The sequence below is a fragment of the Coregonus clupeaformis genome, unplaced genomic scaffold (genome assembly GCF_020615455.1).
Source record: "Coregonus clupeaformis isolate EN_2021a unplaced genomic scaffold, ASM2061545v1 scaf0764, whole genome shotgun sequence".
Lineage (NCBI taxonomy): Eukaryota > Metazoa > Chordata > Actinopteri > Salmoniformes > Salmonidae > Coregonus > Coregonus clupeaformis.
In genome coordinates this window covers 124218-196306 of record NW_025534219.1, presented here as the reverse complement: position 1 = coordinate 196306, position 72089 = coordinate 124218, and the positions used below count along the sequence as shown (strand labels likewise).

The 72089-nt window shown below is 43.0% G+C and overlaps 1 pseudogene; it reads right to left on the bottom strand.

Moving 5' to 3' along the window:
• Positions 1 to 33665: 33665 nt before the first annotated feature.
• Positions 33666 to 49662, bottom strand: LOC121583536 (annotated as a pseudogene).
• Positions 49663 to 72089: the final 22427 nt, after the last annotated feature.

The window sequence follows — 72089 nt, the reverse complement described above, 5'->3', positions numbered from 1 at the left end:
GTTTTATTAAACAGCAATGTAAAAAAAAAAATCTCCATAGCACCAGCCCTCAAGTCATCTCCACCTCCTCCAAAACTTCTGCAGCTTCCTCCAGAAGTATTGATGTAAAAAAGTTGAAAAGGGTTTTCATGAAACATGCTCTGTCTAACACTACTTTGTCTCAAATTGCAGCACAGAAAAGGAAGAGAAAAGCTCCACCGGACACCTCTGTCACGCCACCCATGGCACCACTCTCAGGTACTTCATAATCTGTTTTTCTCTCTCTCAGTTGTATCAATTACTATTGTTGTTGAAGAACTTCTACATTTTGCAAAACCATATTAATCAATTTGATTATTATTTTATTTTTTATAAAAGAAGACACCACCTCGCTGCGGGGAGCATGATCTGCCTGCAAGCTCCCCTCAGGAGTGTAGATCCAAGGTGCCATGGGTGTGCTGTGACTTCTGCCAGCACTGGTTCCACTGGGATCCAGAGGTAGCGGTGGAGCTGGATTTTTATTGTGACTTTTGTGACAATATATTGATGGAAGTCGAGATTTAATTATTTGTTTTGTTTGTGTTCATATGAAATTATTTATTTGTACAAAAAAAGTAATTTCTAAAATATAATATATATATTTATTCAACCCATCTTGTGTATTTCTTCCTTTACTTTTCAAGTGCATCTCTGCAACACAAACTCCAACAGTGTTTTCATTGTTTATGTCAATGCACATTACTGAAATGAAAGTTTTATTTGATGTAAATTATTCATACTCATTTATATTTTAGTATTCAACTGTTATCTACTTTCTCAAAACATAAGATTAGTCTGTAAAACAAATTATGAGACATTATTTGGTTACGACACTGAATATGTTGGTGAAGAACCATTTTTTAAGAGTCCACAGGAGGGCGCACCGGGCTGCGCAATGAAAAGTTGACATGTAAGTCATAATTTTTTACCAGAAGGCAAGCCAACTAGTCAACTATCTAGTAAACACTTCGGATATGAGGTTGGTGTCTCTTTTTTCAACAAAATTAAACGGATATATCTTGTAATTGATCAAAATAGTAAGGTGGCCAATAACTGGGGACCGTATGCCGATAATAGGGACGTATTTTTTGCTAAACTGCTTATCAAAAAGCTGATAATAGTAGTATTTCCACTGAAATGTCAAACATGCTAATTGCTAACCCGGTAGCTAACATTTTTATGACACCAATAATCACAAAATATTGATGGCTTGATCACAAGATAACACTGTTGAAGGTAATATATATTTATTAAACGCTGTTGAATATGCCGATAATACAGGGTTCCAAGTAAACAGGGACACTGAAATTAGTATGGTTTGTTATATTTGGTATGGTTACATAATACAGATGGTTACTTAAGGCAACAACGAAAGTAGTCTTACAACCCAAAGGTTGCGATTTCGAATTTCATCACGGTCAACTTTAGCATTTTAGCTAATTAGAAGCTTTTCAACTAGCCTCCTTACTACTTTTCAACTACTTAGTACAGTGGGGAGAACAAGTATTTGATACACTGCCGATTTTGCAGGTTTTCCTACTTACAAAGCATGTAGAGGTCTGTAATTTTTATCATAGGTACACTTCAACTGTGAGAGACGGAATCTAAAACAAAAATCCAGAAAATCACATTGTATGATTTGTAAGTAATTAATTTGCATTTTATTGCATGACATAAGTATTTGATACATCAGAAAAGCAGAACTTAATATTTGGTACAGAAACCTTTGTTTGCAATTACAGAGATCATACATTTCCTGTAGGTCTTAACCAGGTTTGCACACACTGCAGCAGGGATTTTGGCCCATTCCTCCATACAGACCTTCTCCAGATCCTTCAGGTTTCGGGGCTGTCGCTGGGCAATACGGACTTTCAGCTCCCTCCAAAGATTTTCTATTGGGTTCAGGTCTGGAGACTGGCTAGGCCACTCCAGGACCTTGAGATGCTTCTTACGGAGCCACTCCTTAGTTGCCCTGGCTGTGTGTTTCGGGACGTTGTCATACTGGAAGACCCAGCCACGACCCATCTTCAATGCTCTTACTGAGGAAAGGAGGTTGTTGGCCAAGATCTCGCGATACATGGCCCCATCCATCCTCCCCTCAATACGGTGCAGTCGTCCTGTCCCCTTTTCAGAAAAGCATCCCCAAAGAATGATGTTTCCACATCAATGCTTCACGGTTGGGATGGTGTTCTTGGGGTTGTACTCATACTTCTTCTTCCTCCAAACACGGTGAGTGGAGTTTAGACCAAAAAGCTATATTTTTGTCTCATCAGACCACATGACCTTCTCCCATTCCTCCTCTGGATCATCCAGATGGTCATTGGCAAACTTCAGATGGGCCTGGACATGCGCTGGCTTGAGCAGGGGGACCTTGCATGCGGTGCAGGATTTTAATCCATGACGGCGTAGTGTGTTACTAATGGTTTTCTTTGAGACTGTGGTCCCAGCTCTCGTCAGGTCATTGCTCAGGTCCTGCTGTGTAGTTCTGGGGTGATCCCTCACCTTCATATGATCATTGATGCCCCACGAGGTGAGATCTTGCATGGAGCCCCAGACCGAGGGTGATTGACCGTCATCTTGAACTTCTTCCATTTTCTAATAATTGCGCCAACAGTTGTTGCCTTCTCACCAAGCTGCTTGCCTATTGTCCTGTAGCCCATCCCAGCCTTGTGCAGGTCTACAATTTTATCCCTGATGTACTTACACAGCTCTCTGGTCTTGGCCATTGTGGAGAGGTTGGAGTGTGTTTTATTGAGAGTGGACAGGTGTCTTTTATACAGGTAAAGAGTTCAAACAGGTGCAGTTAATACAGGTAATGGGTGGAGAACAGGAGGGCTTCTTAAAGAAAAACTAACAGGTCTGTGAGAGCCGGAATTCTTACTGGTTGGTAGGTGATCAAATAGTTATGTCATGCAATACAAAGCAAATTAATTACGTAAAAATCATACAATGTGATTTTCTGGATTTTTGTTTTAGATTCCGTCTCTCACAGTTAAAGTGTACCCATGACAAAAATGACAGACTTCTACATGCTTTGTAAGTAGGAAAACCTGCAAAATCGGCAGTGTATCAAATACTTGTTCTCCCCACTGTATGTTAGCTAGCCCTAACCCTTTTAGCTAACCTTTCCCCTAACCCTAACCCTTCAACCTAACTCCTAAACTTAACCCTAAGCTCTAGCCGAGCTAATGTTAGCCAGCAAGCTAATGTTAGCCACCTAGCCACCTAGCTAGAATTCATAACATACGATACATTTGAGCAAATTCGTAACGTATTGTACATAATTCAATTTCGTAACATATACTATGAATTGTAATTCGTAACATATATGAAATGGGTGATGGACATTCACAAATTAATACATACTAAATGGAGAGTCTCGGATTTACATACAGAAGAATATGAAATGCTCTGAGACCAGGTTGACAGGCGGTATCTAACTGCATTCCCATTCTCCCAAGATGCTGAAATAAAGAAATCATATTTCTCCACTCCTGTTCCCATTTATTTTGGTGTATAATTTTACTGCAAGAAATGCTAAATTCTGCAACTCATATTAAGGCTATGTGAGAGGTTATAGACCTACAGTCAGTGTCCAGATTTCAGTTTCCATTTAACCCATCTGAACAGTAGGCTACAGTTCCCTTGACATGCCATAGGCCTACCTGAAGTCCCTTTCTTGTGACTTTCGATTTGTATAGCGCCTCACAATAATTACACATAACATCATCCTCTTTTACCACTTTCCCAAACATTACTTGTTTGGGGGCCCTGCCTTCTCTCTTTATTTTCAACTCTCCATTTCGCAGCTTTTCTCTTATTGAAATGAACTCCGTCATTGTTGTTTTTGCCTTGGTGGATACTTTTTCTGCCCGTTCCCAAAAGTATTTGGCGATTGGGTTGTAGGCTACTTGGCGTGCGTAGTTAGACCTTAAAGTTTAGGCTTAAACACTAATGCCAGAGAGACAAAAATAATTAATAAGAAAAACCTAAATGCAGCCTATAGATAGCCTAGATATGAATTGCACAAAAATTATACATTTATGGATTTTTAAGCTAGCCTATTGTTTTGTCTTTATTCAACCCGCCCGCCCTTCAACCACACAATATTTAAGTAACCTAAACCCAACCACGGGTTATGAGTCAACCCGCGCATCACTAGTTTACATGTCCTAATAATTCGAAAGAAATTACTCAGAAAACCAGGTGTTTTATGCTTACTTGATTTTGACCTTTACACTGATTAAGATAAACAGAGTAAGGTGTTTAGGCCTACATGACTATTGCATAATCTGCCTACTGCCATAATCAGTTTAGCCTAATATCGAATTATTAAAATGAATGTCAATTTTTTAAATTGTCCTTCCTTTCTTTCCTTCGCTCCCCTTGTTAATTCCCTTTGATTCCTTCCACTGTCATCCTATGCGGTTTATGTGCAGTAATATGGGACAGTAATATAAATCTAATTTTCATAAAATATATAAGCTGTTTACATGAATGGTTATTATATTTCAAAACACTATCAATAACTATTCATTTTAACACCAAAAGCTAGATTGTTAAATTATAATTGACAGAATGGCTGCCTTATCATTCTAGCGCAAGGTATCATAGTATGGCTTTTTAAAAAATTATTTTCAACGGGTCTCCCGATCTAAGAAACCTGACCACAGACACTAAAGTGATGTCACACTAACCAAAACAATTTTTTCATGCACAGAACACATGCAGCAACAACCTAATAACATTTGTTGTGATTGGTTCGCAAAATAACCATAGCACCCTCAAACACAAATGTCCCACTACACATGATGTCCCACTAATGCTGACTTCACCGCAAGTTATCAGGTAGGCCTATACATACACATACATGTCATGTTTGTTAAAATGCTAACATTTATTAACAATATTAAATGTCATGCTATTAGATATACTGTATATCAATATTATACATCATACTTCTCTAAAAACAGAATTTACAAGAAAACATTTATTGCTACTTTATGCTTGACCTGCATGTTTATGCCCCAGAAATTATGCTTCTGGAGACTGCGGTGAGCTACACAACTTTAGATAGTTCATGTTTCCTATAAGATAATTGTTGTACTTTGCAAGTTCAAAATTATCCCATCGATAAACACTGTAAATTAAGAACTTTAATAAATACACTTTTATTAATAAGAAATTAAGAATGAATAAACAATTAATAAGTAGGAATAGTAATACGTTTACAGAATATGTACATATTTGTAAGGATGACATATTATAAGCATTTAGTGTATTTTAAAGTGTAGTTTAAAGTGTTACCTCATATTCTACGCTAGTATGATAACTTGAGAAAAGGTCCAGTAGATAAATTAACACATTACATTTAAAATTATACGGTGTAAGACTGGTGTAAGGCTGTTTTTTTCCCAACAGATTTTGAATAATGGGGGCCTCGGTGTCTGTACGGAACCAAACGCCTTACACTTGGCACTACGAACTTGTCGGCGACGTAAGTATCTTAGTCAATGTAAAATCATGATAGTTATAAACGTAGTGTAATGTTGTGACACTTCTGCTGCTAACAGGGACACTTACAGAGAACAAAATCAACAGAATTTAAATATGCCAAGGTAATTGATAATGGTAATAATGTAATTTTGCTGAGTGTAAGATGCTCTGTGAAATACCTGATCATGATATTTATAAACCTAGATTATTGGCTCTTCCCAATGCTGGCATGCCACTAAGGAAGGCAAACATTATGAAGAGCTGAACTAATAATGGCAGTGTTGATAGAGTTGAATTCTGTTGATGTTGGTAAATGAATAAAGTCGGCCCATTGTGTAAGATAATTACATTTTACTGAGTGTAGCCTACCTTTAAGTACTGTGGACTACCTGAAAGGGGCTGTTGGTAGTAAAAGTGCTTAACGATATTGTCCCTGTGACAAAATTAAAACAAGTGTAATATCAGACCTGGAACATTTATTTTGAGATCAATCTCGAAATATAATGAGCAATAAATTGGATCGCTGAAGATTAATCTTAACACATTTCGAGATTGAAAATTAGATCTGGTATTACTTTTCTGTTTTCCAGGGAGGTGGCAGTGGCACGTTGCATGGCTGGGGTAGTGTAACAAAAAACCTCAACTCTAGGTGGATCCATTGCTACCTAAAGTTAAGATATGACAATCACAGTTATAACTCCTTCTCATATGAATTCAACAGTCACAAGCAGGACGGGAGTCAAACATTCACTATTATAGAAACCAGTGGCCGTTCACTTATTCAACTACTGTGTGATGCAGAGTCTAATAGTCCAACATGTCCAAACTATGGTAAGTCCATCAAATTCATACAAATCTGCTGAGCTACATTATCTTGTTCAAAATGTTCAGTTTGGAAATAAACCATATATCCTCAATACATCATTTATCAGCAACTAGTATTTGCAACTGAGCCAATTAATGTAAAGGTTATTCCTTACAGTATATAAATAATATAGTATTGGTTCATATGTTCATGAAATAGCAGTATTGGCTCAGGGCTGCTATTTTTCTTATTGATTAGTATTTTGTTGGAACAACATTGGCTGTTGGCTACTACGTCTCAAATGGCACCTTATTTGTAAACATGGGCTCTGGCCAAAAGTTGTGCACTACATAGGGAATATTGTGTCATTTGTATTCATCCATCAGGGAAGCAAGAGGAAGACCGTATCCGTCAGCAGCAGGAGGAGATGGAGCGGCGAAGACAGGAGGAGCAACGAAGACAACAGCAGGAGGAGAGGAGGCGCCAGGAGCAACTGGAGAGGGAGAGGAGAATCCAGCAAGAAATCGAAAGGGAGTGCGAGCTTTCGGGTAAGAAGATGTCAAAGGGACGAGAACAGCTGAGACAGAAGCTGAGTCTTAAAGGACAACAGCGCCATCACCAGCGTACACAAGTACTACACCAGATGATAGAAGATGATGCTGCAGCAATCGAAAGGGATGAGGTATGAGATATTTCAAAGGGTTGTGTTTAGCATTAATGTTGCATTAACTTAATGATAAACATATTATTATACACTGCTCAAAAAAATTAAGGGAACACTTAAACAACACAATGTAACTCCAAGTCAATCACACTTCTGTGAAATCAAACTGTCCACTTAGGAAGCAACACTGATTCACAATAAATTTCACATGCTGTTGTGCAAATGGAATAGACAACAGGTGGAAATTATAGGTAATTAGCAAGACACCCCCAATAAAGGACTGGTTTTGCAGGTGGTGACCACAGACCACTTCTCAGTTCCTATGCTTCCTGGCTGATGTTTTGGTCACTTTTGAATGCTGGCGTTGCATGAGACAGAGTCTACAACCCACACAAGTGGCTCAGGTAGTGCAGCTCATCCAGGATGGCACATCAATGCGAGCTGTGGCAAGAAGGTTTGCTGTGTCTGTCAGTGTAGTGTCCAGAGCATGGAGGCGCTACCAGGAGACAGGCCAGTACATCAGGAGACGTGGAGGAGGCCGTAGGAGGGCAACAACCCAGCAGCAGGACTGCTACCTCCGCCTTTGTGCAAGGAGGAGCACTGCCAGAGCCCTGCAAAATGACCTCCAGCAGGCCACAAATGTGCATGTGTCTGCTCAAACAGTCAGAAACAGACTCCATGAGGGTGGTATGAGGGCCCGACGTCCACAGGTGGGGGTTGTGCTTACAGCCCAACACCGTGCAGGACGTTTGGCATTTGCCAGAGAACACCAAGATTGGCAATTTCGCCACTGGCGCCCTGTACTCTTCACAGATGAAAGCAGGTTCACACTGAGCACATGTGACAGACGTGACAGAGTCTGGAGACGCCGTGGAGAACGTTCTGCTGCCTGCAACATCCTCCAGCATGACCGGTTTGGCGGTGGGTCAGTCATGGTGTGGGGTGGCATTTCTTTGGGGGCCGCACAGCCCTCCATGTGCTCGCCAGAGGTAGCCTGACTGCCATTAGGTACCGAGATGAGATCCTCAGACCCCTTGTGAGACCATATGCTGGTGCGGTTGGCCCTGGGTTCCTCCTAATGCAAGACAATGCTAGACCTCATGTGGCTGGAGTGTGTCAGCAGTTCCTGCAAGAGGAAGGCATTGATGCTATGGACTGGCCCACCCGTTCCCCAGACCTGAATCCAATTGAGCACATCTGGGACATCATGTCTCGCTCCATCCACCAACGCCACGTTGCACCACAGACTGTCCAGGAGTTGGCGGATGCTTTAGTCCAGGTCTGGGAGGAGACCCCTCAGGAGACCATCCGCAACCTCATCAGGAGCATGCCCAGGCGTTGTAGGGAGGTCATACAGGCACGTGGAGGCCACACACACAAAGTTGGATCAGCCTGTAGTGTGGTTTTCCACTTTATTTTTGAGGGTGACTCCAAATCCAGACCTCCATGGGTTGATAAATTTGATTTCCATTGATAATTTTTGTGTGATTTTGTTGTCAGCACATTCAACTATGTAAAGAAAAAAGTATTTAATAAGATTATTTCATTCATTCAGATCTAGGATGTGTTATTTTAGTGTTCCCTTAATTTTTTTGAGCAGTGTATTTTTCAGAAAATACAGTTTCTTCATATTTACATACAGTTGCCAATTTACATGGCACCACCACTAATAGAAAACGTGTTTCTAGTATGACACACACATTTTTTATTGCATCTGTACTAAAACATTCCTTTTCTTTACACTTTTTTTGTGTTGGAACCATTTTATTCTAGCCAGGGGCCTTGAAAAATAAGTTTGAAGAGCTTCTGAAGAAATACAAGATCACTGAAGACAAAAGCATGCAAGAGGACAAACTTGAAAACCGAATGAAAAATCTTCAGAATGAGCTAAGCCTTCAATACTTTGGAGAGCCTCAACTGTCCATCTGGTGTCAGTTGACCATAGATCGTGCTATCAGCCAAGGAGAGCAATCACTCACCGAGAGGTTTAGCATCCTCACGGCTGTGGCAGAGCTAACGTTGACCAACGACTGGACACAGACAGTAGAGAGGTCCAACTACCTGACTGGGACCAGAAGTATGACTTTCTCATCCGTCTTCTTGAACAGCTGTACAGCACCAATCCCACAGTGGTTCAGCAACTTGTTCTGAGCATTCTTGACATGTTCACAGAGGTGTCAGAGAAAAACAAGGGGCTCCTTAGTCAAATTCTCTTCAACATGATCTGGACACCTTCAGAAATTCTGCTCTTTTTGCGAGGTGTTTCAGGCATAAACCAAGAGTTAGCAACCTCGATCCTTCATACAGTGCGGACGAACAAGCTGGATCTTCTCTCTACTTTCTCTGCCCTGAAAGAAAAAGAGCCTGTCAACTCTCTACAATGGTATGCTGAGGCAGAAGGGGACAAGGATGCCAACACCATTGTGAATGAAATGCGAAATGAAAAGTACCCAGAGAAAATACTGTCCATAATGGAGGAAATTCTAGGATATATGACAGAGGAGCTTCCAAAACATGCAAAGGAGGACTTGGATCAGGTAAAGATAGAGGAAGCAAAGCAGATGATCAAGTCTCTGGATTTTACTAACCCTGACCTTGCTGTTCTCAAGGAGGTCCTAATAAGGATGTCTATTGCTGTGCAAGACTGCTCAACCATTTACACTCAAAACGGTAAGAACATAGAAGGCTACTTTCCTCGCATCACTCCGCTGGCGTCACTGCTCACTGCTGAGAAAATAGAAGGCTACTTTCCCCGACTTACTCAGTTGGCATCACTGCTCATGCTCCTTCTACCAAAGTTAACAGGGAAAAAAGGTATCCTTCTGGAAATCGGCACAGGTGAAGGAAAATCTTGCATCTTGGCTATGTTTGCCACCATCCAGGCCATCCGCGACACTAAGGTTGACATTGTGACCAGTTCTCCAGTCCTTGCTCGCCGAGACCAAGAGGAGTGGAAGAAACTGTATGACATGTTTGGTGTCACATCCTCTGTTGTGCCACCACCACAGATACAGGGAAGCTCCCCTGAAAGCAGGGATAGTAGGCTACAGGATGCTTACAGGAAACAATTAGTTTACGGAACCGTTGGCAGCTTTGCAGCAGACGCATTGAGGCAGGAATTCGAGAAGGACACCACACGTGGGGAGAGGAGGTTCGACATGGTGATTGTGGATGAAGTGGACTACATGACTTTGGACAATGGAGTTCAGGTGACGTTTCTATCCCACGAGGCAAGTGGCCTGAGGCACCTCAACCAAGTCCTTGCTAGCATATGGGCCATGGTATCTATGTGTCAGCCAATTGAGATGGAAGATACTGGAGAGATTGAGTGGGCAACTGGAATACAACATTTTCACAAGGCTGCAAAGTTAGCTGTTATCGGTCCAGCGACATCTCAAGAATTCTCTGAATTTCACATTTTGGAAGCCGGAGTGGAGTTGGGTATCTATTCAGATGAAGATTTTGACATGTTCATGCAAGCTCTAGAGAACGCAGAGAAACACGATACAACTGAGAACAGGAAAACTGTTGATACATTCATGGCCAAAGTTGGAATTACTCAACAGTGTGATCTGCTCACCATCATGGAGAAAGCACTGGAGAATGATGTGGCCATTGACTGTTACTCTGTGACAAACAATAAAGCTGTGCTGGTTGAGGAGAAAAAGTTGCACAACAACCCTGATATCCTGGAAATCAAAATGCTTCTCCTCGAGAATGGACGAGCCAGTGAGATCATACCAGAAGACAAACTCATTAAGGCAACTGTCTCTGAGCTGAAGTCTAAAATCAAATATTCTGGCAACTCTCAGTCAAACTCAGAGTTTCTTGTGATCCCCTCTTTCCTTGAGAAATACCTTGAGAATCGGTTACCAGTCTTTGTGGAAAACGCCCTGAAAGCCATCATGATGACACAAGGCAGAGAGTACATGATTGATCAGACATTGGAAGCTGTCGGAGACGAGCATCTCTACCATGCCATCATCCCAGTGGACTTCCAGGCCAGTGGAGTGTTGGAGAAGAACAAACGCTGGGGACGGCCTGCAGCAGTTTCTGGAGATGAAACACCAGCTGGCAACCACTCCTTTGTCCAATGTGACAAATTACCTGTCAAACTTCCATTACTTTCAAAAGTACCTCAAAGGGAATGGGATATTTGGTGTGTCTGGGACATTAGGGGGCGATGCCGACAAAGATTTCCTTGCAAGGCATTACGAAACAGACAGCTACACAATACCAGCTCACCGCCATAAGAAGGTTGTTGAGCTTCCAGCAATTCAGGTCAGTGGGCAAGCTCAGTGGATGGAGATCCTCTGTAAGACAGCAATGAGAGTGGCAGACAGTGGTCAGGTTGTGTTGGTCGTATGTGAGGATGTCAAGACCGCAAACAAGCTTCAGAAGAAAATAGGGGGCGAGAATCCACATCCCCCCATCACATTATACACAATCAGTGAGAAACACAACATTGAGAGTACCAAATTCAGAGGGGGACATATAATCATAGCCACAAATCTAGGAGGTCGTGGAACAGATATCAAGGTTGATCAGGATGTCAACCTATGTGGTGGCCTCTTCGTCCTCCTGACACATTACCCTGGCAGTCGCAGAGTGGAGAAACAGGTGTTCGGAAGAACTGGTCGGAAGGGGAAACCCGGGCGTGGTCCAGATGATCCTCCGTGGGGATAACCTTGCCCCAGCATACCAGGGCCAGCCTGTGGAGATCATGAGACAACTGAGAGAGGAGTACGAAGTCCAACGCATCAAAGATATGGAGACAGATGAGCTTCTCGAAAATAAAAATAAAAGAGGACCTGTTTGTACGTTTTGCGAATTTCTTGACAAGTTTGACGGCAACTTCACAAAACAGGAGAGAGATGACCTGTCGGGAATGGGGCCGAAAGATGTCCCTGAGTGTTTTTAAAGATAAAGGCCCTAAGTTTGATTACCAGCCGGCACTCAATGCTTTGAAAGAAACATGGGCATTGTGGCTTACCCTTCACGAGGAGCACATCCGTCGGCACGAAGATATAAGTGTTCTTAAAGCAGACCTTCTTGAGCATATCACAAATAGGGGCAACATGCTGCTGAATGGAAAAAGTCAAAACTTCTATGACCACATAAAGCAGGCTACCGGCAGAACTGACTTGCACCTCCGCAACAAAAGTAAGTGTGACTATGAAGCAAAGTCCTACTGGAAAGATGTTGAAGAGTGTGACCCTTTTTACAGTGCCGTGGCACTGTACAACCAAGCCTTCATCACCATCAACATGGGCAAAGATGGCTACAAAACAGAGGCAAGGGAATTACTGGAAAGGGCAAAGACATCTGTGGATGTTTACTTGTCAGAAACAACAAATACCATGGTTTCTTTTCAGATTGCCACAAGAGGCAACTTTGAACCACATCATGAAGGAGAACGCAACTTTCTAAAGCAAATAGATTCCAGGATGAGCATTCACAAAGCTTGGATACTTAACATTGACCTTGTGATAAATAAACTTAAAGAGCTTGAGGGTGAAGGCACGGCCATAACAGAGGTATCCTCAGTGTACAGCCTCTCAGAAAATCAAGACTACATCACAGCAAATGAACTCACGGCCTTGTATGACAATGGCCTGTGCATTGTGTTTGAGGTGAAAAAGAAGCCAGAGTTCAGCTTTGACGCTTTGATTTGTTTCTTCATCGGTATGTGTCAGGTCATCCTTGGAGTTCTGGTTTGTGCCCTGTCGTTTGGCGCTGGAACCCAGATTGGCTTCAGTCTCATCTCTGAAGGAGTCTCCGACATGATTAAGGGATAACTGGCATGATATCGGGCACGTTCAATTGGGTGCAATGGGCCATCTCCAAAAGCATCAGCATTGGGATGTCATTGCTCTCCGCAGGGTTCAGCGCCATTAAAAAAGTTGCCATCACAGCATATAAAGTCCTCAATGGTACTAAGAAACTCTCATCTGTCGCAAAGGATATCATTGGCACAGGAAAATATGTTTTCAAGTCCGCACAGGGAGCAGCAAAATCTATCTCCAAAGAAACAATTAAGACTGCAACAAAGAAACTGGCATCCCCTACAAACATGAAGGTGGCTCTAAAACACGCAACCAAGTATGCATTTCAGGAGGTAGGGAAGCAGAGTGTAATCGCAGGAATTAACTACGGCATTGATGCTGGAATTGGGGCCATCTTTAAAATGATTTTAGAAAAAGCTTTCAAAGACATGGTCACTTCAACAGTCAAACAGAATGCCGAACTAGGTCTTAGTCTCACTAAGTACATTGGCTCTGCAGTACCTAAAGGAGCTTTGCAGAACCGCAGCAATTATAAAATTGACTCAAAGCTTGAACAACAAATGAAAGATTTAGTTCAAGTTATGACAAAAGATCTTATTCCTGGCCTCATGACTGATGCCACCACATCCCAAGTCAGTGATGTTATCAGCAGACTCTCTGAGGTGTGCAATAATGCAACTGACCTTGTGGAAAAAAAGTGGGACACATTTCATTGCAAAAGGAGTCAAAATAAGTGTAGAAATAGCTAAACACACCACAACCTTGGTCCAAATGATTCAATCCATTCCTACAGAACATGTTATCAATGACATATTTGTCCTCAAATTAAAAAAAGAAATTGAAGAGCAGCAAAGAAATCTGGAGCAGTATGACCAAGATGGCAGACATGACTTACCAGATGTGATTCGCCTGAAGGATGAGTTCCTAAGCTCCATTTCGGAAAGTGTCTCCCAAGCATTCATAGATGCTTGTGCTGGTCATATGTCCGACTTTGTGACGCGACTATTCAAGAAGAAGGTCAATGCAGTCACTGGAAAAGTTGTTGACAATGTACTTGGCAGACACAAAACTGAGGGCTTTTTCCAGGACCGGCAGCATAAACATGATATGAAGTCAGCCAGTCAGAAGACTGGGAAAGATCTGTCAGAGACTGAAACAAAAGAACTCCTGGATTATGCAGAGAAGATTGGTGATGTTAATAGACCAGCCTCGGCCCTGGACATTTATGTCCTCACAAACAGTGACCTGCTCCATGGTAAAGGCATCCAGTTCAAAGTGGTGGATCAACATGGGAAAACACTCTCAGAGGAGTCCTACCCGGGAACGAACAGCTCAGCCGGCCAAATCACTCTACGGCTGACCAAAGAGCCTGAGGAAACACACAGGTATTTGTCCTAAACTGTTTGGTAGACCTTCATCAACAATACTGCAAATCTCCCCAAATTAGGATCTCTCCAATTAGAACTACATTAATGAGAACCAATGGTGCTCTTTATTTCTGCTCTTTCAGTGAGAAAGGAATCCTCTCTAAAGCAAAAAGACAGAATCCAAGGAGTGGAAAATCCATACAGTGGTCACTTCGACATCATCCAAGATGGCAAAGTAATCCCTGTGCGCTCAGAGAACCAGAACTGCCTGTACCATGCCCTAGCACAGGCAATATCTAACAGGTCAGAGGATGAGATCAAGAGTCAAGCTGTGAATCTACGAAACAACGTTAAAGACCAGGTACTGTAGGCCTACGCATGTCTACGTATAGTTTAAATAATTCTTAAACTAAGTAACTTCCTGAAATATGTAATTTTAATCAAATCCAACGAAGGAACTCTAGGAAATTAAGATGATTGGTAGATACCAACTGTCCCTAAATAAAATTAATGAATATAACAGATTGCACCTTTAACCTTTGTTGTGGAGTAATTGGAGTTATTGATACCTGTTATGTCTTCCCACAGATTAAAGGGAACCTTCATGCTCATAGTGAAATGGTTAAAACCCAGAAGGCCTATGATGCACTCAAGAAAAATCATGGAAAATATGCTATAGTTGGAGGTGTTGAGCCGACAGCACAGAGGAGTGATGATGGGGAATATGAACATGATATCAGTCCCATGAAGTATATTCCTTATAGTTCCTCAGGGGTAAATGAGGAGGACATAGCCTATGTGTACCAACTTGGATTAGTTGGTCCTTACAAAAGGTAATTTAGCATTATATTTGTTTTATTTGTATATGGGCATTGTTCAAATCTACCAATGTAATTATAATGACCCTGCATTGTTTCTACACTTGAATACATTATTAAGACCAGAAATGTATATAATAATTAATAAAGCATTGACATACAAATTGTATAAATAGATGTGTTTACTTGAATTGTACTTTCATAGTACAACCTTTTCTCTTCTATCCCCTCATCAGAGTCAAAACACCAGACTTATCTCTGAAAACATGGAGGAAAGTGGCGTTGTGGAGGCAGACCATATCCCACCAAAGAGTTCCCCTGAAGCAGGCCAGAGACCAACAATCTCAGATGAAAGATCTTCAACAGAAGAATCCAAAGCTTTATGAAATGATAAACAGCATTGGATCAGATTCAAATGGAGAGAACCTGCCCACAATGCGGGTTCTCAAACAGCATCACAGGAATGCTCTAACCACTGGAGCCAGTAAGGCATCTGTCATCTGCAGGTGAATTATCTATTATTATACAGTGCATTCGGAAAGTAGTCAGACCCCTTGACTTTTTCCACATTTTGTTACGTTACAGCCTTGTTGTAAAATTGATTAAATAATTGTTTTCCCTCATCAATCTACACACAATACCCCATAACGACAAAGTGAAAACAGGTTTTTAGAAATATTTGCAAATGTATTACAAATAAAAAACGGAAATACCCTATTTACATAAGTATTCAGAGCCTTTGCTATGAGACTCGAAATTGAGCTCAGGTGCATCCTGTTTCCATTGATCATCCTTGAGATGTTTCTACAACTTGATTGGAGTCCACCTGTGGTAAATTCAATTGATTGGACATGATTTGGAAAGGCACACACCTGTCTATATAAGGTCCCACAGTTGACAGTGCATGTCAGAGCAAAAACCAAGTCATGAGGTCGAAGGAATTGTCTTTAGAGCTCCGAGACAGGATTGTGTCGAGGCACAGATCTGGGGAAGGGTACCAAAAAATGTCTGCAGCATTGAAGGTCCCCCAGAACACAATGGCCTCCATCATTCTTAAATGGAAGACGTTTGGAAACACCAAGACTCTTCCTAGAGCTGGCCGCCCGGCCAAACTGAGCAATCGGGTAGGCCTTGGTCAGGGAGGTGACCAATAATAATATGCCATTTAGCAGACGCTTTCATCCAAAGCGACTTACAGTCATGTGCGCATACATTTTTACGTATGGGTGGTCCCGGGGGATCGAACCCACTACCCTGGCGTTACATGCGCCATGCTGTACCAATTGAGCTACAGAGGAGCACCAAGAACCCGATGGTCACTCTGACAGAGCTCCCGAGTTCCTCTGTGGAGAAGGGAGAAACTTCCAGAAGGACAACCATCTCTGCAGCACTCCGCCAATTAGGCCTTTATGGTAGAGTGGCCAGACGGAAGCCACTCCCCAGTAAAAGGCACATGACAGCCCACTTGGAGTTTGCCAAAAGAAACCTAAAGGACTCTCAGACCATGAGAAACAAGATTCTCTGGTCTGATGAAACCAAGATTGAACTCTTTGGCCTGAATGTCAAGCGTCACGTTTGGAGGAAACCTGGCACCATCCCTACGGTGAAGCATGGTGGTGGCAGCATCATGCTCTGGGGATGTTTTTCGGGGGCTGGGACTGGGAGACTAGTCAGGATCGAGGGAAAGATGAACGGAGCAATGTACAGACAGATCCTTGATGAAAACCTGCTCCAGAGCGCTCAGGACCTCAGACTGGGGCGAAGGTTCACCTTCCAACAGGACAACAGCCCTAAGCACACAGCCAAGACAATGCAGGAGTGGCTTCGGGACAAGTCTCTGAATGTCTGGCCGACTTGATCCCGATCTAACATCTCTGGAGAGACCTGAAAATAGCTGTGCAGCGACGCTCCCATCCAACCTGACAGAGCTTGAGAGGATCTGCAGAGAAGAATGGGAGAAACTCACCAAATACAGGTGTGCCAAGCTTATAGTGTCATACCCAAGAAGACTTGAGGCTGTAATCATTGCCAAAGGTGCTTCAACAAAGTACTGTGTAAAGGGTCTGAATACTTATGTAAATGTGATATTTCCGTTTTTTATTTATAATAAATTTGCTACAATTTCTAAAAACCTGTTTTTGCTTTGTCATCATGGGGTATTGTGTGTAGATTGATGGGAAAAAAAGATTTAATCCATTTTTAGAATGTAACGTAACAAAATGTGGAAAAAGTCAAGGTGTCTGAATACTTTCCAAATGCACTGTAGGTGTAATCCATCCCTACCCTTCCGTCTGTGATACACAACCGAGGCTGAAATAAAAACACAGAAACAAACCTACTTTGATTTAATTCAAGCAGGGTTCCTGCCTGGTCCTCTTCTTAGATACCTTTAATTTTGCTACAATGTGAAAAGTTCCATTCTTGTGGTGTATTAGGAATTGAATACTTACTATCTATGCTGCTTCCCTATTCGGAATGTTCTCAATCTCTTAACAACACTGTACATGCCCTTCCAACTCATAGGAAGCTGCTGGCAGATACACTTGCAAGCGGAGATGTGGAGAAATCACTGAAGTTCTCTTTCATCATGGCTCATCCGATTGCTTCTGACCAGCTCAGAGACAAAGCAGGTGATTTATTGTCCTGTCTGTCCTTCTTATATAGGAAATTCTTGACTAGATTTTTCTCATTTCAGTTTGAATATTAACCCCTTAATTTGTTTATGTTTTTATTCTAGGAAACCCCAATCGACTTACCCCGGGCCCCACTGTTATTCCTCCTGAAGGAACAGTGTTATACTACAAAGCTGGCTTCAATCAGATGCTGAATTACTACATTAAAGAGGAGATCATCAACCAGTATCAGCTGAAGAGTCTGAAGTCCTGGGTGGCCAACAAAAAATACCTGGACCAGAACACCCCAGAGTATAAAGACATCTGTACAGCCATCCAAGAACAAAACCTCCCCTGAGGAAATGTTGGTAAAGGGCTAAAATCATACTTTTATATTCAGCATATGAATATCATGAATTCAGTATAATCATTCTGTTAATCATTTATTGTTGAACCTTAGGTGAGTGACAATTCAACATTTCTACTGCTTCAAAATTATTTTACTTTGTTATTTTTGCTTACAATTGATTATTCATAAGGTAGCCTATGGCTTTTCAAAATAGATACAGTAACTTATGTGCAAGTCGCATGAGATATAAGCTTGCTAAAAGAACAGTACAGTGGGGAAAAAAAGTATGTAGTCAGCCACCACTGTGCAAGTTCTCCCACTTAAAAAGATGAGAGAGGCCTGTAATTTTCATCATAGGTACACGTCAACTATGACAGACAAATTGAGAAATTTCTTTCCAGAAAATCACATTGTAGGATTTTTAATGAATTTATTTGCAAATTATGGTGGAAAATAAGTATTTGGTCACCTTCAAACAAGCAAGACTTCTGGCTCTCACAGACCTGTAACTTCTTCTTTAAGAGACTCATCTGTCCTCCACTCGTTACCTGTATTAATGGCACCTGTTTGAACTTGTTATCAGTATAAAAGACACCTGTCCACAACCTCAAACAGTCACACTCCAAACTCCACTATGGCCAAGACCAAAGAGCTGTCAAAGGACACCAGAAACAAAATTGTAGACCTGCACCAGGCTGGGAAGACTGAATCTGCAATAGGTAAGCAGCTTGGTTTGAAGAAATCAACTGTGGGAGCAATTATTAGGAAATGGAAGACCACTGATAATCTCCCTCAATCTGGGGCTCCACGCAAGATCTCACCCCGTGGGGTCAAAATGATCACAAGAACGGTGAGCAAAAATCCCAGAACCACACGGGGGGACCTAGTGAATGACCTGCAGAGAGCTGGGACCAAAGTAACAAAGCCTACCATCAGTAACACACTCGCCGCCAGGGACTCAAATCCTGCAGTGCCAGACGTGTCCCCCTGCTTAAGCCAGTACATGTCCAGGCCCATCTGAAGTTTGCTAGAGTGCATTTGGATGATCCAGAAGAGGATTGGGAGAATGTCATATGGTCAGATGAAACCAAAATAGAACTTTTTGGTAAAAACTCAACTCGTCGTGTTTGGAGGACAAAGAATGCTGAGTTGCATCCAAAGAACACCATACCTACTGTGAAGCATGGGGGTGGAAACATCATGCTTTGGGGGTCCAGGACGACTGATCCGTGTAAAGGAAAGAATGAATGGGGCCATGTATCGTGAGATTTTGAGTGAAAACCTCCTTCCATCAGCAAGGGCATTGAAGATGAAACGTGGCTGGGTCTTTCAGCATGACAATGATCCCAAACACACCGCCCGGGCAACGAAGGAGTGGCTTCGTAAGAAGCATTTCAAGGTCCTGGAGTGGCCTAGCCAGTCTCCAGATCTCAACCCCATAGAAAATCTTTGGAGGGGAGTTGAAAGTCCGTGTTGCCCAGCGACAGCCCCAAAACATCACTGCTCTAGAGGAGATCTGCATGGAGGAATGGGCCGAAATACCAGCAACAGTGTGTGAAAACCTTGTGAAGACTTACAGAAAACGTTTGACCTGTGTCATTGCCAACAAAGGGTATATAACAAAGTATTGAGAAACTTTTGTTATTAACCAAATACTTATTTTCCACCATAATTTGCAAATAAATTCATTAAAAATCCTACAATGAGATTTTCTTGATTTTTTTTCCTCATTTTGTCTGTCATAGTTGACGTGTACCTATGATGAAAATTACAGGCCTCTCTCATCTTTTTAAGTGGGAGAACTTGCACAATTGGTGGCTGACTAAATACTTTTTTCCCCCACTGTAGGTTCTTTACAGTAAGCGATAAATTGACTTTTCATTTTGTTTCATTCAGTACTGTATACTATACTGGGTGTCAAATTTCATTTCTCAATGTCATAATATTTACTGATGTCATAATATGTTTTTATTGTCTTAGTATTGAATTATATAACCTACTCTCAATTTTTGTGTAATGATCATGGTAACCTTTTATTCTTGTCATCAGTGCTTTCACAATCAAATCATGGTCTCATTGGCAGTGTTTATCATGTTCTTGATTTCTTTACTATTGGATTATGGATGATTTTATATTTACTCAATCCAAGATGGTGTTTTAATAAATGTTAATACATTTGTGCATTCTCCAAAATATTATCTGTATTTGAAACTATTGACAATAAAGTGATTTAATTTGCAAGACTATTAGCAATGGGCTCGTTCGAGCGGATACATTTTGTCTTTCAAAGTATGTTGCATTATGGGGATAAAAATTGTCCGACTTGCGCCTACATATCGATTGCAAGAACTTTACAAAAACCATGTGATCAAAGGTCATGCAATTTTTGATGAAGTCGCCTTCAAGTTGCTATAGCTGCTTCTCACCAACTGCATCATGCAGCCATCGCCTGGCTAGTGGGAGGCACTAGTTGTCAACCAATCATTAGGGTGATTTTGCTTGACCCACTCGAACGTAACCAAAGATGTGACTGAAACAGGAACCAACTTTACCACGATTCTAAAGCTACAGGGGATATGAAAGTGATATGAGACCTCTCTCTAACCAATTAATTGTGCACACGTTATGTTTTCACTTTGTGTGTGTGTGTCACGGGTGTCAGTGAGATGCGGTTGAAGGAGTCAGGCGCAGGACACAGAACTCTCGGAAAACGTACTTTAATCCGACACTGAAATAAATACAGAATAACTCCACACAGGGAGGAACTAACCCACTCACTAGCGACATTCGTGAAGGGAAACAATCACACACAAAATACCCAATGAGAGACAGGGGTAATATAATGACAACAATCAAACATAATGACAAACAGGTGTACACAATCAGACCAAACTAGACAGACACCGAAAACGTCGATCGGCAGCAGCTAGTACTCCGGGGACGACGAACGCCGAAGCCTGCCCGAGCAAGGAGGAGGAGCAGCCTCGGCAGAATCCGTGACAATGTGTGATATGGGGGTGTAGAAGTTTATTTATACATTATAAAAGACAAAATTTTATAAACAATAGCTGCTATGTTGACACTGCCATGTTGATCTGAGCCTTGCTGTTAGAAAACCACTACTGTGTCCGACTTTAGTCTGTCACAGATGCACTACTACTTTAGTCTACAGTCAGCTTCGTTAGACTAAAGGCGTCCACATGCTTCCCAGACTAAACAGTTCGGAAGAGTTTGTGCATATATTATGATTACATTTTGTGATGTTTTTGTTCGTTTTGGACTGGTAAGGTTAATTTCGGCTGTTCAAGGAACACAACATATTTTCTTGAGGCAAGCTGAAGTCGATAGCCAAAGTCTACGCCCCTTCTTCGGTGATTGGTCAACAGTAGGGATTCTTCAGAAAAGTATTTGTCATTTCTATGAGAAATACTGCACCAAACGTCTTAGTTAGATGTAAAATTGAAATCTCCTTGGCAAAAACATAAAAATTAATGACAGATTATCTTAGATTAATTTTGACTATATTGAGGAAGTGTAATGTGGCTACAGCGTATCAAAATGGACAAACAGTACTATTGCCGTACTATTGACGTTTTTTTCTTGTTTTTCAAGCGAAGGTCTTTTAAGGGAGGTTCGCATAGGCGCAACCGAGTTCAGCTAGGCGCCAGCCGAACTGAAGCATGCTGATGCCTTTACTGCTCGAACACACCCAATTGAACACACCCAATTGATGAATCCCATTTGTGAATCCCAAACCAGCCCCCCGCCCCTACCAACCTGCTCGGAGGGCCCTCTTGTCACGTGTTACTGATGAAACTCGAGTGTAATGTCAAGAGTGGTGAGGGGATCAAATAAACCCATCAACTTCAGGACACACTCGTGACTTGAATGATACAGTTCATGTCCTAGTTCCACATTTAAATGATAAAACGAGCATAAAATTCAAATGAGAAAATTGCCCCTGTCATTCTACAAGATATAAACCTCAGTAACAGTTAAACATTTCATTTGGGAGGTATTAAAAATGTTACATGTGTCAAGGCTCAAAATCAGACACAAACAAATACAGGTGGCTCATAATTAGCATGCCTGTGAAATTTCTTAAACTCAAAACTAACTACCAATATTCTCTGAAGCCGGCAGCGTTGCGGACTCAGTCGAAGTGGCTATCGGAGGCTCAAATTAGCCCCTACACCCTCCATCGTTTTCACTCCCTCAGCTACCGGACACTTGTGCATATGGCAGAGGCGAACATGAATGTGCAAATGGAGGGCAGAGGGGAAGGGGGTGATTTGGGATTGAACCCAAGACTGTTTACTTGGCCTGACACGTTATGTGATTGTTGGAAATATGGAGGATACCCTAAAGTAATACAAAACGTGACGTGATGGATGAAAATAACAGGCTATTGCTGTTCGGATGTTTTGTGTCACCATGTTTATATAGTTGTTTAATTATGTGTAGGCTATATACTTGCAATCAGCATCCAGGACCGGCATTATGGGCGGGCCTTAGGGGGCCTGGCCCGCCCTACCGTACCTCCTGGCCCCTCCAAATAAAATACATGGTTGAAGGAAACTGTATGATATTTAGGCAATGTGAAGGAACATTTTATGTTTGTGCTTTTCTAATTACCAATTCGACTGAAGTGACTGATTCATCGTGCCTGGGAGGAATCCTCACTATCAATATAAGCAATTTGGCAGTACGCCTAGGACATTGCTTTGAGGACCGAAAGGGGTATCTCAGTTTCAAGGTCTCAGCTTGGAGAGAAGATGCCTCGTGAGGTATTGGTCGGTCACATGCATGAACCAAACGTTAATGATGAATTAATGATGAATAATGAAAAATATAACTTGTCTGTGTAAGCAGTATATAAGAGAACTAACAGGACTGCCCCAGTAGAGCTCCTGACCGACATGTACTATGGTGCATTAAGTTTGTTGGAACCTCTCCAGCTTGCTGATAATAAAAAATGATTCATTTAATATTTACTTCAGGTGTCCCTAGTGGTAATTTCCACGACAGATGTTTAAAGTTTAAATTACGTAAAAAAATTATTGTATTGTTAAATTAAATAAGGCTCAAGTAATTATGACTGACACAGTTTTAGACCTATCACATGCATCATGATGTCACGTCTCTTTTTACCACCATTTCGAATTAGTAGTGGGTGGAGCGTTTGTTAAACACAACAGTGTGCCTCAGTGATCAGTAGGCCTGGCTACCTTCAAAATTGATATTAGAAATTGGTTTTAAAATAATGCATCATCTGCTGCAACAAGTGCTGCTGAAACTCTACTCGTTGAAACCACTGCTACAGTTGCTGGCGATCATTGCAATGTGGCTAGCCCACAGAGTTCGACTCGCCTAGTCTCTGTCAACGGTGAAGATAGCAGAGTCCCCCTCCCAGTCACACCACCAGCCTCCTTGCCGCCACCCAGCTCAGCAGCAGCTTCTAGCCATGCTAAAGCACACGGGCCAGAACCACCCACATCCAGAGGAGCAGCCTCAGATGACGTTGGGGTTGAGATGCCCAATCAGGTGACATTAGATTAGTTTCCAGTAAGATTGTATTCAGGGAAGAAGCTGCCTTTTGCTAATACATGGTAGCATAATGGAGATTGGCAAGAGTATTCAGTACAAGGTGACATTGTATTTTGTTTCCCCTGCTGAAAATTCCAGTCCAGCACGTATGCGTCATTAGATTCAACCTTTATCATTAAAGGGTTCTGTGATTGGAAGCATGCATTAAAAGACAGATAAAGGACTGAACACTTAACATGTGAGGCTATGTGGAGGTAGAGAGAAATGCCTAATGCAGAAAATATCCACACTGGTTAACATGTATCAGCTTGTTTGTCATCGATATTACCTGGGCTCTTTTGTTGACATGATTACATTTTTTTCTGTTAATCAACTCCCTCTAAAAGGAGATCATGATGCATTCAAAAGCATGACAGAGAAACGCAGTGGGCTGTTCTAAAGCATGAAAGCATGAAAGACAATAGCAATTTGAATTCCAACCGCACACGTTGTATAAATTGTATTTTTACACATCAATAATAAAGGCTGTTGGCACCTCCCTGAAAAAATTGAAATCAAATGCCATCCAACTGATTCGTTCTGGCACCAGGTCTGTCAGCATCTAACTCTACCTTGCCCACTGCCCAGGTGGTCCCTTGGGACGTCCATACCACATTGAAGTTGAAATTTAAAATAGGTAAGGTTACGTAAGGGTTATGGTTAAGGTCAGGGGAGAATGACTGCCCCCTCACATTGATGATTTTAAGTTGAAGGTCGACCGCACAACTTACACAATCATGGTACCAACTTCTATTTCACCAGATGTATGTCCTTGAACCGATTACTTTAAAATCAAATGCAGACGAAGTTAAAAGGATAATTTAGGTGCTAATGGCAGCCTGCAGTACCTCATCGGCCTTCAACTTGAGATAGGCCTACTCAATGAAAGGAGGCAGCACTGAGCTAGCCTGCAACCTCACATCCTAGAAAAGCTCAAACTGCACATACAATGTTTCCAAAAGCTCCATGTAGCAAGATGGTGACATGCGGAAATGACACTTCCTGATCTTCAAATGCGCCACTGAGCATTCTCATAGGAAACAATGGGGTGACGTCATCAATGGCTTCATCCATATTTTTTTGACAGTCTATGATTAAGGTAAGAGTAGGGGTTAAGGTTAAGGTTAAGGGTAGGGACGTCCCAAGGAATCCCGGATAGCATTAACACTGCCCAGGCTGACCCCCCCTTCAAAGAAAGTGCCTTCAGAAAGTATTAATATCCCTTTACTTTTTCCGCATTTTGTTGTGTTACAGCCTGCATTTAAAATGGATTAAATTGAGGATGGATCAACACCATTGTTGTTACTCCACAATACTAACCTAATTGACAGAATGAAAAGAAGAAAGCCTGTACAGAATAAAAATATTATAAAACATGCATCCTGTTTGCAATAAGGTACTAAAGTAAATCTACAAAAAAAATGTGGCAAAGAAATGAACTTTATGTCCTGAATACAAAGCATTGTTTGGGGCAAATATTGTACAATCCAGGAGTGCAAAGCTCTTCGAGATTTACCCAGAAAGATGTACAGCTGCAATCGCTGCCAATTGTGATTCCAACATGTATTGACTTAGGGGTGTGAATACTTATGTAAATTAGATATTTATGCATTTAATTTCCAATACATTTGCAAACACTGTCATTATGGGATTCTATTTCGCTTTAGGGATTATGCTAGTCACTCAATGGGATATCCTTTCGCCTGGCGGTAGGATGAGTCGAGATATTAATATCAGAGGAATTCCGTTCCACCGGTGTGATGCGCGTGCTCCCACCCCCTATAAATACCTGGGTGCGGAGCATCACTTCCTCTTTTCTTCTGTCACCTACGCAGGTGAGTGATAAGTGGAAGAAGACTCCATAGGTGAGTTTTTCGTTGAGTGTGTAGAGTATACTCCATTCTGGGCGAAGCTTGCTCCTCCCAGGAGTGCGCTGCAGTTTTGAGGGAGCGTACAATTGGCATGCTGACTGCAGGAATGTCCACCAGCGCTGTTGCCAGATAATAGATTGTTAATTTCTCTACCATAAACTGCATCCAACGTCGTTTTAGAGAATTTGGCAGTACGTCCAACGCCTCAACTGCAGACCTCGTGTATGGGGTCGTGTGGGCGAGGGGTTTGCTGATGTCAACGTTGTGAATATAGTGCCCCATGGTGGGGTTATGGTATGGGCAGGCATAAGCTACAGACAACGAACACAATTGCATTTTATTGATGGCAATGTGTTGAGTACAATGTACAATGCATTCGGAAAGTATTCAGACCCTTTTACTTTTTACACATTGTTACTTTACAGCCTAATTTTAAAATGGATTTTTTTATATTTTTAATCCCCTCATCAATCTACACACCATACCCCATAATGTCAAAGCAAAAATAGGTTTTTAGACATTTTTGCAAAAAAATAAAAAATGAAATCACATTTACATAGGTATTCATACCCTTTACTCAGTACTTTGTTGAAGCACCTTTGGCAGCGATTACAGCCTCAAGTCTTCTTGGGTATGACGTTACAAACTTGGCACACGTGTTTGGGGAGTTTCTCACATTCTTCTCTGCAGATGGGGAGCGTCGTTGCACAGCTTTTTTCAGGTCTCCCCAGAGATGTTCGATCGGGTTCAAGTCCAGGCTCTGGCTGGGCCACTCATGGACATTCAGAGAGTTGTCCCGAAGCAACTCCTGCGTTGTCTTGGCTGTGTGCTTAGGGTCGTTGTCCTGTTGAAAGGTGAACCGTCACCCCCAGTCTGAGGTCTGGAGCAGGTTTTCATCAAGGATCACTCTGTATTTTGCTCTGTTCTTTCCCTTGATCCTAACTAGTCTCCCAGTTCCTGCCGCTGAAAAACATCCACACCGTATGGTGCTGCCACCACCATGCTTCACCGTAGGGATGGTGCCAGGTTTCCTCCAGACGTGACGCTTGGCATTCAGGCTAAAGAGTTCAATCGTGGTGCATCAGACCAGCGAATCTTGTTTCTCATGGTCAGAGTCCTTTAGGTGCCATTTGGAGTGGCTTCCATCTGGCCACTCTACCATAAAGTGCTGCAGAGATGGTTGTCCTTCTGGAAGGTTCTCCCATCTCCACAGAGGAACTCTGGAGCTCTGCCAGAGTGACCATCGGGTTCTTGGTCACCTCCCTGACCAAGGCCCTTCTCCCCCGATTGCTCAGTTTGGCAGGCGGCCAGCTCTAGAAAGTCTTGGTTGTGCCAAACTTGTTCCATTTAAGAATGATTGAGGCCACTGTGTTCTTGGGGACCTTCAATGCTGCAGAAATGTTTTGGTACCCTTCCCCAGATCTGTGCCACGTCACAATCCTGTCTCGGAGCGCTACGGATATTTCCTTCGACCTCATGGCTTGGTTTCTGTTCTGACATGCATTTAACTGTGGGACCTTTTTATATAGACGTGTGTGCCTTTCCAAATCCTGTCCAATCAATTGCATTTACCACAGGTGGACTCCAATCAAGTTGTAGAAAATGTCAAGGATGATCAATGGAAACAGAATGCACCGGAGTGAATTTCAAGTCTCATAGCAAAGGGTCTGAATATTTTTTCTCTTTATTTATTTTTTATTAGCAACAACTGTCATTATGGGGTATTGTGTGTAGATTGATGAGCAAAACAATGATTTAATTTTTTATTGAATAAGGCTGTAACGTAGCAAAATGTGGAAAAAGTCAAGGGGTCTGAATACTTTTCGAATGCACTGTACTTCCATTTGCTGCCCACTGCTGTCACTGACGTTGTCTGATTAATCAGGCTGTAATACAGAATTGGTATACAGCCTTAGTTAGCAGTTTGTAACTGGCTAATGTGATTCTCCATTAGCCGTAACAGGTTAGGTACTGTTTAGCGTAGCACAGAGAACTTTCGGCCAAACTTAACTTGCCGATAATACCCGACTTGGAAAACAACCAATGTCTTCTAAACGTCCATATCTAGTTTACATTTTAGTCATGTAGCAGACGCTCTTATCCAGAGCGACGTGCATTCACCTTACGATAGCCAGTGGGACAACCACTAATATATATATTTAAAAAAAATTGGGGTGGGGTAGGGGGAGGGTAGAATGATTACTTTCATCCTATCCCAGGTATTCCTTAAAAAGAGGTGGGGTTTCAAGTGTCTCCGGAAGGTGGTGAGTGATTCCACGGTCCTGGCGTCGTGAGGGAGCTTGTTCCACCATTGGGGTGCCAGAGCAGCGAACAGTTTTGACTGGGCTGAGTGGGAACTGTGCTTCCGCAGAGGTAGGGGGGCCAGCAGGCCAGAGCTGGATGAACGCAATGCCCTCGTTTGGGTGTAGGGACTGATCAGAGCCTGAAGGTACGGAGGTGCCGTTCCCCTCACAGCTCCGTAGGCAAGCACCATGGTCTTGTAGCAGATGCAGGCTTCAACTGGAAGCCAGTGGAGTGTGCGGAGGAGCGGGGTGACGTGAGAGAACTTGAAGGTTGAACACCAGACGGGCTGCAGCGTTCTGGATAAGTTATAGGGGTATAATGGCACAGGCAGGGAGCCCAGCCAACAGCGAGTTGCAGTAATCCAGACGGGAGATGACAAGTGCCTGGATTAGGACCTGTGCCGCTTCCTGTGTAAGGTAGGGTCGTACTCTGCGAATGTTGTAGAGCATGAACCAACAGGATCAGGTCACCGCTTTGATGTTAGCGGAGAATGACAGGGTGTTGACCAGGGTCACGCCAAGGTTCTTTGTACTCTGGGAGGAGGATACAATGGAGTTGTCAACCATGATGGCGAGATCATGGAGCAGGCATTCCTTCCCCGGGAGGAAGAGCAGCTCCGTCTTGCCAAGGTTCAGCTTGAGGTGGTGATCCGTCATCCACACTGATATGTCTGCCAGACATGCAGAGATGCGATTCGCCACCTGGTTATCAGAAGGGGAAAAGGAGAAGATTAATTGTGTGTCGTCTCCGTAGCAATGATAGGAGAGACCATGTGAGATTATGACAGAGCCAAGTGACTTGGTGTATAGAGAGAATAGGAGAGGGCCTAGAACTGAGCCCTGGGGGACACCAGTGGTGAGAGCATGTGATGCGGAGACAGATTCTCGCCACGCCACCTGGTAGGAGCGACCTGTGAGGTAGGACGCAATCCAAGAGTGAGCCACGCCGGAGATGCCCAACTCGGAGAGGGTGGAGAGGAGGATCTGATTGTTCACAGTATCAAAGGCAGCAGATAGGTCTAGAAGGATGAGAGCAGAGGAGAGAGAGTTAGCTTTAGCAGTGTAGAGAGCCTCCGTGACACAGAGAAGAGCAGTCTCAGTTGAATGACCAGTCTTGAAACCTGACTGGTTTGGATCAAGAAGGTCATTCTGAGAAAGATAGCAAGAGAGTTGGCTAAAGACGGCACGCTCAAGAGTTTTTGAGAGAAAAGAAAGAAGGGATACTGGTCTGTAGTTGTTGACATCGGAGGGATCGAGTGTAGGTTTTTTGAGAAGGGGTGCAACTCTCGCTCTCTTGAAGATGGAAGGGACATAGCCAGTGGTCAAGGATGGCTATGTCCCGGAAATGGTCTGGAGTAGAGAGGAGGGGATAGGGTCAAGCGGGCAGGTTGTCGGGCGGCCGTCCGTCACAAGTCGCAAGATTTCATCTGGAGAGAGAAAGAAGTCAAAGCATAGGGTAGGGCAGTGTGAGCAGGACCAGCGGTGTCATTTGACTTAATAAATGAGGATCAGATGTCGTCAACCTTCTTTTCAAAATGGTTGACAAAGTCATCAACAGAGAGGGAGGCGGGAGGGGGAGGAGGATTCAGCAGGGAGGATAATGTGGCAAAGAGCTTCCTAGGGTTAGAGGTAGAGGCTTGAAATGTAGAGTGGTATAAAGTGGCTTTAGCAGCAGAAACAGAGGAAGAAAATGTAGAGAGGAGGGAGTGAAAAGATGACAGGTCGGCAGGGAGTCTAGTTTTCCTCCATTTCCGCTCGGCTGCCCGGAGCACTGTTCTGTGAGCTCGCAATGAGTCGTCAAGCCACGGAGCAGGAGTGGAGGACCGAGACGGCCGGGAGGATAGGGGACATAGAGAGTCAAAGGATGCAGAAAGGGAGGAGAGGAGGATTGAGGAGGCAGAATCAGGAGATTGGAGGGAGAAGGATTGAGCAGAGGGAAGAGATGATAGGATGGAAGAGGAGAGAGTAGCGGGAGAGAGAGAGCGAAGGTCGCGACGGCGCATTACCATCTGAGTAGGGACAGAGTGAGTAGTGTTGGAGGAGAGCGAGAGAGAAAGGAATACAAAGTAGTGGTCGGAGACTTGGAGGGGAGTTGCAGTGAGATTAGTAGAAGAACAGCATCTAGTAAAGATGAGGTCAAGCGTATTGCCTGCCTTGTGTGTAGGGGGAGACGGTGAGAGGATGAGGTCAAAAGAGGAGAGGAGTAGAAAGAAGGAGGCAGAGAGAAATGAGTCAAAGGTAGACATGCTCTCGGGGTATGCGAGAACACATGGTCAGACGAGGAAAGAGCAGTAGGTGTAGCAGTGTTTTCTGTGGTAATCCATGTTTCCGTCAGCGCCAAGAAGTCGAGGGACTGGAGGGTAGCATAGGCTGAGATGAACTCTGCCTTGTTGGCCGCAGAACGGCAGTTCCAGAGGCTGCCGGAGACCTGGAACTCCACATGGGTCATGCGTGCAGGGACCACCATGTTAGAGAGGCAGCAGCCACGCGGTGTGAGGCGTTTGTATGGCCTGTGCGGAGAGGAGAGAACAGGGATAGACAGACACATAGTTGACAGGCTACAGAAAAGGCTACACTAATGCAAAGGAGATCGGAATGAAATTAACTAAACATCTGGGGAAGCGAGGCCTCCCTCACTAACCTTTCACTGAAACACTCAAATACAACTCTTCCAACTTCCACTTTAGAAATTATAATTGCTGTAATCTACAGTAGTTCAATGTTTCCAGGAATAGACTAACTTAGTTTATTCAGCTAGCTAACTTGGTACAGTATTCTTCTGTGAAAACCATCCAGGGCACCGTATCCTATGATGCCATAGCTAACTAGCATGCTAGCATCCAATAACACACGGTTTAGCGCCAATACTTGGTTACAACAAACTACCAATTCATGTCCGTGTCTAGTTCCTTTCATAATGCAGAAGTAATTAAACGTTGGCTAGCTAGCACAGTCAGTCATGCTAGCTACACAAGTGGACTACACATCTCGAATGTTCAGAAAGTGAAGCTTACGTTGCAAAATTCTCATTGACTAAAATGATACAGTACTGCTAGCTGGTAATGTTGGCTAGCTAGCAGTGGCTGCGGTGTTGATGGTTTGAAAATGTAGCTGGCTAGCTAACCTCGATAGTTTCTCTATGTGGTCCTCTGTAGCTCAGCTGGTAGAGCACGGCGCTTGTAACGCCAAGGTAGTGGGTTCGATCCCCGGGACCACCCATACACAAAAAAAATAAAAAAATGTATGCACGCATGACTGTAAGTCGCTTTGGATAAAAGCGTCTGCTAAATGGCATATTATTATTATTACTACTACACCTTTGTCTTTGATACCAAGACAACTATGCAGCTAGCTAACTTTACACTAATCAAATCGTTCCGTTGAAATGTATTTAGTTGCTAGAGTACTGCTAGCTGGTATAGTTGGCCAGCTAGCAGTGGCTGCGGTGTTGACTTAGTATGGAAAATGGCGTCGCTGCGAACGAATGTAGCTGGCTAACATTACACTAATCAAATCAAATAGTTCCGTTGTAATGTATTTGGTTGCAACAGTACTGCTAGCTGGTAAGGTTGGCTAGCTAGCAGTGGCTGCGGTGTTGACTGCTAGCTGGTAAAGTTGGCTATAATAACTACCTAGATAAAACTATCTACAATACCTACCTACAATAATTACAGGTACTCTTAAGCCTGAAATAACATTGGAAACAACTATCCACAGTTGCTAACAGTTACCAAATTACCAGTAGCTACCCGCTAGCTAGCTAGCTAGCTAGCTAGCTAGCTTTATTGGTCCAGGTAGTGGGTTAGCTAGATAGCCTCGTGCTTCACCGGGCTCAGCCGAATACACTACAATACCTACCTACAATCTAAATGCATGGTTTAAGCTTTACTCAACACATAAAGAAGAAGCCAAGCTTACCTCCCCGCTTAGAGGAACACAACCTCACCATCGCTCCAGCCGTCTGGTGTTCGAATCTAGAAAATTCTCCGTTATTAAATTCAATAATTGATTTGGCTCCATGTGTATGCCTCCATCTTGTCTATTTAAAATCTTCTCTCAATGATCGAGACAGTGTCATCATGACATGGAGCACTTTGGGGTGGCCACCCACCTGTCTCAATCAATGAGAGAATATTTGAAATAGACAATATGGTGGTGTATACATAGTTGGCATAGGCATCATTAGGCCTGGGCTTCCGGGGATACAGCCCTGAATGTTTTGGTCCAGCCTCTAACTTTTTGATGGTCAGAGAATTTTGAAATTGCAGGATGTACATCTGATATGAGTTTGCATAACAGTGCATCACTAACAAGCTAGGAAGTGTGTCATAGACAAACTGAGCACAGCTTTGTGTCATGGTTTCACCAATACTTTACTGAAAACCTTGTATCTAGCCCAAACTGTTCAAAAGCTATGTTTTTTTCTATCGAGAATTCGCAGGAATCATTTGATAAATTAACCATGTCCCAGGCAGTCTCAAAACCAGGCTACTCGCGGACTGCTAACTAGACTATTTGTTTGATAACAAACAAGCTTGTTCAGTCATGTTAAATTATTACCTAATAACCTGGTAACTGGACAGGCACAAATTTGGTTAGAGATGGCACATGGAGAAAGAGATTATGAACCCAAATGTCTATACGTTTTATTCTAGTTGGGTGGAGTGGGGAAAAAAATTAAGACATAATTTGGGCTGGGTGTAGCCCGACGTAGATTTAGGCTATGCAATGTTCTCTTCAGGAGACTTTCTGTTTTTATTTATTTCATATTAACTGATGTAAGTCAGTGGAACAGTCAATGAGAACCATTCCTATTTCTTATGATGGGCTATCATATTATAGGGTAATCTTGTCAGCAAGAACAGTATTGTTATTCCTCATACTTATTTTATTCACTACTTCCAAATTTTGCTTATTTGAAATGGAATATACATGTGTCTTTGAAAATAAATTACAAGAGGCTATGCATTTTTGTAGGCATTCATGTAGGTAGGCTAAGTCATGGATATGTTGATTGCAAACATAATTTCAAACCTATATTGCAGTGTGCTAATGACAGTGTTGATGGCGCTGTCTGTGCAGATTGGAACCTATCCGACTGCAGTTCTAAAGCCCACAACAAGCCATTCTACGTGGTAGCGGAGAGCTTCAAGTTCATCCGTCTCTACCCTCTGAACCAGAAGGACGTCTCGGACAGATTTAAGGCGAGAATTAACCATTCAGAGCCTGCCACCACTTCAGAGCAGGGATGGATTATAAGATATGTTGTGCCATGTGCTGATTCACATTAACGTGTGACTTGAGCAAACTGACAGATAATGTCAGAACAAAATCCAAGTTGAGAAACTATCACAACTGTTTCTGTATTTTCTCTCTGGTGTCTAACCCGTCTCTCTTCTCTCCAGTACAAAGCCAACACCCTGAAGACTGTTTCTAACATGTCAGAGGAACACTCCATGATCAACTACACCCCTCCCTACCTCCCACGTACCTCTTCAAAGACCTGGGGGTCCTCACCCCCTCCACCATCAGCGATGAACTTATCAAACTTTATATAGAAGTGCCTTAAAACAATAAAACTCAAAAAACACTCAATGGGAGACTGGCATATCAGTTTGGATCTCTATAGATTGTTAGTTACAAAATATGTCTATGCACATAACTTTACACTGTGTACATATAACTGTTCTGAAAGGCAATGTATTTCTCTGGGTCATAACAGAGGAATCGATGCAAAACAGATGGCTCTATTTTTAAAGTGTGTGCCAAGTTCCATGAGTGGTCCTGCTCCATGTGTAACCAGCCGTGTTTCCCCCCCCTGTGGCTGTTCTCTAGGTGGTGTACAAAGCCCCCCCTAAAACACCATCCAGGGCCTCTGGTATAAATTTTTTTTATGTCAAACCGGCTATGTTCTCAGGATTAACAGAGCAAGGTGGGAAGATCCGCCCTGCTGACATAGTGGCAGGAAAAACACTGACAAGTGTTATGTCTCATGACAGGTGTGTTTCATGAGTCCTGCTGAGCTGTGTTGGTCCTGCTGGAGTCTGTCCTGTCACCTGTTTCTCAAAGTCCTCCTCGCTGATCTGTCCCTTCAGCCTATTCAGAAGATGAGTGTCTTCCAACAGCTCCTTCATGTACTCATCGTCCATATCCGAGCCCTGAAGAGAACAAAGTCATCTGATCTGCTTATTTTTTCTGCATATTTTCTGTTCCAATGTAAAAAATGTCCTAGAAGCATAATGTTATAAATAACTGAAAACTGAATTAACTAGCATGATTTGACAGTTGAACGCAAGGGATACAATCACAGACAGTGTAGCTCAACTGTAAATAAATACCTCATCCTGGTTCCTCTTGGCAGCAGTCCTCCTACGGTCCTTCCTGTTCTTCTGGTTGGACCAGGCTTTGTTCTTATCGTTGTTTCCTGGGAGCAGCGGCTCTCTCCTCTCCTTTCCTTCAGCTCAATCAGCAGCTTCTGCCTCAGCTTCTCCCGCTGCTTGTTCTTGTAGCGGATGTTGTCTGTGTCTATGGTCGTTTTTTTGAAGTCTGGGAAGTTCTTCCCTTTCAGCTCAGGCATCCTGGGCATGCGGAGGAGGGCGAAGCCACGGGCCAGTGCAACAAAGTTCAGGTCTGACCAATGACGGGAGGATGACATTCACCTCAGCATAAACAATCTAACAGCACAATCATCATCATCCTATTTGAGGGTCAGTACACAGGGAAGGTGCAAGGGATTTCTTCTGACCTTTGACCCTGAAGATGAGGCTGCACTCGTTTGGCATAGGCCTGTACGGTGGAGATGAAGGCCCTCATTCCCCTGTCAAACATGGCCTGGTCTGCCAGGGCCTTCACCTTGGGCAGAACATCCACCACGTCACTCACTGGGGCCATCTGCTCCAGAGGACACTAACAGGAAACAGGGAGGGGCAGTTTGGTTTTAAATGGAGAGAGCATGGAAGGCAGGAGAGATGGAGAGGGATGTAGAGAGAAACAAAAGGCATACCTTCTGGTTGATGGACAGGAAGTAAGTAAGTAGAATACTACAAGTAGCTGTAGTCAGGGTGAGACAGTTTAACATGGACTGTGTAGGCAGGATACATACCTGAAGAACACCAGCTGTTTCTCATGTTTGTGCTGTCTGAGAAATGCTACCAGACTGTTAAACTTGTCCTCCACTCTGCAGATCTGACAAACAAGACATGGAAAATGCCGCACACTGCTGCTCATGCTCCCAGGTGATATTTATTTATAACAACGTTTCGACCCTTAGGTCTTCATCAGGCCTCCATATCCCAGGTGGGGGTGGAAGGTCCTATATATATATATATATATATAGTGGGGAAAAAAAGTATTTAGTCAGCCACCAATTGTGCAAGTTCTCCCACTTAAAAAGATGAGAGAGGCCTGTAATTTTCATCATAGGTACACGTCAACTATGACAGACAAAATGAGAAAAAAAATTCCAGAAAATCACATTGTAGGATTTTTTATGAATTTATTGGCATATGATGGTGGAAAATAAGAGCTATTTGGTCAATAACAAAAAGTTTCTCAATACTTTTGTTATATACCCTTGTTGGCAATGACACAGGTCAAATGTTTTCTGTAAGTCTTCACAAGGTTTTCACACACTGTTGCTGGTATTTTGGCCCATTCCTCCATGCAGATCTCCTCCTAGAGCAGTGATGTTTTGGGGCTGTCGCTAGGGCAACACAGACTTTCAACTCCCTCCAAAGATTTTCTATGGGGTTGAGATCTGGAGACTGGCTAGGCCACTCCAGGACCTTGAAATGCTTCTTCCGAAGCCACCCTTCGCTGCCCGGGCGGTGTGTTTGGGATCATTGTCATGCTGAAAGACCCAGCCACGTTTCATCTTCAATGCCCCTGCTGATGGAAGGAGGGTTTCACTCAAAATCTCACGATACATGGCCCCATTCATTCTTTCCTTTACACGGATCAGTCGTCCTGGTCCCTTTGCAGAAAAACAGCCCCAAAGCATGATGTTTCCAACCCCATGCTTCACAGTAGGTATGGTGTTCTTTTGGATGCAACTCAGCATTCTTTGTCCTCCAAACATGACGAAGTTGAGTTTTTACCAAAAAGTTATATTTTGGTTTCATCTGACCATATGACATTCTCCCAATCCTCTCTGGATCATCCAAATGCACTTCAGACGGGCCTGGACATGTACTGGCTTAAGCAGGGGGACACGTCTGGCACTGCAGGATTTGAGTCCCTGGCGGCGTAGTGTGTTACTGATGGTAGGCTTTGTTACTTTGGTCCCAGCTCTCTGCAGGTCATTCACTAGGTCCCCCCTGTGGTTCTGGGATTTTTTGCTCACCGTTCTTGTGATCATTTTGACCCCACGGGGTGAGATCTTGCATGGAGCCCCAGATCGAGGTAGATTATCAGTGGTCTTGTATGTCTTCCATTTCCTAATAATTGCTCCCACAGTTGATTTATTCAAACCAAGCTGCTTACCTATTGCAGATTCAGTCTTCCCAGCCTGGTGCAGGTCTACAATTTTGTTTTTGGTGTCCTTTGACAGCTCTTTGGTCTTGGCCATTGTGGAGTTTGGAGTGTGACTGTTTGAGGTTGTGGACAGGTGTCTTTTATACTGATAACAAGTTCAAACAGGTGCCATTAATACAGGTAACGAGTGGAGGACAGAGGAGCCTCTTAAAGAAGAAGTTACAGGTCTGTGAGAGCCAGAAATCTTGCTTGTTTGTAGGTGACCAAATACTTATTTTCCACCATAATTTGCAAATAAATTCATTAAAAATCCTACAATGGGATTTTCTGGATTTTTTTTTCTCAATTTGTCTGTCATAGTTGACGTGTACCTATGATGAAAATTACAGGCCTCTCATCTTTTTAAGTGGGAGAACTTGCACAATTGGTGGCTGACTAAATACTTTTTTTCCCCCACTGTGTGTGTGTATATATATATATATATATATGGGCAGTACTCAGTGACATAGGTTCACAATATTAACATTCAATGTATCAAAATATATGATCATATACAAGGAATGAAATCAATATTTGCAGTAATATACATACAATGTTCAATTAGGATTTTAAAAACTATAAAAACGGTTTCAAGTCAAACTCCTCGTTAAGGCCAAGAGGAGACAGTGTGTTGAGCCTGTGGATCCAGAAAGATTCCCGTTAAATACGTTTCCTCTTAGTGTCCCCTCCCCTGCGTGACTGGAAGGGTAAACGCCAGCCCAGCCGTAATCCTAGAGGGCCACTAATGTGGCGATCAACCAACTCCCTCACATCTGACTCCATTGACCAATCCAGAGCCGGAGCGTCTTCTTTTTTGGGGAATCCCAATGGACGACGTCACGACCACTGCTTCCCCGCAAGAAATACAGGAGAGGATTATGTAGGAAGACGCCAACACCCGAAGTCCCCGCCACATACACGGAGCAAGACACGGTAATTAACTTGTCCAACAGGTCTATATCTGACACATCTTCATCTGCCCTAGGTAAGGGACTATCATTTGTCCCAACATCACAGTCCAATGACTTTGATACAGTTATAGACTTTCAAAAGTTTTTCCGCAGTTTGAGATTGACTGAGTTTTTTGGTAATGGGTTTGCTCACTATACACCTGCCAATGTTAATCTATTGAACGATATTAGTAACCAGACAGGTAATGGTGCTAATGTTTTTCCCATTGATAACCTGAATGACAGTGAACCTGACTCTCGCCCTGAGGACATGACAAGGGAAAATACATATTTTAAGAGGAAAAGTACATTTTTACCACCTAAAAGAAATCCCTCTCTTGAAACATATTGCCGCCTAGTTGAGAAAGATGTACATAATCTCCTGGCTAAGAAAAAAGAATACAAGGTATTCCATAATATGTCCAAAGCAGAGAAAGAATCTCTTATGGAACTCAAAAATGACTCCAGTATCATTATAAAACCTGCTGACAAAGGAGGTGCAATAGAGATACTAAATGCAGCAGACTATGAAAAGGAAATTCTGAGAAAACTTAGTGATGAAGAATTTTACAAAAGACTCCCTAAGTACTCTACGAATCAATTCAGGTCTCTGATCCATGATAAATTGTCAAATTTTTTGAATGAAGGGGAAATTACAAAGACAGAATATGAGTATATGACAGTTGACTGCCCAACCACACCTGTCATATACGCTCTCCCCAAAATTCACAAGAGCATGACACCACCTATACCAGGCAGGCCCATTGTGAGTAGTAACGGATCTCTGACAGAGAATATCACTACCTTTTGTAGACTATGTTGTGAAACCCTGGGCGATCTCCCTCCCCACGTATACCAGAGACTATTGATTTTATTACTTTTTTGAAATCTGTGGACCATATACCTGAGAATTCTATTCTGTGTACTTTTGATGTTACCAGTCTATATACTAACATCCCCCATCAGGGTGGCCTAGAGGCCCTCAAGTTCTACCTCAATGAACGTCCCTCTAATGCTCTTCCCAGCACCAATTGTATTGTGGACCTGGCTGAACTGGTATTAACCTCCAACTCTTTTCTCTTCAGAGGATACTTTTTCCTCCAGACCAAAGGGACAGCGATGGGGAGCACTATGTCTCCTAATTATACTAACCTACAGTTGAAGTCGGAAGTTTACATATACTTAGGTTTGAGTCATTAAAACTCGTTTTTTCAACCACTCCACAAGTCGGTTAGTTTTGGCAAGTCGGTTAGGACATCTACTTTGTTCATGACACAAGTAATTTTTCCAACAATTGTTTACAGACAGATTATTTCACTGTATCACAATTCCAGTGGGTCAGAAGTTTACATACACTAAGTTGACTGCGCCATTAAACAGCTTGGAAAATTCCAGAAAATGTCATGGCTTTAGAAGCTTCTGATAGGCTAATTGACATCATTTGAGTCAATTGGAGGTGTACCTGTGGCTGTATTTCAAGGCATACCTTCAAACTCAGTGCCTCTTTGCTTGACATCATGGGAAAATCAAAAGAAATCAGCAAAGACCTCAGAAAAAAAATTGTAGACCTCCACAAGTCTGGTTCATCCTTGGGAGCAATTTCCAAACGCCTGAAGGTACCACATTCATCTGTACAAACAATAGTAAGCAAGTATAAACACCATCGGACCACGCAGCCGTCATACCGCTCAGGAAGGAGACGCATTCTGTCTCCTAGAGATGAACGTACTTTGGTGCGAAAAGTGCAAATCAATCCCAGAACAACAGCAAAGGACCTTGTGAAGATGCTGGAGGAAACAGGTACAAAAGTATCTATATCCACAGTAAAACGAGTCCTATATTGACATAACCCGAAAGGACGCTCAGCAAGGAAGAAGCAACTGCTCCAAAACCGCCATAAAAAAGCCAGACTACGGTTTGCAACTGCACATGGGGACAAAGATCGTACCTTTAAAAATAAAAACATATTTTTTTTAAATATTGTTTTTAGGGGGTAGATCAGCTTTAATATTGCAGATAGATTGTAACTTCCATCAATGTAATTGTCTGCATCACTTCCAATCCCGCATATGTTTTTTTTTCCTCGCATATACACACACACACACATATCCTTTAAAAATATACATTTCCCTTTATTACGTTCCAACCCCACCACCTCTTCCCTAATTGGAGTAAACAACAATGCTTAGGCCTCTACTTCCAGCTTATACATACATGTACATTGGAATAGAAATGGTCAAGATGTCACGCAGGGGAGGGGACATTGAGAGGAAACTTCTTCAATGGGAATCTTTCTGGATCCACAGGCTCTTGGACTTAACGAGGAGTTTGACTTGAAACCATTTTTATAGTTTCATTATGTCCAAATTGTGTGTTAAAAAACAATCCTATTCGAGCATTGTGTGAATATTGTATGTATATTACTGTAAATATTGATTGCATTCCTTGTACTGTATATGATCATATATTTTTGATACATTGAATGTTAATATTGTGAACCTATGTTATACATTTTTTAAACCTTTTGTTTCAGGAAGTGATGTCAGAGTACTGCCCCTTATATATACACACGACCTTCCACCACCACCTGGGATATGGATGCCTGATGAAGACCTAAGGGTTGAAACGTTGTTATAAAAAATATCACCTGGGAGCATGAGCAGCAGTGTTCGGCGTTTTCCTTTCTGTTTTTCATGAATTTGCCTACAACTCCAGCACCTGCGGAAAATACCTGGATGTGCGTATGTCTTCAGCTTTTGTACTAAAACAACAAGACAATAGATTAAAAGGTGATCAGTTCATGGTATTTGTTTTTTCCCCCGTGTGTGTACAGTGGGGAAAAAAAGTATTTAGTCAGCCACCAATTGTGCAAGTTCTCCCACTTAAAAAGATGAGAGAGGCCTGTAATTTTCATCATAGGTACACGTCAACAATGACAGACAAATTGAGAAAGAAAAATCCAGAAAATCACATTGTAGGATTTTTAATGAATTTATTTGCAAATTATGGTGGAAAATAAGTATTTGGTCACCTACAAACAAGCAAGATTTCTGGCTCTCACAGACCTGTAACTTCTTCTTTAAGAGGCTCCTCTGTCCTCCACTCGTTACCTGTATTAATGGCACCTGTTTGAACTTGTTATCAGTATAAAAGACACCTGTCCACAACCTCAAACAGTCACACTCCAAACTCCACTATGGCCAAGACCAAAAAAGTTGTCAAAGGACACCAGAAACAATATTGTAGACCTGCACCAGGCTGGGAAGACTGAATCTGCAATAGGTAAGCAGCTTGGTTTGAAGAAATCAACTGTGGGAGCAATTATTAGGAAATGGAAGACATACAAGACCACTGATAATCTCCCTCGATCTGGGGCTCCACGCAAGATCTCACCCTGTGGGGTCAAAATGATCACAAGAACGGTGAGCAAAAATCCCAGAACCACACGGGGGGACCTAGTGAATGACCTGCAGAGAGCTGGGACCAAAGTAACAAAGCCTACCATCAGTAACACACTACACCGCCAGGGACTCAAATCCTGCAGTGCAAGACGTGTCCCCCCTGCTTAAGCCAGTACATGTCCAGGCCCGTCTGAAGTTTGCTAGAGTGCATTTGGATGATCCAGAAGAGGATTGGGAGAATGTCAGATGAAACCAAAATAGAACTTTTTGGTAAAAACTCAACTCGTCGTGTTTGGAGGACAAAGAATGCTGAGTTGCATCCAAAGAACACCATACCTACTGTGAAGCATGGGGGTGGAAACATCATGCTTTGGGGCTGTTTTTTCTGCAAAGGGACCAGGACGACTGATCCATGTAAAGGAAAGAATGAATGGGGCCATGTATCGGAGATTTTGAGTGAAAACCTCCTTCCATCAGCAAGGGCATTGAAGATGAAACGTGGCTGGGTCTTTCAGCATGACAATGATCCCAAACACACCGCTCGGGCAGCGAAGGAGTGGCTTCGTAAGAAGCATTTCAAGGTCCTGGAGTGGCCTAGCCAGTCTCCAGATCTCAACCCCATAGAAAATCTTTGGAGGGGAGTTGAAAGTCTGTGTTGCCCAGCGACAGCCCCAAACATCACTGCTCTAGAGGAGATCTGCATGGAGGAATAGGCCAAAATACCAGCAACAGTGTGTGAAAACCTTGTGAAGACTTACAGAAAACGTTTGACCTGTGTCATTGCCAACAAAGGTTATATAACAAAGTATTGAGAAACTTTTGTTATTGACCAAATACTTATTTTCCACCATAATTTGCAAATAAATTCATAAAAAATCCTACAATGTGATTTTCTGGATTTTTTTTCCTCATTTTGTCAGTCATAGTTGACGTGTACCTATGATAAAAATAACAGGCCTCTCTCATCTTTTTACGTGGGAGAACTTGCACAATTGGTGGCTAACTAAATACTTTTTTCCCCACTGTATGTGTTAGTGTATGTGTTACTCACTGTGTAATAGTTGCAGAGGCTGGCTGGTGTTTTCTCCTTGAGTCTGATGGGTACAGGGCTTCTGAGACCAGCTCTCACCAGCTTCTGCAGCTCCTGAGTCTGAGTGGCTGAAGATAGACCTGCACGACGCTGCTTAGGGAGGTACCCCAGAATAACATTCAGACTGGAGAGAGGGAAGGAGAGTTACTTAAAGTGGACTGTGTTGTTGTTAGGGCTGTGACAGTTATTGGACAACCGTGACATTGACGTTTTTTGGATGAAGACCGTCATGAAAATAAAGTAACCGTAAAAAAAAAAATGTTTTATTTTTATAAAAATGCTTTAGCAACTTTATTTTAATGTAGATATACTTTACCCATAGCGGGAGTGTTAATTATATGGTATTGTTTTGCTAACTGAGTCAGTCTATTAAACTGTATACATCTCCTCCTCTTTCCAACTATCTTTTGATGCGCTGCAATCAGCAAATCCGCTATATGCAGGGATAGGAGAGAATCTTTGAAGGTCAATTCAGGCCATTGAAGAGGGTATGGGTGAAAAGTGGGGACTGGGGGTACCTATACATCCTATAGGGTGGGGGTGGATGGGTAGCCTCTGGCCTTTTTCATTGTTACAGTAGATTGGAGGCGTGAGGTGAAAAATATGGCTCTCATAGCAACAACAAAAAAACGGAACATCAGCTATTTGGGCACATTTTGGTTTCAAACCTAACAACGATGGAGAACCAGATGACTTGGACTAGCCTGTTTGCAGAATATGCGCAAAACCATAGACTACCTATTAAGATTTCCAGCACCACAAACGGCACACTGATAAATGGCGAGCACTGACGTTATTTAGTAGTAGGAATGGTGCCCTTCAGAAAGATGGAGAAACCCACCTTCAAAGAAATGATCAGAGGAAGAACTTCTCAACATCCTCGATGGGGTTGCTCCCTCCGATCAACAGAATCTGTCTGAAAGAGGAAGAGTTCAGGTCATAGCAGGATTACAATAGGAGTCTTGGAACCATTAACATTTTAGATCTGGAATAGAGCTTGCTGAACTGTGTTCATGTCTCCGGTTTTATCTCTGTGGACAAGCCCCTGGCTCTCCTCCTACCTGAACTGATGGAACTTCTGGAGGAACTGCTCCTTCACCTCACTGATCTGCAGGGCCAGCTCTCTGGTCGGTGTGATGATCAGAGTACCAACCTGTGAAACGTCTCAGTCAGTTGTGGAAAAAGTACCCAATTGTCATACTTGAGTAAAAGTAAAGATACTTTAATAGAAAATGATTCAAGCAAAAGTGAAAGTCACCCAGTAAAATACTACTTGAGTAAAAGTCTAAAAGTATTTGGTTTAAAAAATACTTAAGTATCAAAAGTAAAAGTATAAATTCTCTCAAATTCCTTATATTAAGCTAACCAGATGTCTCCATTTTAAAATTTGTATTTACGGATAGCCAGGGGCACACTCAAACACTCAGACATCATTTACAAACGAAGCATGTGTGTTTAGTGAGTCCGCCAGATCAGAGGCAGTAGGGATGACCAGGGATGTTCTCTTGACAAGTGAACTGGACAATTTTCCTGTCCTGCTAAGAATTAAAAATGTAACGAGTACTTTTGGGTGTCAGGGAAAATGTATGGAGTAAAAATTACATTATTTTCTTTGAGAATGTAGTCAAAAATATTAATAGTAAAGTACAGATACCCAAAAAAAACTACTTAAGTAGTACTTTAAAGTATTTTTCTTAAGTATTTTACACCACTGCTCACAGTTTCATGCTGTATACCAGAAGTCAATGTGAATCACAACCATACACATATACTCAAACGGTAGCTAACCTGAATAACTGAATAATCCAAACCTTACCTGCATTTTCTTTAGTTGGTCCTCTCGCTTTATTATTATATCTATGATGGGAATCACGAAAGCCAGTGTCTTTCCACTGCCAGTCACCTGCAACAGCAACGAGAAGATGTGGGTTGGTTATACCCCTCGCAACCCAGTGTCTCATTAACTATGTACTATATGTACAAACAAGCACAATTGTACTAATAGCACAAACCTATGGCGCATCGAACCCAATAACACCAGATACCTCTGATGCCACGCCCCTTCTGAATCCCTTTAAACTCGATGCGCCCTGAGTTTGTGCTATTAGTACAAATAAACATAACTGCTTATTTGGATGAAGCTAGCTAGCTATTTTACAGTGAGAACGCAAGGTAAATTATTGGACAAGAAATTACAAATAATCTAGTATGTTCTGTATTTCGGGCCGCATAATTCTAAACTCATTTATTTCAATCAGTTACGTATATTGGTTATTCTTGTGTACAGGAAGTTATATTTATTAATTCTGGCCAACAGTATCTTGTATATGCTAACAAACGATAGCTTTTTGGTTTCCGCCGGTTGCAACCCCATTGAACTTTGAGCCTTTTTAGCTAGCTGCTCGCCGTTATTAATTATGTAAAAAGAGAATCAACAATATCAATCGTGTAAGCACATGGAAATACTTTTTTGCGAATTATTGAGCTATTTATTTCATGATTTAAAAGTGTCTGGCAGTGAGTTAAGGACTGTGAAACTCAATCTCCCATGATTCCGTAGTACCAGAACTGACATTTTATCATTTGTACCGGAAGTGACCGTTGTGTTAGTTCTTATAATAACTGTGGTTGTTTTGAATACCTCACCCAACTTAAAATTAACAATTACTCTGCATAGAACACATAACAGAAGAAACTGTTGCCTTTTAATTAGATCTTTGTGGGCCTGTGTGTGTCCCATAGAAATATGATTACATAGCTACACAGGTGTCTGCACATTTTAAACTGTAAACTGTAATTCTCTTTTTGCCGACTGTATACCATTTTGTAAATATGAATACACAAATCTAGTTCATAAATAGTAATAGCAGCATTGTTCGCACCGGAGATGTTAATGAATTAAAGCAGATAAATAACAAAAACATTTGAGTGTTAACTGTGGAGGCTTTGCCTTTTGCACAACAGAATGCTAAACGATAATGAAAATCAACCATCCACAATGTAAACCAATTTACGTCTGTCATGTGTGAATCTACTATATATATATATATATATTTGATTGAGTCTCACAGTATATGATCACACATTTTGGTACTTGTTTTTCTATGTTAACATACAGTAATGTTTATGTTCAACCAAATAGAGAAATGAGCTTGAGAAAAGACCGGGATGCGGGCACGGGTGGCATTTAAGGAGGCTGTTCGAGAAAGCTATCGCACAGCATTACATTTTACATTTTAGTCATTTAGCAGACACTCTTATCCAGAGCGACTTACAGTTAGTGAGTGCATACATTTTCATACTGGCCCCCCATGGGAAACGAACCCACAACTCTGGCGTTGCAAGCGCCATGCTCTACCAACTGAGTTACAGGGGATGATTGTTATATGAGGCCTATTCCTTGGCAAACACAAACCAAAACCAGTGTTTTCCCTACTATCATTTACATTACAATTTCAACATGTATCTATCTGTAAGTGATATTTCTTCCCATTTCCCCAGTATAGTTTCAGGGCAGTTGAATTGTGGGTACATACCACAATGTTGTTGTGTTGTAATTTTAAAATCACAGACAGATTCCCATTCTATGTTTGATTTGAATAAATACTTTAGGATCAGAAGGAGCGAGCTGCAAAGCGACAGTCATCTGCTCCTGCCACTAGCCTTGCCCATGTCCATTGGATAGAGAGGGACAGCCGAGGCAACATAATTCACCAAAGACCTGGATAAAAAATGTCTAAGAAGACCTCAAGACATGGTAAGTGTTACGTACCTATTTAGTTGTGTGTTTGTTCACGCATGTAAATTGTAACCATTTGTTCTAAATAGATAACATATGCCAGTCCTGACTGCCTCATGTTAATTGTATATTATTGTCATCAAAAGTCACAGCAGCGCACATGGACCTTACCAGAACAGGTGACCATATTGCAGCTAATATAGAGCTTGACCCTGGGGCAACTGACCCTAAAGCAGGGTTTCCAAACCCTCTCCACTGGCCCCACAAGAAGTTTCAAATTTTTGTTGTAACCCTAAATTGCCACACCTGATGTAATTAGTCAAAGGCTTGATGATTAGTTGACTAATTGAACCATGTGTGTCAGTTAAGGGTTAAAACAAAAACGTGAAATGTCTGGAGGGGCCTGAGGAGAGGTTTGGGAAACCCTGCCCTAAAGGAACCCCAAGGGAGATGCCAAGAGTGAGATCTCCCTTGGGGGATTTCTTAATAGACTTATCAAGGCTAGGATCGTTACACTTCTCCCTCGGTTCAGAAAACACAATCTGTGTTTCTCTATCCCAAATCCCTCACACCTTAACAGGACATACTTTTGACCATCATAACCTATTTTAGCTGTCTCACTGGCTTTCATTTCAATGTGGGATTAAATACAAAGTGGTGCTATAAAACTTTAAAATCCTCAGACCGATTGACTGTAACCTAAGCCTCTGTCTTGCAGGCATGAACTCTTAGGTTGCATGTAGTGAAAATAGATTCAAAATGTTATATTACTCCCAAAATAATTTACATTAAAACCACATAGTTATGCGCATGTAATTTAATGACATACAGTACCCAGTCAAAAGTTTGGACACACCTACTCATTCAAGGGTTTTTCTTTATTTTTACTATGATCTACATTGTAGAATAATAGTGAAGACATCAAAACTATGAAATAACACATATGGAATCATTCTTCAAAGTAGCCACCCTTTGCCTTGATGACAGTTTTTCACACTCTTGGCATTCTCTCAACCAGCTTCATGAGGTAGTCACCTGGAATCCTTTACACTTGTTGGCTGCTTTTCCTTCATTCTGCGGTCCAACTCATCCCAAACCATCTCAATTGGGTTGAGGTTGGGTGATTGTGGAGGCCAGGTCATCTGATGCAGCACTCCATCACTCTCCTTCTTGGTCAAATAGCCCTTACACAGGTGTGTTGGATCATTGTCCTGTTGAAAAACAAATGATAGTCCCACTAAGCGCAAACCAGATGGGATGGCGTATCGCTGCAGAATGCTGTGGTAGCCATGCTGGTTAAGTGTGCCTTGAATTCTAAATAACTCACCGACAGTGTCACCAGCAAAACACCATCACACCTCCTCCTCCATGCTTCATGGTGGGAACCACACATGCAGAGATAATCCGTTCACCTACTCTGCGTCTCACAAAGACACGGTGGGATTGGAACCAAAAATCTCAAATTTGGACTCATCAGACCAAAGGACGATTTCCACCGGTCTAATGTCCATTGCTCGTGTTTCTTGGCCCAAGCAAGTCTCTTCTTCTCATTGGTGTCCTTTAGTAGTGGTTTCTTTGCAGCAATTCGACCATGAAGGCCTGATTCACGCAGTCTCCTCTGAACAGTTGATGTTGAGATGTGTCTGTTACTTGAACTCTGTGAAGCATTTATTTGGCCTCAATTTCTGAGGCTGGAAACTCTAACGAACTTATCCTCTGCAGCAGAGGTAACTCTTGGTCTTCCATTCCTGTGGCGGTGCTCATGAGAGCTAGTTTCATCATAGCCCTTGATGGTTTTGCGACTGCACTTGAAGAAACGTTCAAAGTTCTTGAAATGTTCTGTATTGACTGACCTTCATGTCTTAAAGTAATGGATGGACTGTCATTTCTCTTTGCTTATTTGAGCTGTTCTTGCCATAATACGGACTTGGTCTTTTACCAAATAAGGCTATCTTCTGCATACCACCCCTACCTTGTCACAACACAACTGATTGGCTCAAACGCATTAAGAAGGAAAGAAATTCCACAAATGAACAAGGCAAAGGGTGGCTACTTTGAAGAATCTTAAATATTTGTTTAACACTGTTATTTCCTAGTTTTGATGTCTTCACTATTATTCCACAAAGTAGAAAATAGTAAAAAGAAAAGAAAAACCCTGGAATGATTAGGTGTCAACTTTTGACTGGTACTGTATATATGGAGACTGTTTAGTGACAAAATTAAGGGGTTAAATACATGAAGAAGAAAAAAATATATATAATAATAACAATAATGTTTCCTAATTTTTCTTATAACGCTCAGATATAGGATAGACACTTCAGAACAAACTTCCTTTCGATTTTTTTTTTCAAACCTGGTTAGATTGATATGCAAATGTGAGAATGTCCACCAGTGGAAACTGCAGGGTCCCTCTAGCACACGCATGGAACACTTTCAGAAGAACATTAACAACATTGCAATCATGTACGAACTGCTCCCATTAAGACCGCTGTACATTCAAGTTGTAAATATTAAGGGTATATCATTTATATGATAACATTGTAGCACTGATACATTGCAAATAGTTGCACAAGACAGACAGCGATGAGAACAGTGAAAAGAAGATCCAAAGGGATTGACAACCATTAGAACAATGGAAATCACTTGCAAACCACTTGAGCAACGAGGCAATGACCGCTGTAAAAGATGTGCAGGCTAAACGACGTTTGTTGTTAAATTGCTACATTTAAATACTAGTTACTATATTATTTTTCATTAGGCCTACATGTAGCCTACATTTAGGTATTATTTGCATCACTATGACAATGAACACACCCTGAAAGCACTGAATGGTCTGAACCAGTATCTGTGCATTAGAGACCTCATGAATGACACAACACAACTAACGTTATTATCACAACAGAAGTAGGTCCAGCTAACATTAGCAAACTTGAATGAAATAAAATTACACTTACACTTATTTACTTGACTTTTATACTCTATACTCCTTCAAATAATTTACTGTGGCAAGTTTGCCACCGGCGCGCTGCAGTAGGGAAGTAAAACGGAAGTCGAATCCATCGATCAATCACATTTATTTATAGAGCCCTTTTTACAACACAGTTGTCGCAAAGTGCTAATACAGTAACCCAGCCTAAAACCCCAGAGAGCAAGCAATGCAGATGTGGAGGCACAGTGGCTAGGAAAAACTCCCTAGAAAGGCAGGAACCTAGGAAGAAATCTAGGAAGGAACCAGGCTCAGAGGGATGGCCAGTCCTCTTCTGGCTGTGCCGGGTGGAGATTATATGAGTACATGGCCATTAAGGCCAGATCGTTCTTCAAGATGTTCAAACATTCATAGAAGACCAGCAGGGTCAAAACATTATCACAGTGGTTGTAGAGGATGCAAGAGGTCAGCACCTCGAGAGTTAATGTCAGTTGGCTTTTCATAGCCAGCATTTAGAGGTCGAGACAGCATGTCCAGGGTGTATGGTGAACAGGTCAGGGTTCCATAGCCACAGGAAGATCATGTCTTGCTGCACAAGAATTTGAGACCAGGTATTTGTTCCGCATCATGTTGAATGACTGTAGATCTACAGTACATGTAGGCGAACTACAGTGCCTAGAAAGTCTGTAGACAGTGTGCACTATGAGGGATGTATTGTTATCTTTAGGGCCTTTATGGTGGACCAAGACATGAAGCAGGTGTCGGCTATTAAAAGAAGTGTTCCCAAATGCCCACGTCCTTCTGTGCTGGTTTCACATCTTGCAGGTAATTCTTATGAGAACATTTTTAAAAGAACGCTTTTGACATTAATCATGTTCACTTTTAGGTTAGAAAAATAAAACATACACTGAATGAGACGGCTATCTTTTTGCAGGCTGTAAATAAAAAATAAATAAAAAATAAATAAAATAAAAAAGGGCATTACAGGAGGACCGGAGAAAAGTAATATACATGATTAATTTGAAGAATATGCAGTCAATGAGTAGAAATGACGTAATGATTACATAAATAGAAAGGGGGTGGGGGGGTGTTAAGGTATATGAAGAGACTGACACATTCTATAATTTAGTTTTGTATTACTTTGCTAACTTAATTTTGTATTTTACTTCCATTGATTGAAATGCATTCCGCATCACATACTGGAAGTACTATTATATTTTTCTGTCAATACACTTTACAGGAGAAAGACTGAAGACACTTCAACAAAACTGGAGGAAGTGCTTCAGTATCCGTTTGTCCAGGCCTACCTGAGGAAGTACTGGCTCCCCTGTGTCTCCATGTGGGCTGACCATGGCAGGAAGTTCTTCCATGAGAATAGCAACTCCAACAATCTCACAGAGGTATTAAAAGGCATTCTTGTCTGTTCCATGGCATTTTAAGGAATGATATATAGCTATTCATTGATTGTTGAAAAATAACAAACCAGTATAAATGTCCAGTCATTATTTTATACCTGTCCACCCCAGGGCTTTCCATGGTGAGATTAGATGATATCTAGTGCCATGTAGAGGCAACAGTGGCCTGCAGGGGTCATAGTGGAGGACTCAATAAGTATGACCTATTTAATAGATCAGCATTGAATAAAGACTATAAAGGACTGTTTCCTCTATCTAATCATACTCTGTATATTAACCTCTGTTCAAGGTATGTTGATGGTCTGCAAACAGTAGGAAGGTTGAAGAACACTCGGCTGCAAGATAAAAAAGAATCAGCTGAGGAGAAAGCAGCCATCATGTACACAGAGCGATGGGATAGTCGCATCAAGTGGGAGACGGACCACACCTGCAAAATCCCTTCCTCAAACCAGGAAGTCTTCCTGCACTGCTTCTGTCATGTAGTGGCGGTAAGAAGAATATCCCTTTCGGAATGTGACGTCTAGCTGCAGTAATACATTTCACTGAGGCTAGTTCAAACTTTGCTGTGATGACTCCTGGTGGTAATACATGTGTCCCCCAATACACAGCTGCCCTGAAGGGAGAAGAATGAGAAACAGAGCTTCCAGGAATAGACCTGCAACACACAATGACTTCATATAAATTATTTAGTAATAGTTCAATTTCATAAAGTCTGAGTGGTAGCTAATAATATATGTTATACCTATTAAAGTGACTTAGTCTCTAATGCAGGATGCATCAGACAAATGATATTATTCTACATCTCTTCCTTAATGTAAGGCAACACATCACACAAGTATCAGACGTTCAGAAGCATGCATGCAAAAAAAGATGTGCTGATAATCTTGTGGATGAATTCATACCTTGTTATCATTTTCTACAGTGCAAAAATCTGCATCTAGCACAGCTGTGCTACAGGAAGAGGATGGGCAAGGACATACATGAACAACGTCAAGAGATAGCAGCTGAAATGGTTGAGAGTGGACATGTACAGTCCAGTGCACCCCATTTATTTGTTAACAGTGACATCTACAATGTCAACTGCACCTTCAAAGTCAGACACAAATCAGACAGTTATGTTGCTAATAGTCATGGGGTGCAGTGTGTTGGGGCACTTGTGACAGCAGCAACCATCACCATCTCTGTTGAAGAACCAACCAGCATTCAGAGGTAGATGATCCTTCTGATGAAATACATTCATGCGTGTCTTCAGAATATCAAAACTACAGTCCCCTCTTTTATTTAAATAATGTATTTAAAAACAAATATATTCCAATATATACTCATAGAATACCTAAATAAGTACATAGTGTAATTAATTCTTATAAAAGTGCAAATTTGTGGCAAATTTCTTAAATGTTAATTTTTATTTTTATTTTTGTCAATAGCAGTCTGTAGGATCTGGACCACTGTGTGGAGAAACCAAGGAACCAGCTCCTTGAGTGACCATGAATATCTGATCCAGCGCAGGTTTTGTGAAACAACCAGAACATCTGTACATACACTCAGTTTATTAGGTACACCACCCCGTTCACGAAAATGGTTCGCTCTTACAGACAGTGAGTCAAGTGGCCGTGGCTTGCTATATAAAGCAGGCAGACAGGCATCGAGGCATTCAGTTACTGTTCGATTGAACGTTAGAATGGGCAAAATGAGTGACCTATGCGACTTTGAGCGTAGTATGATCGTCGGTGCCAGTCGGCTTTTCAAGCATGACAGTGTCTAGGGATTACCTAGAATGGTGCGACAAACAAAAAAACATCCAGTCAGCGGCAGTCCTGTGCGCGAAAACAGCTCATTGATGAGAGGTCGAAGGAGAATGGCAAGAATCGTGCAAGCTAACAGGCAGGCCACAAACAGGCAAATAACGGCGCAGTACAACAGTGGTGTGCATAACAGCATCTCGGAATGCACAACTCGTCAGTCCTTGTCATGGATGGGCTATTGCAGTAGACGACCACACAGGGTTTCACTCCCATCAACTAAAAACAAGAAGAAGCGTCTCCAGTGGGCACGCGATTACCAACACTGGACAATTGAGGAGTGGAAAAACATCACCTGGTCCGACAAATCCCGGTTCCTGTTGCGTCATGCTGATGGAAGAGTCAGGATTTGGCGTAAGCAACATTAGTCCATGGCCCCATCCTGCCCGGTGTCAAAAGTACAGGCTGGTGGCAGTGGTGTAATGGTGTGGGGAATGTTTTCCTGGCACACATTAGGTCCCTTGATACCAATTGAGCAATGTTTCCATGCCCCGAAGAATTCAGACTGTTAAGGAGGCAGAAGGGGGTCCGACCCGTTACTAGATGGGTGCACCTAATAGTGTAAGTAAATAGCCTATACAATCAGTTTGTTTTTGTTGTTATTTGGATCATTGTGGAGTCAGATTACTACAAAGGTGTGTTCCAAGTTACGGCATGAGCATGAAACAGAAATAGTTTTAGTAACCGTGTTAACCAGCGCAGTGAGAGGCAATAAGCAGGAAGGCAGGAGTGGACTGGGCCTGGCAGGACTGGTTCAGAGCCAGGCAGACAGAGGCATTAAGAGGATTTTCCTATATCATTAATAGGAATGTGATAAGATTTATAGAGAAGGTACACAGACACCAACAAATGTACATGTCTACTGTTTTTTGTTGTCTTGCCTGCTTTTTCTGTTGTCCAATTCTATTTCTGTTGTACTCTGCTGTCTGTAGCTTGAGAGCTGTGTTTATACATTATTTTTCTGTCATTTTATTTGGTTGCTTTTTATGTTATTGCGCTGTCTGTCTGCTTGCTAAGTGTTGCTCATTGTATGTTTTCTTGTTCTGTTGTATTCTGTGCTGCTCTACATGTGCTCATTGTCGGTTTGTATTTTAATTGTTTTTTAATAACCTGCCCAGGGACTGCAGTTGAAAATTAGCTGGCCGGCTAAAACTACAGTAATGTCGATTAATGTGCACTGTCCCTGTAAATAAAAACGTTTTTCTTTCAAAGTAAGGTGATCTCCTTCTCATGTCATACCACAGTGTAAACATTAACACAATCAGCTTCAGTCTTTTTCATCATTCAGTTCTAGCAGCCTAAAGTCTCACATTGGATTTGGGTGAGTGACGTGTTCTGCAAGACATAACAGATCATAGATTGAAATATCATCCATTCACAGCAGGGTTGCCATGTCCACAGTTTTCATGCTAGGTGAAAATGTACTGGTCGCGGGTTGCGGGTTTTTGGGCTACTACTAGTTTGCACCACGGCCGCCATAGCCAAGATGAAGCCAAGATCAATGATATCAAGAATGATGGGGAAAAAACTTCGCGGAGTACTTTAAATGAAATTATGGGTAGAAAGACAAATTCAACTAAATTTTCATTGAATCAGATGGCTTATTCATCACAAAACCATTTGATGTTGCCAATTATTTTAATGATTACTTAATTGGCAAAGTGAGCAAATTTAGGCTGGAAATGCCAACAATGAACAGTGAGCCATCGTATTCATGCATAGAAAAACTAATAATGAAACAAAAGCATTGCAAGTTTGAATTTTGTAAAGTTAGTGTGGGAGAGGTGGAAAAAGTATTGTTATCGATCAATAATGACAAACCTCCTGGCATTGACAACTTAGATGGAAAGCTACTGAGGATGGTAGCTGACTCTATAGCCACTCCTATCTGTCATATCTTTAATCTGAGCCTAGAGGAAAGTCTTTGTCCTCAGGCCTGGAGGGAAGCCAAAGTAATTCAGCTATGTAAGAGTGGTAAAGCGGCTTTTACTGGTTCTAACAGTAGACCTATAAGCTTGCTGCCAGCTCTTAGCAAACTGTTGGAAAAAATTGTGTTTGACCAAATACAATGCTATTTCTCTTTAAACAAATTAACAACAGACTTTCAACATGCTTATAGGGAAGGGCACTCAACATGTACTGCACTGACACAAATGACTGATGATTGGTTGAAAGAAATTGATAAGAAGATTGTGAACCCTGTACTGTTAGATTTCAGTGCAGCCTTTGATATTATTGACCATAACCTGTTGTTGAAAAAACATACACTTGAAAAAGAAAAGGAGAGCCCACACTCTAGGAGCTCAGATGCAATAATTTAATAACCTAATAACCAACGTTTCGACAGACAAGCTGTCGTCATCTGCGGGTCACTAGTTTATATAGTGACAAAGGACACACACAGGTGTCTGTAATCATGGCCGGGTGTGGCCTGATATCATTGGTTAATTCACAGTTAAACAGAACATACAAAAAACATGAATAGATAGCATATGATCATAGATACAACTTGGCTACCTAGGCCCAACAACATTTACAATGAATAGCAAAATCACAATAATCACAAGAATGGCTTCAAATCAAAGTCTACGTTGAGACCGAAGGAGCAAGGGTCTTTAAATTAAAGATCCAGGCAGCCTCTCGTTTTAACAATAAGTTATCGAGGTCACCCCCTCTCCTAGGGAGGGTGATGCCTATATAGTTCAATGCCTATATAACGTAGGGACGAAATCGAGAGGTTGGCTTCCAAAAAGTGGGGAGCGACTGGGTAATGTGTATGTCGAGTTTTTGCACCTAATGGTGCTACGACGCTCCGAGATTCGTACTTTTAATTCGCGCTTTGTTTTACCCACATAATTTTTACCACAAGGACAAGTTATAGATACATAACTGCCTTTGTGGAGCACGTAATAACACCTTTGATTGGGATCTGTTTCCCTGTTTGGGGGTGTTTGAAGGATCTACATTTGTAAGTGCCATTGCATTGAGCGCAGCCATTACACTTGTAGTTTCCATCCGGTAGAGGCGCAAATAGACGTTGTGCAGGGATATTTAGGGGTGGTAAATCAGAGTTTACCAATTGATCTCTGCCCGGCGAGAATACAACCAAGGGAGGGTCCGAAAACACATTACCAATACTGTCATCGGATCTTAGAATGTGCCAATGCTCGTGAACGATTCCCTTAATTTGTTCAGAGCACTTTGAATAGAGTGTAGTTAGAACGCAAGAATGCTTCTTTTTGCGAGACTGTCCTTGAAAGAGATCAGATCTCGATTTGTTTTGTCTCAATGGCAGTATTAATCTGACAATTTTTGTACGCCTCTCCTTGTATTTTCTTTGCGTCTCAGCCATATTTCTGTCGAAATCTGATTGTTTTTGGCAAATTATTTTGATTCGACAGAATTGGCTGTAGGGCAAACTGTTTTTCAAGGGAAACGGGTGACAACTATCAGCCCTCAACAAACTGTTACAATCAGTAGGTTTCCTGTAAAGATCTGTGTATAGAACATTATCCTCACACAAAATCAGAAGATCAAGGAAACTGATTTGACGTGTGTCAGATTACATAGTAAATCTCAGGTGCTCTGAACAAGAGTTAAGAAAAGCATGGAATGCCTGGAGCTGTTTTGAATCACCCCTCCATAGGACAAAAATATCAACGTACCGTTTCTATAATAATGTTAGGCAAGAAAATATTTTTGACTGTTTCTCCATGTAACCCACATACAAATTAGCATAGTTAGGAGCCATAGGGGATCCCATTGCAGTACCCTTCGTCTGAATAAAGAAATCATTTAAAAACATGAAGTAGATGTGTGAGTACTATTTCAGCCAACGTTATAATGCATGCACTGGAAGGTAGTTCATTTGGGTCACGTTGCTGAAGAAAATGTTCCATGGCTTCAATACCGCCCTCGTGTGGAATATTAGTGTATAAGGACTCAACATCAAAAGTAACTAACAAGGTATTATCAGGGAGACGATCAAGAGATTCAATAATAGAGATCATACTGCTGGTGACCTTTACAAAGGAGGGGAGCTGTTCTGCGAGTGGTCTAACAAAAAAGTCAAAGGTCGATAAAGGGGCTGTTACTGCATCAATGCCCGCTACTATAGGGCGCCCTGGAGGTTTTGTAACATTCTTGTGTAATTTCGGCAAAGTATAGAAAGTGGCAATTTAAGGGTGTTGAATAGCCAAAAAGTCGTGTTCTTTTTTGGTGATTTGACCAGAACTTAAATACCCATCTAGGACAGTAAAGATAGTGTTCTGAAATTGGGAAGTGGGATCACTTCTGAGTTTCTTGTAAAAGGTGTTGTCAAGCAGTTGTCTGTGACACTCATTTACATAAACTGTCCTATCCATTGAGTACAACCGACCCACCCTTATCAGCAGGGCGGGTAAGGACTGACGTATCGGATTGTAAATCAAGCAAAGCTTGTTTTTCATCCTTAGGTAAATTATGGAAAGATATTGTGATGTCACGAGAGGCTGTGTCCTGGAGGGACGTTACATCCCCCTGAGATGGCTGCAAACCCAGACAGCTATGGCTCCATCTGCTGGTATGGTCGGGAACTCCAACCCTCTATGGCCAATCTTCCCACGCAGCTGAAACCAATCAGGAGCTGATGAGCTGAAGGTTTTTTGAAGGGAAGAGACACGGTCTCCAACCTGGGCTCTCTGGAGGACAAGAGTGCTGCACGTCCACTTCCATGAGGAATATAAGGATTTGGAGATACTTACCTTTGGGAAATACTCACCTTTGGATATATGCACCTGTGGGAAATACGTGTGGGACATTTGGAAGGACGTTTTTGCTGGGTTGGCCACTAGCTGCAACGTGGAATACAGTAAGACTGGGGAAAAGTTATTTGAGCGAGGGAGAGTTATGATTTTGGATGTGGAAGAGACATCCCTGAACTGTTAAACCTTAAAGAGCCACCAGAGAACAGAATTGTGTTATACTTTCGTTAGTTTCCCAAGACCTTTAATAAAATCCTTGTTTTGGTTGAACCTGGTCTCCTTTGCACTACTTGAGCAATCCCGCTGAAAGCTGTGTAGCCTCTCGTGACATCACAGATGGTGGAGAATACAGGCACGCTCAAGCGTTAATAGTGCATGTCAGAGGAGGATACCGAAGGTTTGATCACCCAGTTTTCCAAGTTGGCCGTAGGCTCCCCCCGCCGACTGAAATGGAGGACATATTGAAAGCCCTTGTTGCTGGCCAGCAAGCCCAGATGCAAGCAAACGTGGCTCTCTTGGAGGAGCAAAAGAAAGCCAACCTTCTGAAGGCAGAGGAATTGCAGTTGCAGAGACAGAGGGTGGTCCAAAATACCCGCCCAATAAAGGCAAGTGACTTTATATCTAAGATGGGAGCTACCGATGACATTGAGGCATACCTGCATGCATTTGAGGCCACGGCCACTAGGGAAGCCTGGCCCAAGCAACAGTGGGTTGGTCTGTTAGCCCCCTTTCTAACCGGGGAATCGCTGAATGCTGTCCGGGACCTGGGCCCTGACCAGGTTACTGACTATGATGCCCCTGAAGTCTGAGATCCTCAGCAGATATGGACTCACAAAGTTTGGTATGGCCCAGCGCTTTCACAGTTGGACCTTCCAACCAGACCAACCTCCTCGGGCGCAGATGCATGAACTTGTCCGAATCGCAAGGAAATGGCTGGATCCGCAGAGGAATACAGCAGCGGCGGTGGTGGAGGCCGTTGTGGTGGATCGTTACCTACGCGCCCTGCCTTATGAGGCAAAAACGGTTCATCAGTCAACAGGCCCTTGACCACGGCTGATCTGACCGTGGAAGCTGTGGAAAAGTACCAGGCCACAGCGGAGATGCTGAATGCTTCCCGAAAAGACCCCAGGAGGGCGGCCCCACCACAAATGGGAAGAACCCGTCCAAAGGACCCCAAGGTCTCGAACCCAGCCACGTCAGGACTTATCCCGGCTCCAGGGGGAGCCAGAAACCAGGCGGGTCCAAGAAGAGTACACCAGGAGGGGGAAACTCGACAGTGTTACCGGTGTGGGGAGATGGGACATATCTCCTGGCAGTGTGGGAAACCAGCCGATGAACCTATGCCCACTGCGGAGTCCTCCAGCTCAGCACCCACACACCGTTTGCCTCGCTCTTGGGAGTCGTAGATGGCGGCCCAGATCGACCCCCCACCTGCCCGGTAACTGTGAATCACCATGATGTGGAGGCCTTACTGGATTCTGGTAGCCGGGCCACCCTGGTGCGTAAGGATTTGGTGGGCCCCACGTGTCTGACCCCGGGAAAGTCCTCCCAGTTTCCTGTGTCCATGGGGACACCAGAGAATACCCCATTACTGAACTTACAATGACCAGCACACGGGGAACCATACACACGACGGCGGGGGTGGTTGATTCCCTCCCGTCCCTGTCCTAATTGGACGAGACTGCCCCGCCTTTACCCACTCTGGAGAGAGTCTCAGGAGAGGATAACCCGAGTACCTCGGAAACGGAGAGGCAAGACTCATCCTGGGAAGGCTCCCGGTGCAATCCTCCGAGTTACTCACTCCCGCCCGGGCTCTGATAGGGATGGCAGGTGCCCAGACCGACACCGAGACTGGTCCGGATACGGGAGAAGAGAACGCAGCCCAGGAAAGTGCTCCGTTCTCCAGTGAAGAAGACGTCCCAGGCACCCAAGAGCTTCCCCTCTCACAGGCCAGTATGGTACGGCTCAATTACAAGATCCTACTCTTGCAAATGCCTTAAGAAATGTGCAGGTATTAGAAGGTGTAGTGGTAGGTGATAAGACAACCCCTACTTACCCCCATTTCGCAGTAAACCGGGGGTTAGTATATCAGATAGTCAAGAAAAATGAGGAAGTGCATGAACAGCTCCTCGTGCCACAGCCCTATCGGGCCACAGTACTCAACCTAGCCCACACACACCCGCTAGGGGCCCACTTGGGGTAGAGAAGACTAAGGAAAGAATCATGCAACGTTTCTTTTGGCCAGGAGTACACAAAGAGATAGAGAACTACTGCCGTAGTTGCCCTGAGTGTCAGCAGGTTGCGCCAAAGCCCACATATAGAAACCCGCTCATTCCCTTGCCCATTATCGAAACTCCTTTTGAGAGGATTGGATTAGACATAGTCGGGCCCTTACCGAAAAGTGCCAGGGGACATCAATACATTCTGGTCATTCTGGACTATGCGTCCCGGTACCCGGAGGCCATTCCGCTGAGGAAGGCTACATCCAGACAAATCGCCAAGGAGCTGTTCCGTCTCTCAACTAGTCTGGGAATCCCAAAAGAGATATTGACGGACCAAGGGACTCCATTCATGTCCAGGGTGATGAAAGAACTCTGTGCTTTACTGAAAATCAAACAGCTGAGAACCTCGGTCTACCACCCCCAGACAGATGGCCTAGTCGAACGTTTTAACAAAACACTAAAATCCATGCTGCGGAAAGCGGTAGGGGGAAGATGGGCGCAACTGGGATCAGCTGTTACCATACATATTATTTGCGGTGAGAGAGGTACCTCAGTCTTCTACTGGTTTTTCACCCTTTGAGCTCTTGCTTTCCTACAGACCCAGAGGACTGCTCGACATCGCCAAGGAGGCCTGGGAGGAGCAGCCATGCCAACAGCGGACACTGATCGACCATGTAGGGGCTATGAGGGAGAGAATGAAGGCCATCTATCCCATGATGCGGGGAACACCTGGAGGCCAGTCAGCGGCAACAGCAAGCCTCCTACAACAGATCTGCTCAACCCAGGGAGTTTAAGCCGGGGGACAGAGTGCTGGTCCTGGTGCCAACCGTTGAGTGCAAATTCCTGGCAACCTGGCAAGGACCATATGAGGTCATTGAACGCATGGGAGAAGTAAACTACAAGGTGAGGCAACCAGATAAAAGGAAAACTGAGCAGATTTATCATGTTAACCTTTTAAAGAAGTGGCACGCCAGAGAGGCGCTGTTCAGCTCTCTACCCCCACAGAGACCCAGGAACCGGCGCGAGAAGAGGTTCAGCTGGGTCCAAATCTGTCCCCACATCAACGACAGATGGCCCTGGAACTCGTGGAGCAGAACCAGGATGTCTTCTCCTCCCTTCCCGGTCACACAGAGGTGGTCCAACATGAGATCCGCACCATGCCTGGCCGAACGGTAAACCAGCGCCCTACGCGTGCCAGAGGCTCGTAAAGTGGTTATACAGAAGGAGGTAAGGAAGATGCGGGAGTTGGGAGTAATCGAAGAGTCCCACAGTGCCTGGGCAAGTCCCATCGTACTAGTTCCCAAGCCAGACGGTTCAGTACGATTTTGTAATGACTATCGAAAGTTGAATGAAGTGTCTGAATTTGATGCATACCCAATGCCTCGTGTCGATGATTTAATAGACTCCTTGGGGCATGCTCGTTTCCTAACCACTCTTGATCTCACAAAAGGCTACTGGCAGGTGCCCTTGACCCCGGCGCCTAAGGAGAAGACAGCCTTTGCCACCCCCGGGAGGGGCTCTACCAGCATACCCGACTTCCGTTTGGTCTCCACGGGGCACCTGCCACGTTCCAACGCCTGATGGATCGAGTCCTTGCGCCCCACAAGAGGTACGCAGCGGCTTATTTGGATGATGTTGTTATACAAAGTCAGGATTGGGCCAGCCACCTACCCCGGGTACAAGCGGTGCTGGATTCGCTCAGGGAGGCAGGGCTCACGGCAAACCCGAAGAAGTGCAAGGTGGCCTTCAGTGAGACAAACTACCTGGGGTACACCATTGGGCGGGGTTGGTCAAACCACAGGAAGCCAAACTGCGGGCCATACAGGACTGGCCGCAGCCCATCAACAAGAAGCAAGTAAGGTCATTTTTGGGCCTCGCTGGCTACTATAGACGCTTTATTGCAGATTTTGCTACCATAGCTGCACCGTTGACGGAGCTGACGACCAAACGCCACTCACGAATGGTGAAGTGGAACCCTGCGCGGAGGCGGCTTTCCTCAACCTGAAGCGAGCACTCTGCTCCAGTCCGATCCTGGTGGCACCAGACTTCAAGAAGGAATTCATTGTCCAAGCGGATGCTTCGGAGGTGGGTCTGGGTGCTGTCCTCACCCAGGCACATGACGGTGAAGAACATCCCATTCTCTACCTAAGCAGAAAGTTACTTCCAAGAGAGAAGAACTATTCAACGGTGGAGAAAGAATGTCTGGCTGTAGTCTGGGCCCTGGAGTCCCTTCGGTTCTATCTCCTGGGCCGACGTTTCATGGTGGTATCTGATCACGCCCCTCTGCAGTGGATGGCCAAGAACAAGGAATCAAACAGTAGAGTAACCAGATGGTTTTGAGCTTGCAACCGCTTAACTTTTCTGTTGTCCACAGGGCTGGCAAGCACCACGGCAATGCGGACGCCCTCTCCCGGCGTGATGCCTTCTTCGCTGCCTTTACCCCGACGAGGACGTCGGTCCCGAGGGAGGGGGATGTGTGATGTCACGAGAGGCTGTGTCCTGGAGGGACGTTACATCCCCTGAGATGGCTGCAAACCCAGACAGCTATGGCTCCATCTGCTGGTATGGTCGGGAACTCCAACCCTCTATGGCCAATCTTCCCACGCAGCTGAAACCAATCAGGAGCTGATGAGCTGAAGGTTTTTGAAGGGAAGAGACACGGTCTCCAACCTGGGCTCTCTGGAGGACAAGAGTGCTGCACGTCCACTTCCATGAGGAATATAAGGATTTGGAGATACTTACCTTTGGGAAATACTCACCTTTGGATATATGCACCTGTGGAAATACGTGTGGGACATTTGGAAGGACGTTTTGCTGGGGTTGGCCACTAGCTGCAACGTGGAATACAGTAAGACTGGGGAAAAGTTATTTGAGCGAGGGAGAGTTATGATTTTGGATGTGGAAGAGACATCCCTGAACTGTTAAACCTTAAAGAGCCACCAGAGAACAGAATTGTGTTATACTTTCGTTAGTTTCCCAAGACCTTTAATAAAATCCTTGTTTTGGTTGAACCTGGTCTCCTTGCACTACTTGAGCAATCCCGCTGAAAGCTGTGTAGCCTCTCGTGACATCACAATATGTACTCCTGTTTGTTCTTAAGGAGATTACCAACATATTTTTCAAAGAGTCTGCAATATGTCTCAATAAAGTGATTGCGATTGGCTGGTGGTACAAAATAACTCTTACTTCTGAAAGGAGTCGGAGTATGTACAGGTGAGCCACCTACATGTTCAGTTAAAATATCACGATTAGGGGAGCTAAAGTATTCCCTTAAACGGATGTTTCAAAAAAAAAAAAAACTTTAACATGTCTACCTTAACATCGAAATCGTTGCACTGAGTTGTAGGCAGAAAAGATAACCCTTTATTAAGCAAGGAGACATGGGCAGGACTCAATATCTTACTTGATAAATTAAATACACTCAATCCCGTGGGTTCTGGGACCGTGTGAACGGTCCCCTCTGCCTCTGATAGTCGTTTCTTCTTACCCCGTCGAGTACGGCATCTCGTCGGTACGCGTGACCGCGGCCACCTCCGCCGGCCCAGTCTCTCGTTGGATAAAAAACTGGCACTGGAAGCAGATGAGGCGTTGGTTGGTCAGACGAGAGTGGATAGAAGTTAGCGGCCTCCCTCCTGCGTCTCTCATGGAGAGGAGGAGCAGGACTTCTTTTGTCAGGGTTTTTCCAGAAGTAGACTTTGTCCTCGGTCTTATCTTTTTTGTCTTGGTTGAATTTCTTGATTTTAAGTGCCTTTATTTCTGTAGACCGCTTGTCCTGGAGCGCTTGGTTAGTTTTCATCAGTTCATTGAATATGCCTTCATCATTAACGGCTCGTTGCAGAGCTGTGCGTTTCTCTGTGCGTTTCTCTTGAAAAAACATACACTACCATTCAAAAGTTTGGGGACACTTAGAAATGTCATTTTTTCCATGAAAACATACATGAAATGAGTTTGAATAGGAAATATAGCAAAATGAATAGGAAATGTAGTCATTGACAAGGTTAGAAATAATGATTTTTAATTGAAATAATAATTGTGTCCTTCAAAATTTACTTTTGTCAAAGAATCCTCCATTTGCAGCAATTACAGCCTTGCAGACCTTTGGTATTCTAGTTGTCAATTTGTTGAGGTAATCTGAAGCGATTTCACCCCATGCTTCCTGAAGCACCTCCCACAAGTTGGATTGGCTTGATGGGCACTTCTTACGTACCATATGGTCAAGCTGCTCCACAACAGCTCAATAGGGTTGCGATCCGGTGACTGTGCTGGCCACTCCATTATAGACAGAATACCAGCTGACTGCTTCTTCCCTAAATAGTTCTTGCATAGTTTGGAGCTGTGCTTTGGGTCATTGTCCTGTTGTAGGAGGAAATTGGCTCCAATCAAGTGCCGTCCACAGGGTATGGCATGGTGTTGCAAAATGGAGTGATAGCCTTCCGTCTTCAAGATCCCTTTTACCCTGTACAAATCTCCCACTTTACCATCACCAAAGCACCCCCAGACCATCACATTGCCTCCACCATGCTTGACAGATGGCATCAAGCACTCCTCCAGCATCTTTTCATTTGGTCTGCGTCTCACAAATGTTCTTCTTTGTGATCCGAATACCTCAAACTTCTATTCGTCTGTCCATAACACTTTTTTCCAATCTTCCTCTGTCCAGTGTCTGTGTTCTTTTGCCCATCTTAATCTTTTCTTTTTATTGGCCAGTCTGAGATATGGCTTTTTCTTTGCAATTCTGCCTAGAAGGTCAGCATCCCAGAGTCGTCTCTTCACTGTTGACGTTGAGACTGGTGTTTTGTGGGTACTATTTAATGAAGCTGCCCGTTGAGGACCTGTGAGGCGTCTGTTTCTCAAACTAGACACTAATGTATTTGTCCTCTTGCTCAGTTGTGCACCGGGGCCTCCCACTCCTTTTTCTATTCTGGTTGAGCCAGTTTGCGCTGTTCTGTGAAGGGAGTAGTACACAGCGTTGTACGAGATCTTCAGTTTTTTGGCAATTTCTCGCATGGAATAACCTTAATTTCTCAGAAGAACCTTTCACTCTAGCTCACAATAATTATTATTTCGATGGAAAACCGAATTTTTATCATTACCTCATAAGTTACATAGATATTCCTTCTTAATTTGCTCGATTATGTTAAGGGTTAATTGGGTTTAATGTGTCAACTCCTCTCTTGCTCCGCAAAAACATTTGGGCTAGTTTTTACACCTTGTGAGCGGGTTTTGAGTGGTCAGTGGGCTAGAAATTTTAGCTACACCTGGCAACCCTGATTCACAGTGCCAGCAGTGGGTACCTTGCTGGAGAGCAGATTCTCGATGGACTGCTTCTCCTTGGACTCGGCGGTGGAAGTGTTGCTGAGTGCGTTTAAGCTCTTATTTCAGTCTCCTGCGTAGTAATTACCCGGTGAAGCCCTGATCATGAGGAAGGCCCTCAACAGAGGAAGGCCCTCAAAATTGTCAAAGACTCCAGCCACCCTAGTCATAGACTGTTCTCTCTGCTACCGCACGGCAAGCGGTACCAGAGTGCCAAGTCTAGGTCCAAAAGACTTCTCAACAGCTTCTACCCCCAAGCCATAAGACTCCTGAACAGCTAATCATGGCTATCCGGACTATTTGCACTGCCCCCCCCAACCCCCACCCCATCTTTTTACGCTGCTGCTACTCTGTTAATTATTTATGCATAGTCACTTTAACTCTACCCACATGTACATATTACTTCAACTACCTCAACTAGCCGGTGCCCCCGCACATTGACTCTGCACCGGTACCCCCCTGTATATATAGCCTCCCTTTTTTTCTCAACACTTTTTTGTTGTTGTTTTATTTTACTTTTTTATTAAAAATAAATGCACTGTTGGTTAAGGGCTGTAAGTAAGCATTTCACTGTAATGTCTGCACCTGTTGTATTCGGCGCATGTGGCCAATAAAATTTGATTTGATTTGATGATCCGTCTCTGCTGGCTGTTTGTGATACTTTGGGTGCGTTCGTAAATTCACTCGTTATTTAGCTACTCCGATTTCAGAGCACTCTCGTCTGAGTGTGCCAGAGCGCAGAATAACTGATGCATTTACGAACGCGCAACACCCGTTGAATATGACCGGTGTCAGTAAACGTCGGCAAAAAAACGTAATTAAATTGTTGCCAGCAGCACAGTTACCATCACCAACGCTCTAGATAACATAAAAACAGTCTAGGGCGAGTAAAATGGTCAGTGAGGTGTTCTCTCATTTGTCTGGAAGTAGCTAGCCAGCTTTAGCCAGTTAGCTTGGGTGCTTGACTGCCATTGTGAGGTCAGAACGCTCGGATCAACCCTACTCCTCGGCCAGAGCGTCCAGTGTTCACTCTGAACGCTCCGAATTTACGAATGGACAATCTGACATTTACCAAACCACACTTTATAAGCCACGTTGTTGGTAGGGACACCATCCAATTTGAAGCAGTTCTTCTATTGTTGATAGCCAGGGAATTTGACTACAGCTCAGCATTCAACACCATAGTGCCCTCTAAGCTCATCACTAAGCTAAGGATCCTGGGACTAAACACCTCCCTCTGCAACTGGATCCTGGACTTCCTGACGGGCCGCCCCCAGGTGGTAAGGGTAGGTAACAACACATCTGCCACACTGATCCTCAACACGGGGGCCCCTCAGGGGTGCGTGCTCAGTCCCCTCCTGTACTCTCTGTTCACCCATGACTGCATGGCCAGGCACGACTCCAACACCATCATTAAGTTTGCCGACGACACAACAGTGGTAGGCCTGATCACCGACAACGATGAGACAGCCTATAGGGAGGAGGTCAGAGATCTGGCCGTGTGGTGCCAGGACAACAACCTCTCCCTCAACGTGACCAAGACAAAGGAGATGATTGTGGACTACAGGAAAAAAAGAGGACTGAGCACGCCCCCATTCTCATCGACGGGGCTGTAGTGGAACAGGTTGAGAGCTTCAAGTTCCTTGGTGTCCACATCACCAACGAACTATCATGGTCCAAACACACCAAGACAGTCGTGAAGAGGGGCACGACAAAGCCTATTCCCCCTCAGGAGACTAAAAAGATTTGGCATGGGTCCTCAGATCCTCAAAAATTCTACAGCTGCACCATCGAGAGCATCCTGACTGGTTGCATCACCGCCTGGTATGGCAACTGCTTGGCCTCTGACCGCAAGGCACTACAGAGGGTAGTGCGTACGGCCCAGTACATCACTGGGGCAAAGCTCCCTGCCATCCAGGACCTCTATACCAGGCGGTGTCAGAGGAAGGCCCTCAAAATTGTCAAAGACTCCAGCCACCCTAGTCATAGACTGTTCTCTCTGCTACCGCACGGCAAAGCGGTACCGGAGTGCCAAGTCTAGGTCCAAAAGACTTCTCAACAGCTTCTACCCCCAAGCCATAAGACTCCTGAACAGCTAATCATGGCTACCCGGACTATTTGCACTGCCCCCCCACCCCATCCTTTTTACACTGCTGCTACTCTGTTAAGTATTTATGCATAGTCACTTTAACTCTACCCACATGTACATATTACCTCAACTACCTCAACTAGCCGGTGCCCCCGCACATTGACTCTGCAACGGTACCCCCCTGTATATATAGCCTCCCTACTGTCACTTTATTTTACTGTATATATAGCCTCCCTACTGTCACTTTATTTTACTTCTGCTCTTTTTTTCTCAACACTTTTTTTGTTGTTGTTTTATTCTTACTTTTTTTGTTTAAAATAAATGCACTGTTGGTTAAGGGCTGTAAGTAAGCATTTCACTGTAATGTCTGCACCTGTTGTATTCGGCGCATGTGACCAATAAAATTTGATTTGATTTGATTTGAATTTCAAGGATGAAACGTGCACATCAGATTGACGAATAGATGCCCAATAAACCCGCATCATTCTCACAAATGTATCCCACTTTTTACAAAGTGTTTCTTTTGCGTGGAGGCATACTCACATTTGCTACACCGTGCTACCACACAAAGCTTGGCCATCTTGATGAATAAAAATGCAATTGCTAGCTCTATACTACTAACTACTATTTTTTGTATTTTATTATTAACAACAAATCAATACAAAAAGTACATGGGGAACAAGTACAGTGGGGGAAAAAAGTATTTAGTCAGCCACCAATTGTGCAAGTTCTCCCACTTAAAAAGATGAGAGAGGCCTGTAATTTTCATCATAGGTACACGTCAACTATGACAGACAAATTGAGAATTTTTTTCTCCAGAAAATCACATTGTAGGATTTTTAATGAATTTATTTGCAAATTATGGTGGAAAATAAGTATTTGGTCACCTACAAACAAGCAAGATTTCTGGCTCTCACAGACCTGTAACTTCTTCTTTAAGAGGCTTCTCTGTCCTCCACTCGTTACCTGTATTAATGGCACCTGTTTGAACTTGTTATCAGTATAAAAGACACCTGTCCACAACCTCAAACAGTCACACTCCAAACTCCACTATGGCCAAGACCAAAGAGCTGTCAAAGGACACCAGAAACAAAATTGTAGACCTGCACCAGACTGGGAAGACTGAATCTGCAATAGGTAAGCAGCTTGGTTTGAAGAAATCAACTGTGGGAGCAATTATTAGGAAATGGAAGACATACAAGACCATTGATAATCTCCCTCGATCTGGGGCTCCACGCAAGATCTCACCCCGTGGGGTCAAAATGATCACAAGAACGGTGAGCAAAAATCCCAGAACCACACGGGGGGACCTAGTGAATGACCTGCAGAGAGCTGGGACCAAAGTAACAAAGCCTACCATCAGTAACACACTATGCCGCCAGGGACTCAAATCCTGCAGTGCCAGACGTGTCCCCCTGCTTAAGCCAGTACATGTCCAGGCCCGTCTGAAGTTTGCTAGAGTGCATTTGGATGATCCAGAAGAGGATTGGGAGAATGTCATATGGTCAGATGAAACCAAAATAGAACTTTTTGGTAAAAACTCAACTTGTCGTGTTTGGAGGACAAAGAATGCTGAGTTGCATCCAAAGAACACCATACCTACTGTGAAGCATGGGGGTGGAAACATCATGCTTTGGGGCTGTTTTTCTAAAAAGGGACCAGGACGACTGATCCGTGTAAAGGAAAGAATGAATGGGGCCATGTATCGTGAGATTTTGAGTGAAAACCTCCTTCCATCAGCAAGGGCATTGAAGATGAAACGTGGCTGGGTCTTTCAGCATGACAATGATCCCAAACACACCGCCCGGGCAATGAAGGAGTGGCTTCGTAAGAAGCATTTCAAGGTCCTGGAGTGGCCTAGCCAGTCTCCAGATCTCAACCCCATAGAAAATCTTTGGAGGGAGTTGAAAGTCTGTGTTGCCCAGTGACAGCCCCAAAACATCACTGCTCTAGAGGAGATCTGCATGGAGGAATGGGCCGAAATACCAGCAACAGTGTGTGAAAACCTTGTGAAGACTTACAGAAAACGTTTGACCTGTGTCATTGCCAACAAAGGGTATATAACAAAGTATTGAGAAACTTTTGTTATTAACCAAATACTTATTTTCCACCATAATTTGCAAATAAATTCATTAAAAATCCTACAATGTGATTTTCTGGATTTTTTTTCCTCATTTTGTCTGTCATAGTTGACGTGTACCTATGATGAAAATTACAGGCCTCTCTCATCTTTTTAAGTGGGAGAACTTGCACAACTGGTGGCTGACTAAATACTTTTTTCCCCCACTGTAGGTTCTTTACAGTAAGCGATAAATTGACTTTTCATTTTGTTTCATTCAGTACTGTATACTATACAGGGTGTCAAATTTCATTTCTCAATGTCATAATATTTACTGATGTCATAATATTTCATGTTTTTTTGTCTTAGTATTGAATTATATAACCTACTCTCAATTTTTGTGTAATGATCATGGTAACCTTTTATTCTTGTCATCAGTGTTTCACAATCAAATCATGGTCTCATTGGCAGTGTTTATCATGTTCTTGATTTCTTTACTATTGGATTATGGATGATTTTATATTTACTCAATCCAAGATGGTGTTTTAATAAATGTTAATACATTTGTGCATTCTCCAAAATATTATCTGTATTTGAAACTATTGACAATAAAGTGATTTAATTTGCAAGACTATTAGCAATGGGCTCGTTCGAGCGGATACATTTTGTCTTTCAAAGTATGTTGCATTATGGGGATAAAAATTGTCCGACTTGCGCCTACATATCGATTTCATGAACTTTACAAAAACCATGTGATCAAAGGTCATGCAATTTTTGATGAAGTCGCCTTCAAGTTGCTACAGTTGCTTCTCACCAACTGCATCATGCAGCCATCGCCTGGTTAGTGGGAGGCACTAGTTGTCAACCAATCATTAGGGTGATTTTGCTTGACCCACTCGAACGTAACCAAAGATGTGACTGAAACAGGAACCAACTTTACCACGATTCTAAAGCTACAGGGGATATGAAAGTGATATGAGACCTCTCTCTAACCAATTAATTGTGCACACGTTATGTTTTCAGTTTGTGTGTGTGTGTGTCACGGCTGTCAGTGAGATGCGGTTGAAGGAGTCAGGCGCAGGACACAGAACTCTCGGAAAACTTACTTTAATCCGACACTGAAATAAATACAGAATAACACAGGGAGGAACTAACTCACTCACTAGCGACATTCGTGAAGGGAAACAATCACACACAAAATACCCAATGAGAGACAGGGGTAATATAATGACAACAATCAAACATAATGACAAACAGGTGTACACAATCAGACCAAACTAGACAGACACCGAAAACATCGATCGGCAGCAGCTAGTACTCCGGGGACGACGAATGCCGAAGCCTGCCCGAGCAAGGAGGAGGAGCAGCCACGGCAGAACCCGTGACAATGTGTGATATGGGGGTGTAGAAGTTTATTTATACATTATAAAAGACACAATTTTATAAACAATAGCTGCTATGTTGACACTGCCATGTTGATCTGAGCCTTGCTGTTGGAAAACCACTAATGTGTCCGACTTTAGTCTGTCACAGATGCACTACTACTTTAGTCTACAGTCAGCTTCGTTAGACTAAAGGCGTCCACATGCTTCCCAGACTAAACAGTTCAGAAGAGTTTGTGCATATATTATGATGACATTTTGTGATGTTTTTGTTTGTTTTGGACTGGTAAGGTTAATTTCGGCTGTTCAAGGAACACAACATATTTTCTTGAGGCAAGCCGAAGTCGATAGCCAAAGTCTACGCCCCTTCTTCGGTGATTGGTCAACAGTAGGGATTCTTCAGAAAAGTATTTGTCATTTCTATGAGAAATACTGCACCAAACGTCTTAGTTAGATGTAAAATTGAAATCTCCTTGGCAAAAACGTCAAAATTAATGACAGATTATCTTAGAATAATTTTGACTATATTGAGGAAGTGTAATGTGGCTACAGCTTATCAAAATGGACAAACAGTACTATTGCCGTACTATTGACGTTTTTTTCTTGTTTTTCAAGCGAAGGTCTTTTAAGGGAGGTTCGCATAGGCGCAACCGAGTTCAGCTAGGCGCCAGCCGAACTGAAGCATGCTGATGCCTTTACTGCTCGAACACACCCAATTGATTAATCCCATTTGTGAATCCCAAACCAGCCCCCCGCCCCTACCAACCTGCTCAGAGGGCCCTCTATTGTCACGTGTTACTGACGAAACTCGAGTGTAACTTCAAGAGTGGTGAGGGGATCAAATAAACCCATCAACTTCAGGACACACTCGTGACTTGAATGATGCAGTTCATGTCCTAGTTCCACATTTAAATGATAAAACGAGCATAAAATTCAAATGAGAAAATTGCCCCTGTCATTCTACAAGATATAAACCTCAGTAACAGTTAAACATTTCATTTGGGAGGTATTAAAAATGTTACTTGTGTCAAGGCTCAAAATCAGACACAAACAAATACAGGTGACTCATAATTAGCATGCCTCTCCATTATTTTGTGTGAAATTTCTTAAACTCAAAACTAACTACCACTTTTCTCTGAAGCCGGCAGCGTTGCGGACTCGGTCGAAGTGGCTATCGGAGGCTCAAATTAGCCCCTACACACATCATTTTCACTCCCTCAGCTACCGGACACTTGTGCATATGGCAGAGGCGAACATGAATGTGCAAATGGAGGGCAGAGGGGAAGGGGGTGATTTGGGATTGAACCCAAGACTGTTTACTTGGCCTGACACATTATGTGATTGTCGGAAATATGGAGGATACCCTAAAGTAATACAAAACGTGACGTGATGGATGAAAATGACAGGCTATTGCTGTTCGGATGTTTGTGTCACCATGTTTATATAGTTGTTTAATTATGTGTAGGCTACATACTTGCAATCAGCATCCAGGGCCGGCATTATGGGCGGGCCTTAGGGGGCCTGGCCCGCCCTACCATACCTCCTGGCCCCTCCAAATAAAATACATGGTTGAATGAAACTGTATGATATTTAGGCTATGTGAAGGAACATTTTATTTTTGTGCTTTTCAAATAACCAATTCGACTGAAGTGACTGATTCATCGTGCCTGGGAGGAATCCTCACTATCAATTTAAGCAATTTGGCAGTACGCCCAGGACATTGCTTTGAGGACCGAAAGGGGTATCTCAGTTTCAAGGTCTCAGCTTGGAGAGAAGATGCCTCGTGAGGTATTGGTCGGTCACATGCATGAACCAAACGTTAATGATGAATTAATTATGAAATGAAAAATATAACTTGTCTGTGTAAGCAGTATATAAGAGAACTAACGGGACTGCCCCAGTAGAGCTCCCGACCGACGTGTACTATGGTGCATTAAGTTTGTTGGAACCTCTCCAGCTTGCTGATAATAAAAAATGATTCATTTAATATTGACTTCAGGTGTCCCTGGTGGTAATTTCCACGACAGCCATTTAAAGTTAAATTACCTAAAGAAATTATTGTATTGTTAAATTAAATTAAATAAGGCTCAAGTAATTATGACTGACACCTATCACATGCATCATGATGTCACCTCTCTTTACCGCCATTTCAAATTAGTAGTGGGTGGAGCGTTTGTTAAACACAACAGTGTGCCTCAGTGATCAGTAGGCCTGGCTACCTTCAAAATGGATATTAGAAATTGGTTTTAAAAGAATGCATAATCTGCTGCAACAAGGCCTGCTGAAACTCTACTCGTTGAAACCACTGCTACAGTTGCTGGCGATCATTGCAATGTGGCTAGCCCACAGAGTTCGGCTAGCCTAGTCTCTGTCAACGGTGAAGATAGCAGAGTCCCCCTCCCAGTCACACCACCAGCCTCCTTGCCGCCACCCAGCTCAGCAGCAGCTTCTAGCCATGCTAAAGCAAAAGGGCCAGAACCACCCACATCCAGAGGAGCAGCCTCAGTTAACCTTGGGGTTGAGAAGCCCAATCAGGTGACATTAGATACGTTTCCAGTAAGATTGTATTCAGGGAAGAAGCAGCCTTTTGCTAATACATGGTACCATAATGGAGATTGGCAAGAGTATTCAGTACAAGGTGACGTGTTCTTTTGTTTCCCCTTCCGAAAATTCCGGTCCAGCACGTCTGCGTCATCAGATTCAACCTTTACCATTAAAGGGTTCTGTGATTGGAAGCATGCATTAAAGACAGATAAAGGACTGAACAAACATG